Below are 60,948 nucleotides of genomic sequence, written 5' to 3'. Positions count from 1 at the left end.
TTATTTTATTTTATTTATTAAGAATTTGAATTAACGTAATTTATTTATAAATTTAATTACTAAAGTCTTAAAATTAAATTGATTTACTTATTCGAGCTTGGATTATTATCAGGTTGATAACACATGAAGTCAGCCTTACAGCAGACCTATAAATATGTCCAAGGAAATACAAGCCTATAGTTCTGAAAATAGACTCCATTTTTAATGACCTGCATAACTTCATTGTATCTGAATTTTCAATAGATCTTCTCTCTCTACTAGGTAGAGAGAGGTTTTTTCCCTCTACCTATTTCGGAAGTTTTACAATGGAAACTGCTTTACACCGACACTTCAAGTTAAGCAAATGAGTTTGAGCATTAGTTGCTGTGATTTTACACTTGCTTTTGTAAAATCCAAGCTGCTAAGGCTGCAGTATTGTAATATTTAAGCTGAAAAATTGCAGTTCTAAATGCAAATCTTGTTGGGTTACTCCTAAATAGTATAAAAAATGAATTCTGATTTCTTGGATCAATTATGAAATCACAAGATGGAGATGTGATCCCCATTTGAAATACAAATTTAGAATGAGTATACTCCACTCAATTCCAACAGGATATGAGAAGAATGAAGCAAAATCATCAGTAGATTCTTCAAGTATAACAAATAAATTATACATACCTTTCATCATTGCAAAACATAATTTTCTGTGACTAAATGGCTGCACACAGGGTAAAAATCTTGTAGATAAGCAGTAAAAAAACTCAGAGACTTAACATGATGAGTTTCTCTGGAGTATGCTTGACTTTGCTGTCTTTGTCTTCCTAGAAAAATATGAATATTTTCGCAAAATGGATGTAGTAGTCATAGTTATAAGAGACTGGTCTAGTTTTCTTCCCAAAATCAGGTACGTGATTTTCCATAGAGGTTTGCATAGACAATCTTAGTCCGATGCACAAGAATCATACTCAACACAACTGCAATAATGCAAAAACCTGACATAATCATGGAAGTAAGGAAGTAGCACACAGCACCTTCACATTTCAGTGGTTCATCCATACGAAACCCAGGAAAGGCTGATCCTGCATTCCACTTGTGGTGATAGTGTTCATGAGCTTGCCTTTCAGCTTCTCGGTCGTAAATGCTGCTTGCAATTAGACCAGAGAAGACAAGAGAACCTGCAGGATTTGCTAGAGTGAGGAAATTGTACAAGGCCCCAAACTTTTTCAACCCAAACAACTCCGATGCAGCGGCTGGCACGATTGCCCAATGAGCTCCATAGCCTAAGCCAATCAGTAAAGTACCAATGTACATTGCACCAGGCCACCCAAAAGCAAAGAATACATGTCCAACAGCCATAACAAGTTGTGCAATGGCCATCGCCACCGGCCTTGGATAAGCGTAGTCCCTGAAGAATGTCAAACAGATGAGTTAGAAGATTAACCATATCAGAATTGGCATGCAAATACATTCAGAATGCAAGAGAAAATGAATCAGTTCTTACCTCACAATAATCTCAGAAAAGTAACCCCCTCCAACACGGCCAAGAAAGTTCCAGATGCTAATCATGGATACAAATATATGTGTATTATCATACCCTAAAGACTGGCTCATTTGACCCAGGTTATCAATCACAGTCAATCCAGATCCAGAGCCCAATAAAAGTGAGAAAAAAATAAGCCAAAAATCTGCCTTGATTAATGCCTGCATCAAGGTGAAATCCTCGCCTCTATGTGGACCTCTTCTCCTTCTGACCCTCACTGCTCCTTCCGCAGCTGCTTGGAATAGTTTTGCCTGCAACTGTGCAATTCGCTTTTGCCTCTCTGATGCTGGAAGCATGTCTACTTCTTTAGGCTTCTCATCCTCCAACTCACTGAATATTACCTCAGGCACACAAGGTTCAGATTTCCCAGCGTCTTGTTTCTGTGGCTCAGGTAAAAGAGTCTCTTCTGCTGGATCTCTTGGTTCTTGGAGAAGACTCAATGAAATAGGAATCACAATGGGAAGCAAAATGAGGACAAACAGAACCACTGTAAAAATTATGATAACAGTGTGGCTCAAATCAAGTAGATCTTCAAGAAGCATGATCCCCATCAAATAAGCAGCCAATAGAAGGCACACACTATATATAAATGTAAAACTCGAGCCATCGGATGTTCTACTTTGTCTGTGACCTCCAACAGGTCTTACAATGAACATTAGAGCAATGACTACCATTGCTGGCCCTACTGCAACCATGAAAATGAGAGATGCATGGTTAGGAGAATGGATCATTGTATATATTTGGGTCAAAATTGCACCACTTAAACCAGCAAAGCCTTTGAGTATTCCCACCACAGGACCCCTGCTTTTGGGAAAGTTTTGTACACAAGAAACCAGAGAAACTGTATTGAAGTAGGTTTCACCATTGTTCCCAACAAATATAAGAATACACATCTGCATAATGAATTTAAAACAACTTGTCAAAGGTAAGATAAGAGACCATATTGAAAATTCTTCCCAAAGTCTCTAAAAGCAACTACGTATATGAGAAGAAGGAAAAAATTTAATAGAAATAAGACAGTTCCTGTAGTAGACGGATTATGACAGCCAAGACCATATCAACTCTATTTCACCATTGTTAAATATAATCTTTCAATCACCATACTATCTACAAAAATTGAAATGCTTAATGAAAACTGAACAGTTCATGATACAATCAAGTCCAATCATACTTAAAACCCCCTATATCACAACCAAGATGGCAAACTGGAGTAGCTCATATGATAAATAATTTTTCCTGTGCAAACAATGTGTCAGTCTCCACTTTGTTTCTTTCTTTCCCTCATAATATTCTTTTGTTGAGAATATAGATTAACTGCAAATTCAACTACTGTCACCATATCAGAAGTTCAGTAGGTACTTTATCTGAAAGAGATGAGATAGGATCCTCCAATAAATAGAAAAATAATTAGTTAGTGAGTAAAAGATCCATATGTACTCTGCACAAGCCATAGGAAAAGCTTCAATTTTTTTGTTACTGTATAATAGAGAAACTATTTTACAACATGTGGAACCTGGTTTATAATATGTATGATGTAATCCATGATTTCTATGAAAGCATTCCCCTTGGGCCCAAAAAAAAGCAATAATAAAGAAAGAAAAAAGGGTTTCCAGATCATATGTTTATGTAAGAAAAAGTTTAGAATATATTTGCTGGATGCATAGTGACAAAACATAAACAAAAAGGATAATTTGTTTTATAAGTTACAGTCTGTATGCAATGCTAAACTGGACCAGTGCTCACTCTGCCATGTGATGACAGCTAATGTTGAAGAATGCAAAGGCTTTTTTCGATCGACAGTTTAAAAAGTTTATGCAGAGAGAGATGCACCTAAGATGCCAACACTTGCCCCTTTCCTTTCTCCAGCCTGAGGGCATATGCAGAGCTTATATTTTCATGCTGCAAATCAATTTCCCCAAGAAAGTTGTATAAAAAACAAAAACAGAACAAAATATGTTCCAATACAACTATTCCTGCCAAACCAATCAGCCTCAAATAGTGCACTCCATTGATGGGAAAGTAAAGCAAATTGAAAATATCAGAAAGATTGCTGCATCAACCTCATCCTTTCCCCTTCAAGGAAGAAGAAGAGCAATAGTAAAATGCAATTTTCAAATTCCATAAAATCAAAATGGAGATTAATCTTGTGCATGACCAGAAACAAATACAGAAATGTAACAAAAGAACAGTAAGGAAATAGATGATTTGCATCACATTCTTGCTAATTATTCATAATGATAATTAAATCTTCAAACTAAAGCATAACTATACGGAACTCCAGCAACACTGTAGATTAACTGGAGAAGGAAGAAAACACCAGCAAAATTGTAGACTCAATGGACAAAGTTTCCAGTGAAGACAATTTTTCATAAATACAAAAATGATCAACAAAGAAATTCAGAAGGCAATTCACTGAATTAAATACAGACAAAATGATGATTGAAATAATGTCGGAAAGAAAAACCATAATAAAATGGAAGATTAGAAGGTACTTACAGCCCACAAAGGCAAAACAGGAGATCTACCAGTAACAACAAGCCAAACCCATCCATATCCAACAAGATTCTGCAAAGCACCAACCAACAAAGCACCCCACAAAGGCAAGATTTCAGACAAACTCCCAGCCAAGAATCCAACACTGTCCCCAAGATCCTTAGCCACACCCAAACTAGCCAGCTGCCTCTGATTATAGTTCAACGAGCTCTTTATAACTGGCGATATGCTCCCAAACAAATACCCAACACCAGCACACGATTGTATCCACATTGCAGCCACAAAAACCAGCCATCTGTTATTAAAAAAGCCAGAAAATCTTTCCTGAAACTCACCCATTCCCAAAAACAGCCAAAAAAAACTTCCTAACTTTTGAGATCAATTAAGTTCTCTGAAAAAAGAAGTAGAACGATATAGATACAGAGAAATGTGAATATCCAGAGGAGGGTGGATAAGCTTTTCATGAAAGAAATGTAGTTTCATTAGGCAAAAGAACAAAGGGGTCTCTGAGGAGAATGACGATGATATAAGATATGCTATTTTTAGTCGCCATCGACGAAATGTGCGTTGTCCAATTGTGAGGACGTATTTGCATAAATGCCACTCGTTTCTTTATCTTCGTGTCTGAACTCTGAGGGAGCAAAATACATCTTTCTCTTCGTATCATAATTTTTATTTAAAATTATTAAATATTTTTTTTTTAAATTATAATAATATATATTTTATTTTATTTTATTTATCTTTCAAAATAATTTTTAACATTTAATAAAATTTAATATTTTTAAAATAAATATAATTAAAAAAATTATTAATAATCTTATAAATATATGACTAAACATAAAATACTACTTATTACCCATAAAGTGCATTATATTTAAAAAAATATTCTCAATCAAAATATTACTTAAAACAAATATATTAATTTAACTATTTTATATTTAATATATATCCTTTTTTTCATATACAGGAGGGAGATCCCAATTAAATTAATTTAGACCAAACAACCCCAATACAATCTGCATTTAGCAGTAAGTCAGTCTCACAGTCGGAATTATCGAACCCACAAGCTCAGTCATCCGCAACACTATTAGCTTCTCTAAAATGTTTTTTAACTTTCACCTCCCAACTTTGCTATAAAAGGCTATTGATGTTGCTTAATAAATTAGAAATTCTGAAAAATCATTGACATTGTCTTTAAACTAAAGTCACAGCAGTTGCACAATCAGATTGTAATTCAATCTTCTTCCACCCTCTTTCCTAAGCCAATCTTAAAGCACTGTAAATCTCCCACAACTCCGCTTCCAAATGATCATATCTACCAAAGCAAGCGTAAAACCACCAAACCAGGAAATGGTCCCTAAAGACACCAACACAACCTCTACCATGAGAATTCACACTACCATCTGTGTTAATTACCCATCCTAAGTCACCTGGTTGCCAAGCAATGAAAGATAAATACTTCAACTCATCCTTATGCAACGAGTCTCTTTGCAATGCCACCACTTGAACCGTTTTAGTCTCCTTCAAAATAAAATCCGATGAGAGTTCAGAGTGGTGAGAATTACGATCAAAGACAAAGGAATTTCGCCACTTTCATAGCCACCATAGACCGACATCAAACACAATATCCCAAGAAACACTATTGATCTGAGCATTAATATTCTGTAAATTAGAGGTCAGTCACCTAAACACATCATTGGTATGAAAGAAATTATTTTCAATTTGTTCAGCACCAAGCTAATTCCATAATCGTATTGCCAAAGGACAATCTCTTAAAATATGGAAGATCGTTTCCGGTGCAGAAGAGTATAAGGCACGACCATCAAAATTAGTGAAACCTAAAATACTCTTTAATTTGACTGGCTTATTCTATATTTCACTTAATTATTTTAACTTCAAAATTTCTCTAATTATTGATTTAGTAATAATAAAATTTACGTATAATATTCTATGCACTAAAATACTCACAATTATTATTTATTTTATTATTTAATTAAATAAATAATTAATAATATTAATAATATTTCATAATTAATATATTTAATAAGATTATTTTTTTAATGAAATGCTAAATAGTAAGTATATTAAACATATAAAAATTCATTGATAATGATTTTAATTAAAATAAAATTAAAATAAATTATTGATAAAAATTTGAAAAAATATATAATAATATAAATATTTTTAAATTTATTTAATAGTAAAAAGAATTATTTGATAATTTTTAAAATTTTTAATTATATAGAGTGTATTTAGTTAAATATTAAAAAGATAAAATTTAATTAAAAAATATAAAAATATAAATTGAAATTGAAAAAAAATAAAATATAAAATTTTTTTACTGTTAATTCTAAATTTTACTGATCTATTATAATAATATGACGTTAACGTGGTAATTCATTCAGTTTTTTAACTATGAGTATTATGGAAATACTTTTAAAATGTTAGATTTTAATTAATAAAAAATATAAAGTGTAATAATAATAAAATTAAAAATATTTTTTATTAACTTTAATTAAAATTATATATAATTTATAAAAATTTATTTAATTTTTTTCATAAAATAAATAATTTTAAATACATGTAATAAATTCGAATTGGACTAGAACATTTTTAACAATTTTGGAGTTTAATTATTTTACGCATATTTAAAGCTTTATTTTTCATTAAATTAATATTTAAATAATTGATTGAGTATTAAAAATTACTGTTTAATTATTGAATATAAAAATTAATTAATTTATCTTTCAATTCTAAAAAATATATTAAAAAATCTTAATATTTTAAAAATTTATCAGTTAATTTTTTTATTAATTTTAATTATTAAATATTATAAAAAAATTTAAAACATTTCTAATATTAAAAAACTAATTAATACATTTTTTAAAAATTTAAGAGATTAATTAATAAATATTTTTTAAATTACAATGATTAAATAGTAAAATATTTAATAATAAAATTAATAGAAACACTAATTAATAATTTTAAAAATGTTACAAATATTTTAATATATTTTTTAAAATTAAAAAATTAATTAAATTTTTTTTAATATTATAAAAACTAAATAATAATTTTTTTAAAAAAAAATTAAAATCATAGCAGCTTTTTTTTTACTAAAAAAATCTCCCATCATCATCTGAAATTATTTTCTTTTCGTGCTTTGAAATTATTTCCCAGTTTTTCCCGGTAAAAATGACATGTGAAAGTTTGAATGAATTTCCAGCTTTTTAAAATTTTTTTTGCTGGCATGCATCATTCGAAGCAATGAAAAAAGAAGTTTGAAATTATTTCTCATAATTTGAATTCTGCGTTTACCCCACCTTTTCTTTTTCTGTTGTCCCACGCATCTCACGTGCATTCCTCTAAGCATATAAAAATATCATTTCAATTAATTACATAATTCGTATGAGTTGATTAATTTTTTTAAAATCTGACAATTTAAATTGAAATATGAAATTAAATAAAATTATTGTTATTATTATTATTATTATTATATTACTAATGTCAACTAATTAGGTTAAATTGAAAAATTAAATTTTAAAATTTATTTCCAATTCAATGTTAAAATTTTCTCTTACATTTTTATTTTATACTTTGTGTCTCCCTTCTTGGGAGAGTTCTCCCTTTTTTTTCTTTTTCGTTTTCTAAAGATCTCCCTAGATTTCTCTCTATTGCTGGTGGCCTAGTAGTCATTTTCTTTTCTGTCATAGTTTCTTGAGGACTGAGTTTGCATGTGGATTTTTTCCCCTCCTTTGAATTCTGGTGGACTGGTTGTATTGAATCTACTTTGGGTTGTCGATAACGTTTCTCCAGACATGTGGTTTTTGGGTTCTCTTGACAGCAATCTCCAGACGAGCGATGCCCTTGCAAGAATTGCTTGGATCCTCATCCGCCCTGGCTCCTTAGGGTTTCTGTTGGATTTTCTTAAATTTTGAGCTTATTTTATTTATTGGGTTGGGTTTGACTTGGACTTAATTATTTTTTTTTTTAGCTTACCCTTTTTGAACTGCTGGTCTTTTATGGCTCCAAAGCTATTGGGCTTTTTAGCCTCTTTCAAATGAAATATCAATATCTTTGTGAAAAAAGTAAATATTAAAGGGAAAAGAGAATCATTCTCATAGCAACCATCAAATATTTCACTAAATTACAAAAAGTCGTTCAAATTTCACCACTAAATTTTAAATTAATAAAAATTAAAATCATTTTAAATAATATATCTTTCTTTAATTTAATTTCAATTAAATGAATAAAAATTATTAAAAAACCTTTAAAGTTTGACTTTGACTTTAATAATTAAAAATATTTTATAAATTAATTTTTTATTTTTTATTTTTAAAATGAGAGACTAAACGATCTCTTAAATTTATTTAAATGTATTATATTAACGGATTAAGCCTATAAGTGCATAGATTAATTTCTTTTAAAAGTTTAGAATTATCAAATCTCAATAATTTTATTTGATACGAATTATATTTAATGAACGAAAAATTGATGATGTACGTTGTAGCCATAATTAGCAAGAAATAATCACATTTTATATGATTTTATTAGAAAAAAAAATGCGTTTTCTCCGTCACAAATTAATGCCCTTCATATGCCAAGGATCAGCTCTACCTATAATCCAGCATTTTAATACGAATCTTTGGTTTTGAATTAAATTGGTAAATAATTGAATTTAATATACAAATTGAATATGGATGGATCTGATCTAATAAACTAAGGCCTTTAATAAAATTTATTAATTTAAATTTAAATATGAAATAATAATAATAACAATAATATTTTTTTAAACAATTTAAATTTAAATTGAATATGGGCTGTGGACAGACTTGCGCTTGGCCCACGCAGGTTACTTGCTAGCTATAGAGGAACTATTCAATACTACAATTTTATATATAACGGATTGATACTAATTATTGATAATAATGAGATTTAACACGACCAATGACTATTATAAAATGTGTAAATTTATATAATTATTTTAATTGAATGAAGAAAAAAGGAGGGGAGTTGCTTTTGAGCAAACCAGATATGAGATGTTGTACTCATTTTAGCCTACCAATGGGTATTTACGCGGAAGTTTCCTTTGTGGCGTAGCGGCATATGAAAATGAATCCCAATTGGAATTGCTTCATTTTCTAATATTGGCTTTTCAACAAACACTTTCACCTCAACTTATAATCTCATCTCTCTCCCAGTCAAATCCATTTTCAATTATTGATCAGCTCAGAGTGATCACAAGCAGCTGAGATCCGACAAGAGCGGAACGATGTCGGATTGGGGAGCTGTGTTCGTTACTGTTGTGCTATTTATAATTTTAACTCCAGGTTTGCTGATTCAGGTACCAGTGGTCACAGATTCATCGAGTTCGGAAATTTTGAAACAAGTGGAATTTCCATACTGGTTCACTCTATCTTTTACTTTGCTCTCATTAGCATCTTCTTGTTAGCTGTTGAAGTCCACATGTACTTTGGTTCATAGCCATAGCCTGCCTCCTCTACAATTCTGAGGATTTCTCTCTCAACTGCTACTGTCAATTTGCTCTAATATTATATATATCAAGTCATAATTTTTAAAGTTTATATACTTTTTACAATTTTTCATCTTAAATTTAAGTAAGAAGTAATTATTTTGTAACTTGATCTGTATAAATTTAAATTAAATTGCAAATTCTTCTATTTCATTTAGCTAGGTAGTTTAATAGAATTATTATTATTTCTTTTAGAGATGAAAATAAGCCTCTGTTTGTTTTTCAAAAATATGTTGTATTTAGAAAATATTTTTTATGTAATAAAATAATTAATTTTTTATTATTTAATTTTAATTTTAAAAATAAAATATATTAATATCAACTAAGTATACTTTGTGGTTTTAGTATATTTAGAATGAGAAACAAAATAAAAGAATGATGTGATCATAATTTTTAAACGGTCTAAAATAAATTTTTTAAAAAATTAACACAATTATGTGCAAATAAATCTCTACTGAGCAGGAATTACCTGATAATTTTTTTTTTTTTTTTTAGAATCAGAGGAATGAAGACTTGAACTGAGTATATTAATCAAGTGATTTAGCCAACAGATTAAACCCAGTTAAAAAGCATAAAGAAGCAAATCAAGAAACATGTATCGAAGGAATTCTGTGTATTCAACAAAGGAGAAGAAGAAAAATTAACCCAACTACAATAGTAGATAGCTAGACATAGAGATGGATGTGAAGAACAACAAAAAACAAAATAAGAAGCAAACCATAGATAACCATGTGGACGAATATGGAGGCTAAGCTAGTCTTCATTTTCATGAACTCAAAAGGTCCTTCTTTCCCTGGAATCTGAAACACCAATCCCGGCGACAGAAACGCAAACAGCGCCGCCGCTATCAGAGGAGCAGCCCAGTCCTTCATAATTCTTCTTCCCTTCAAAGCACAAGAATCAAGCCAAGCATATATATATATTTACACAAAAGAAAAGAAAAGAAAAGCTTTCAAGCTATGGAGGAGGGAATAGGATTCATTCCTATAAAGCTAAAGATCAGCATCACAAATCTTATCTTATTATCAGCAATTTCAGAGCTTCTTGTAAGTAGCAGATGCCAAGGACCGAAGGGCAGGAATTATGTCAATTTTTCAAGTAATTATCCAATATTTTCCATTGAAAATTATAATAATTAAAATTAATTAAAAATAAAAAATACATTTTAATTAATAAAATAAAGAATATTGAATAATTATTTAAAAATAATTATCGCTAATATTTCTCTGCTATGTTGATGGATAATAGCAACTGGCATCTCATTGGTGGAAAGCACCATCACCGTTCATTATTATGATTATGATCATACGGATTTTATATTATGGCATAAACTTTTCAGAAGGAGGTCCACCATATATACTATTCAAAGAGAATGGATTGAAAGATGATGGGTAGGTCCCATCTGTTGCATGCTTAGCTATTGTGGAATTGGATTATTCCATTAGTTTAATTAATTATTTTATTTAATTTTATTCCTCCATTTGCTTTTTATTAATTTGTTGGTAGAAATATGATAGGACTCGGGTAGGAATCCGTGTCTTGTGGCTTTTACAAATTTGGGGTGATGCAGCCACTGGTTTTTGGCAGAGTTTTGGGAAAATATTTGTTAAGAAGCGGCTGTATATGGATTTATGGTGTGATATTATAATGCAGTTCTTATAAAATTTTATTTATTTATACTACGACGTTTATATAAATTGGATGAGAATGATTTAATTTTAATATCACGATGGAGAGCCAGATTAGCTTATGTATAATTTTTTGTAATAATTTTATTTATACTATATATATATATAGTGTTGTGTTTTACCTGATTCTTGATTTTTCTAAATATTTCTTGCTTTTACTCGATTCGTGTCTTTTCTAAAGGGATCTCAAAGAATGCAAAGATCAAATTAATCTCAAATGCAAGAGAAAGAGTACAGCTTCAAAATTTATTGTGACTAGAAGTATTTGTTTAGTTGTTTCCTTCATTTTCATATCTCTCCATTCTTCCCTTATAATCGTTAAACCTACTAAATATACTTTTTCTTATTACTTTTCTTCTATTCAATTCAAGAGATTTTTTTAGAGTTGAGATGAAAACAGAGAAAACAAATCGCTGAAATGAGGATACAGTAAACAAATCGCTAGGGCCACTTTCCCTTTATCAGCGAATTCTTTGAGATCAAGAGACGCCGAAGAGAAATTGGTGCTCTAATGCAATTGATCCGTTTCATTTCCAGAACTTTTTTTTTCTTTCAATTTGTTTTTTTTTAGTTTAACAGATATAATTAATAATTTTTACTAATTTGAGTCAAAATCTTAATTTCGAATAAAATTAAATATTATCATAAAGTTGAAGGATAAAAGTGGGATTTTCTCAAAAGAATCTACTTCAGTCAATGGTTATAAAAAATAATAAAAAAATTTGCTTGATAAAGGTGAAGATCCTGATTTCACGTGCACCGCCTCTAGGGAAGCGAAGCGCAAAATAAGAAGGGTAGAATATTTTTAAGTTCTCTTGTTTTTATGAAATTAATTAAATTATTTATATTTTAAAATACTCAACTAAAGATATTCCAATAGTCGTAAAATTTAATTTTTTAATAAAAAATTAAAACATTTTAAATTTTATTAAAAATTAAAAAATTTAAATATTTATTTTAAAAAATAATAATTGATAAAAAATTATTTTTATAATAAAATAAAATTAAAAATATGGTTTTTAAAAGTAAAACTATTTATTGTATTTATAAAATTTTATCAAATAATGAGAGATATTATCCCAAATAAAGAGATAATTATACCCGATAAATTTTTTAATTAAAATATGAGCAGGTAGATTAGTATTATGACAAATTCATCTAACAGAAATATCAATTTTAAAATTTAATAAAAATTTATAATTATTCAAAATTAAACTCCTGCATAAAATAATTTGATAAAAATATTTGTATGTGTTAAACTCCTATATAAGATAATTTGATAAATATATCTCTCATTCTTTTTCATCTCTCAAATATAAATCATTAAAATCTTCCGAATAAATCCACGGAAAATAGTTTCTACAAGATAAAATTCGAATAAGATTTCATAACTTATATCTTCGTTGCGATTTCGAAAACGAATAATAACTAGTAAATCTGTATTAAACATTACCTTTCGAAACAATCGAATTAATAAAATTTAAAGAAAAAACAACCACAGAAACAGACACATGACTCTTTTATATTAACGAAAGATCTCCTCCCAATCCTTATATGTTAACTGAGAAGTACCATTAAAATATAAAAAATTATGAAAAAATGTCATACGAGAACTAAGTTTTTATTTTCATAAAAATAAAATATCCGATTGTAACTAGTAACCAAATCGTTCAATACATTAACTGTTCGAGAACTGTTGCCATAAATCCGTTAAAAAGATTTGTATATTCTAAAAATTGATTGGATTGTATACGAAAAATATCTCTTTCATATAGAAATTATATGTGATGATCGAAATATTTTTAAAATTCTTAATAAAAATAATAATATCTAAAAAATGAAAAATAAAAAAAACTTATTTTAAATTAACTATAAAATTTAATAACTTTGTTAAAAAAATTAATAATAATTTTGAGATAATTAATGAAGGAAAGATGAAAGAATAATAGGAGGGTGGAATATTATTCTTTTGAGGTCACTTCGCACTGTGCTTTATTACCGGTAGTTACATTTCCCATGTCCCAACTCAACTGTCCCCTTCATTCACTCCCATCCCTATTCAGAGCCATACCCTCAAAAACAAATTTCCTTCTACCGTTACTACTTCACTTTACTAATCTCAAAAACAACTAATCAAAATTTTCAAGCAGCGACCTAATCGAATCTCAGATCTTTCCATCTCAAGGAGCTTATTTATAAATGGCAGACTGGGGACCTGTACTGATTGGTGTGGTGCTGTTCATTCTTCTGACTCCGGGACTTCTCTTTCAGATTCCGGGAAATAGCCGGCAGCTGTAGTTTGGAAGCATGAAAACTAACGGCAAAGCTATAGCTGTTCACACTCTCATCTTTTTTGCTCTCTACGCTATTCTCATCTTGGCTGTTCACGTCCACATCTATACTGGATGATCACGGACCCATACCCGACCCAACCGGTAAGTCCGCCGTCGCCTTTTTCTGGATGATGAAGATCTGTGCTCGCCATGCCTTCTTTTCTTTTCTTTTTTCAAATGTTCCTTTGGCTGAAACGTTGTAACTGATTGTGTTTTATGGAATATGTTTGGCTGCTAATTAATTTGATTACTCTAGACAGAATCAAAGACAAAAGCTTAGATCACAGATCTTTCATTTGGGAATTGGGAATACTCTTAAGAACATAAACCTACGCAGTGATTCTTCATTTGACATCTCCGTTTTCATTCTGATTTTCACTCTCTTCGGTGGTGAAACCATCGATTTGAATAAACATTAAATGCATATGTGACTTGCTGTTAAATTACTGGAGACTTTGAAGTTGGAAATTGATTAACAAGTGGATGTGAACCAGAGAAAATTAATTTAGCAGGGAAAATTGTATAGAAGTAGTACAAAAAGGAAAGAAATTAAGAGGGGGGGAGAGAGAGGAGCCAACCTTGTTGGCGCAGATGTTGAAATCAATTAACATGTATATGGATACCAATTGCAATGATCAAGATAGTGATTATGCAAAAGTATATTACAGCATGAATCAGAATGGCGATTCCACTAGTGTTCATGTTCCCAAATTCTACAACTCTTGTTCTTGCTGGTAGCTGGAATAATAGCCCCGGTGACAATAGGATGAACAAAACCACTGCTACCACAACTGGTCCCCAATCAGCACTCATCTCTCTCTATCTGTCTGTCACACGCATACAGTTATTTGGATGCAGAAGTGAAAGCTTTGCAGTCACTCTTCTCTTGAAGAACACATGAGAAAAGACGGGTGGGAATTAAATATGTAAGAGGGACTTGTAAGAGAAGGAGAGTAATTTTCTTGGTGATTAAGGAGATGGGGATGCGATACTTAGTGAGAAAGAAGAGGGTAGGTTGACAGGGGGGGAAAGGTATGTGTTTGTATGAAAAATTTTTACAGTATAAATTAATTTATATATGCAACCAATTAAAAAATATAATATTAATATGTGGATCCTATTATGTTTTAGATAATTTTTTTTTTCAATAATGTGAATTGATCGAATTATGCATTCGGATGTGTAAAAATTTCGAGCATTTGTGTTGAATTTTCCTGATGGGTATGAAAAGGAAGAAAAAAAAGTGCTAACTTCTTTGTTTTTTTTTGACTAAATACAAATAATTGTATGCTCGAAGGCTTCTTTTTGCTTACTTTAGAAATTGATGATGTGGATACTTTATTAAAGAAACAAATATGAGCCAAGCATGTTTAAAGTTCAATCCTATTACCTCTTAGGTGTAGTGGAAATGCTTCCTTTGTTGCATTATGATAAGGGAAAATTACTTTTTAGTCCCTTAGATTTAATGTAATTAACACTTCTGTCCCTCTATTTTGACGACCCAACACTTAAGTCCCTCACTTTCTCTTCCGTCCAAATTCGTAGTCCTTTCGTTCAAAATACCCGTTTGGTCAAAGAGTCTAAAGTGAGAGATAAAATTTTCTACCAAAAATACCCTTAATAATGTTAAAACCCCTCTCAAAATCTCTTCGTTCTTCTTCTCCCTCGCATCTCCTCAAATAGCTTGATTTGCAGTCAAATGGCTGAACTTTATAAATGGGATTATTTAGTTTAGCGAAAGATAGAATAACCCACATTAGCGTCACCGATAGCAGCACTACTACCACCGCCAGCGGCGCCAACAGAAAGAGTAGTATTTCCAATATTCATCAAGGCACAGCTAATGGCAGTGGCATGGGGATTAAGTTTGAGAGAGAGAGCTTTAACAAAATGGTGAACCAACCTCTCTCTAGAATCACTATAAGGTGAAGAACGAGAAGACAAAACAGAGATAAGGCGGTGAGCGGCAGAGAAGTCAGACTGAGAGATGAGCTCTGCACAAGTGGTGAGCAATTGGTGCATGTGGATTGCTGAAAAAGTGAACCCAGAAGTAGTTCCTCCAGGTGATGGCTATAGAATTAGATTCAGCTGATAGTGCAGATTCAAAGCTTCTTCTTCTTCTTGGTCATATGAGAAGAGAAGAATTTAGAGAACCAAGTATATTTTGCAGAAATAGAAACAACTCACAAAAAGACCCACAACCACAAGACTGATAATAATAATAATAAATAATGAGAAGTAGAGATATGAGGGAGAGTTGGGTTTGTGAGGTGAAGAATGGAAACCTAAAAACATCAGTTGCAAGAGTTAGAGAAGGACCAATAATAAGTTCATTAAGGGTATTTTTGGTAAAAAATTTCATCTCTCACCTTTGACTCTTTGACTAAACGACTATTTTGAACAGAAGGACTACGAATTTGGACGGAAGAGAAAGTGAGGGACTTAAGTGTTGGATCGCCAAAATAGAGAGACAGAAGTGTTAATTACGTTAAACCTGAGGGACTAAAGAGTAATTTTTCCTTATGATAATTATTATTTTGAGATTCAGATGCTTCCTATTTTTCATTGGTTCATGCTCTTTGCAAGCAAATGTGAGTTTTTTTTTTTATTTGTGATGAATTAGAGAAAAGAAAAAAAAATTAATAACAATATGGCACATGTCCATGGCATTGTTTCTTCTCAAAGATGAATAAAGATTAATAAAAAAAAGGTTCAAGGTCTTTCACAACACCACATCGGATAAAGGATCTTAAAGCCTACAAAAAGAAAAAGCCCAAAAACCTAGTAACTCTAAGACCTGGCTGAATACTTGACCTGTTTTTCTGAACCAGCATCAACCAAGAATTGCGTTGCTTGCCTACTGTGAAAGCTCCAGCTGCCTCCGCCAACGAAGAAACCGATCAGAAAAAAATGGTTTCTCCAATTACAATAGCCAAAGCTATACACAATAAACTGAAGACTAGGGAAGCTGGATCACCATTGAGCTACCTTCGATGGAGACTTCCAGGGTCAAAGGAGAACGGAGCTAGCAGCTGGGGAAACACATACAACATTGGAACAAGGAGGAGCAATGAGAACTATATGCCACACAAAGAGGAGAATTTTTTTTTCAATCAACTCCAGCTTCCACCACCGAGTCAAGAGAGGGAGACTCCAAGACGACTAAAGCCAACGAGAGAGAAGTCGCACTCATCAATCATCCACAGCCACCGCCGTATCCATTGTTGGAGAAGAAGCCACTTTGAGTACAAATCTGGAGGAGCTCCATTTGCAAACCAGCATCTCCATCACCATAACCACATCCTGCCAAAACCACACATATTAAAAAAATTATTTACACTTTTCCCTTGAAGGGCAAGGAGAAAAAAAAAAAAAATCTACTTTCGGACAAGTGGAGGGAGCCGGTGATGAAGCTGAAGTCAATATATGGTGGGCGATCGATCACTTGAATTTTGTATAGTAACTTCAATCATTTGGCAAGTGAATTTTTTTCTCCCATGTAAGCTCAAGAAGAAAGTGGTAGGACTCAAATAAAAAGACCAGTTGAAAGGTTTCACGTTAATATTTAAAAGTAATAAACTAATAATAGTAGAGTCCCTTTTAAAAAATAGAAATAAATAAATAAATAAAATTAAAATAATATAAAAGGACAATCAATTTTGATAGAAATTAGTTTTTCTTGCCCCTTAGGTAAAAGTTTTATTTTCGCCATTGGAGGGACATATACCCGTTAGATGCCGGAACGGCAACGAATCCAGCAAGAAAATAGAGGTTTTGCTTCACAAACAAGAAGCGAACCAGTGGCTCTAAAAGACTTAAGAGAGAGAAGGGAGTTGTAGTCCAAGTTATGTTCATAGATAAAGTAAAAACCTCACAAATCACAATGCTATGCATAACATGATTTCGAACAGCTGTAAGGCAAACGTTCTGGATTTAATGCATCGCCACCATGGAAGTTTTTTCCTGGTTCAAACTTGTAATACCCGACTAGACTCCGGTATCAGAAATTCCTACCGTCCGGTGGAATCTCGGATGTCGGAAACCTCTAGAAGGGTAAAAGCATGTTTTATGAAATGTTTTCATGTTTTTAATGGTTTTAAGTATGAGATTAAATGAGTTTTTGCATGAAAAGTCTTTGGAGGAAAACTCAGGTTCGGCCGCCGAAAGTCAAGTTCGGCCGCCGAACTTGCATGCGTTTTGGAGGCACGTTAGGCCCCCGAAAGCATGAGTGAGGGAAGTCCAGGTTCGGCCGCCGAACATGGCATGCATGCGGAGGCACTTTCGGCCCCCGAACGTGGCCTGGCCAGCCACCTATAAAAGGGGCACTTAGCCGAAATGGGCGAGCTTTCTCCCATTTTCGGCCACAGCTAGCTTCCGACCTCCCTCTCCCCAAATCTTGTGTTCTTTCTTCAAATCTCCTCCATTTTTCTTAAGTTTTAACCTCTCATTGCAAGTTTTGAGCTTTTAAAACAAGTTTTGGAACTTTGGAAACTCAGGAGCTCATTTGCTTGGATCTCCGAGTTTAGGTCGTCTCTCTCTCGATCTTCAAGAGGTAAGAGCCGATCTTAAGCTCATAGTATGTTTTAAATAAGTTTTATGAAGTTTTATGGGGTAGAAAGGCATGTTTAAGTTAGTTGAGCTATGTTAGGTTTTGTGTGATTTGTGAACAATGTGGCATGTTTGAGTATGTTTGAAGTGTTGTAGTTGGGGTATATGTTTGTTTAAGGCCCCTAGGAGCTTGTATGCATGTTTTGGTTGAGTGGTATGCATGATTTGAGCTTGGGAGGCGAAATGTGCATAGGAGAGCTGAGTTTCTGCCATTCGGGAGAAGCTCAGGTTCGGCCGCCGAAGGGACTTTCGGCCGCCGAACCCTCTTGTGGAGGCAGCTTTCGGCTGCCGAAACTTGCCCCCGAAAGAGGACTTTCGGATCTGTCTGGGACTTTCGGCCGCCGAAGGTGCCGCCGAAAGTGCCTGACTTTCGGCTCTGGAGGGACTTTCGGCCGCCGAACCTGCCGCCGAAAGTGCCCTGTTCAGCCATTTCATGCATGTATTTCTATGATTATTTCATGATGTTTTAGGGGGTTTTTGGGGAGTATATTAGAGTTATGTTTATGTATGTTTGGTCCCTCATTGGAGTCCACCTGTGTAGGTTCGGACCCGAGGAACCGAGGACCCCCGCAGTGAGCCAGCTGCTATAGAGTTTGTCTGAGCTAGCCAGAGGTGAGTGGAATAAACCTTAAGTTTAAATCAATGAAATATGAATTTTGAGCATGACCCATGCATCATGAATGCCATGTGATATTTTAGGTTGTTTGCATTAGATTCCACGAATATGTTGCATTGCATACTTGATGATGTTGTGGATGGGCATTGAATGATCCTTTAGTCCTTGATATGTTATGATGAGGCATGTTATGGTATGGTTGCCGGTTGTACCCATTCTACGTCCCGGCCAGAGTAAGAGAAAGATCAGGTTGTACCCATTTTACGTCCCTGGCATATTGGAATGTTATGTTATGTTATAGTAAGAGGAAGTCCGGTTGTACCCATTCTACGTCCCGGCATTTTGGAATGTAGAGGACTAGAGGTGACAATACCATCCTTATGTGATATGTTTGTGATGTGTTGCATTTCATGTAAGCATGAAATTTTAATATATGTTTTTCCTATTTTGCTCACTGGGCTTTGTAGCTCACCCCTCTCCCCTAACCCCAGATGTGCAGGTACAGGGTAGACCAGGAGGTTAGCCAGAGTTTTGAAGGATGTTTATGTAATAGTTAGGTTGTGGACATGACAATTGTACTATGATGTAATGTAAAAGATTATAGCATGATATGTAATGAGATATATTGAGGTTATAGTTGTGCTTGACCCTATGGGTATTGTTGTCCCTTTTGATACATGATCTATAGATATGTTTATGATGTTCATGACGGTCCAAGCTCAATGTATGATGAGATACCCCATTGGAGCATTGATGAGGACTCCAGTGGTGGTTTATGTTTATGATTATGTAATGAACAGGTTGAGCTTGGTTGATCTATGAGAATGTTTACAGATTCTTTTGAGTTTGTTTGATCATGTATGGGATTTACAGGTTTACAGGTTATATGTCAGGCTTGCTACGGGTCCCGGCGGCCTTACGCCGACCTGGATCCTAGCGCCGGTAGCGGTCCGGATTTTCGGGCTGTTACAGAGTGGTATCAGAGCAGCCTAGGTTCATATGGTCGGACCTAGAGTGTTGGGCTCATAGAGGTTATAGGAGGTCAAGCACAATAGGAAGGATCATGTCCACTAGGATAGGATGTAGAGTCCTGTCTTGTATGATGACGTGAAATGCCATGATTATATACATGTGCATTGATGCTATGATATGTATGCTATGTTTATGATGCAGGTTCATGTGTTTTCACATGAACCATACGATGCTAATGTTTGTGCTATGTGTGCTGTCTTTCAGAAAACAGGATGAGAGGAACTCGTCGATCTGCAAGATTGACTGGAGTGCCACCTCAGGACGAGGGCACTGATGCCCGTCCTCCAGCATTGCCTAGGGCAATGTCTAGTAGGTCTAGCAGAGAAAGAGCAGTAAGAGACCCTAGAAGGTCTTTGGATCTGGGTAGAAGCAGATCAGTAAGAGAAACAGTACAGGGCGGCATGTCAGAGGAGTTGGGGGATCAGATGGATGTGGATCAGAGGAGGGACAGCAGTCTTGGAGTGAGTATGTCGGAAGAGGGAGTGGGAGAGTCCCAAGGAGGCACTCAGGCCTCGGGATTTGTTCAGCCACCTTACTACCCACCCTTTTCTCATAGCCCCGGGTATTCGATGGGAGGTACATCGGATTACCCCAGTTTTAACCCTTATCACTCTCAGATGCCATACCCACCATACTACCCACCATACTCACAGTACCCTATGTACCCACCTCCACCATATTACCCAGGTACAGCACACCCTACCCCGGGGGATGCTGCACCTTCTCCACCACCAGCAGCACCTACTGTCCCAGAAACCCAAATACCTCAACCTAGCTCATCTGGAGGGGGCAAGGTTAAGATGACCGACTACATGAAGTTGGATGCCCCGCAGTTTGAAACTGGTGATGACCTGTTTGTTTATCTTGAGAGAGTCAAGGTGATAACAGACGAGATAGGGGCAGATGACAGTAGAGCCATTCAGATGGCTGGGTTCACATTAAAATGTAAGAAGGCCCGTGAATGGTTCAAGAACTATGTGAACCCTAGGGTGGACAGTATGTCTTGGGAGGAGTTTGCCAATGAGTTTGCGGGATGGGCTTTCCCTGAAAGCTCCAGAGAGCTGAAGATGATTGAATTTGAACAGTTGAGGCAAACAGATGAAATGAGTGTAGATGAATATACTGACAAGTTTATGGAGTTGCTGCCATTTGCTGGGCAGAACTTGGACACAGACCAGAAGAAGTCAAGGAGGTATATCATGAAGCTCCATTCCAGGTATTCCTCCTTGATACAGTCAGCAGATAGAGAGAGTTTCCACGCCATAGTGGATATGGCCAGGAGAATGGAGGCTAGTGCTATCATCGAGGGAAAAGTCAAGCAGTCAGTGGCACAGCCTTCTGGGTTCAAGACCCCAAGTGGGGGAAAGATAGACCCCTCTTCTCTGAGTTCAAGCAGTAAGAAGTGGAGTAACACCACTAGGAAATCAAAGAAGAATAAGTTTTGGAGCAAGATTAAATCAGGTCTGGGATTAGGAAGTGGTTCGAGCTCTGGTGCAGATAACGCTGTTTGTACAAAATGTGGTAGGCAACACTGGGGGGTGTGCCGGTTTGGGACAACAGCCTGCTACAGATGTGGGCGAGAGGGACATATGTCACGGGAGTGTCCTAAGGCAGTTCATACAGCACAGCCTCAGCAGACAACATCAGGTAGTGTGGCGCAGCCAGTAGCTCCAGCTGCTACACAGGCCAGTGGCAGAGGCAGAGGGAGAGGATCAACCTCTTCTTCAGCAGGGTTCAGAGGTGAGGGTCCGTCAGCTCCAGCAAGGATCTTCACCATGACACAGCAGGAGGCTAACACATCCAACACCGTGGTGTCAGGTAATCTCGTCATTGGGTGTTCTGATGTGTATGCATTAATGGACCCGGGTGCATCTCATTCTTTTATTGCTCCGAGAGCCGTTCAGAGGTTAGGGTTGATGGTCTCTGAGTTAGAGTGTCCCCTATGGGTCAGTGGACCCAAGTGTGACCCGTCAATTGCAGAGTCAGTCTGCCAGTGTAGTCCAGTTTTTGTAGAGGGAAGATGCTTGTCCGCCGACCTTGTGGTTCTAGATTTGACAGACTTTGACGTCATTCTAGGGATGGATTGGCTATCTACCCATGGTGCTACCTTGGACTGCAGGGACAAGGTAGCTAAGTTCAGATGTCAGGATGGGTCAGAGGTCGTCTTCAGAGGAGACAAAAGGGGTACACCTAGATGTCTGATATCAGCTCTTCAGGCTCATAGGTTGCTTAGGAGGGGATGTCAGGGTTTTCTAGCTCATGTCAGAGAGCTAGACAGTCAGGTTAGAGAGCCCGCCTCAGTGCCAGTGGTCAGAGAATTCTTAGATGTTTTCCCAGACGAACTGCCAGGTTTACCACCTGCCAGGGAGATAGAGTTCGAGATTGAATTGATGCCTGGAGCTAGACCGATCTCTATCCCTCCCTACAGGATGGCCCCAGCTGAGTTGAAAGAGTTGAAAGAACAGTTGCAAGAGCTGGTAGACAAGGGCTTCATCCGACCGAGTACCTCACCTTGGGGTGCTCCAGTGCTATTTGTGAAAAAGAAGGATGGGTCCCTTAGGCTTTGTATTGACTACAGGCAGTTGAACAAAGTCACTACCAAGAATAAGTACCCATTGCCAAGGATCGACGATCTATTCGACCAGCTAGCAGGAGCAGGTTGTTTCTCCAAGATAGATCTGAGATCAGGGTACCATCAGCTGAGGATCAGAGAAGAGGATGTACCAAAGACAGCTTTCAGGACCAGATATGGGCATTTTGAGTTCCTTGTGATGCCGTTCGGGTTAACCAACGCCCCTGCAGCATTCATGGATCTCATGAACAGAGTGTTTAGACAATACCTGGATCACTTTGTTATTGTCTTCATAGATGATATCTTAGTGTATTCCAGGAATGCAGAGGAGCATGCCCATCATCTGAGGATAGTTCTACAAACCTTGAGGGAACATGGCTTGTATGCCAAGTTCTCCAAGTGTGAGTTCTGGTTGAGGAGCATCTCATTCTTGGGGCATGTGGTGTCAGAGAACGGAATTGAAGTAGACCCCAAGAAGATAGAGGCTGTGATTAACTGGCCTAGACCCACTTCAGTGACGGAGATCAGGAGTTTCTTGGGTTTGGCAGGTTACTACAGGAGGTTCGTTCAGGACTTCTCGAAAATAGCAGCTCCTCTGACCAGACTAACCAGGAAGAATCAGAAGTTTCTGTGGACCGATCAGTGCGAAGAGAGTTTTGAAGAGCTTAAGAAGAGGTTGACTTCAGCACCAGTTTTAGCTCTGCCATCTAGTGATGAGGACTTTACAGTCTTTTGTGATGCGTCCCGTGTGGGACTGGGTTGTGTACTGATGCAGAATGAGAGGGTGATTGCTTATGCTTCTAGGCAACTGAAAAAGCATGAGTTGAATTACCCCACACATGACCTTGAGATGGCAGCAGTAATCTTTGCACTCAAGATGTGGAGGCACTACCTCTATGGGGTAAAATGTGAGATCTTTACAGATCATAAGAGCCTGCAGTACATCCTGAGTCAAAGAGATTTGAACTTGAGACAGAGGAGATGGGTAGAGCTGCTGAGTGACTATGATTGCAAGATTCAGTATCATCCGGGTAAGGCGAATGTCGTGGCAGACGCCCTAAGCCGGAAGTCACTAGGCAGTCTATCCCACATCACGGCAGAGAGGAGACCAGTGGTGAAGGAGTTTTACAAGCTCATTGATGAAGGTCTACAGTTGGAGTTGTCTGGTACAGGTGCGTTAGTGGCCCAGATGAAAGTGACACCCGTGTTTCTGGAGCAGGTGGCTCAGAAATAGCATGAGGACCCAGAGTTAGTGAAGATTGCCAGGACTGTTCAGTCAGGCAAAGACAGTGAGTTCAGATTTGACAGTAAGGGGATCCTCCGCTATGGGAGTCGATTGTGTGTACCAGATGACATAGGGCTAAAAGGAGACATTATGAGAGAGGCTCATAATGCAAGATACAGCATTCACCCCGGAGCCACCAAAATGTACCAAGATCTGAAGAAAGTTTATTGGTGGCCAGCAATGAAGAAAGAAGTGGCACAGTTCGTGTCAGCCTGCGAAGTGTGTCAGAGGGTGAAGCTGGAACATCAGAAGCCGGCTGGAATGCTTAACCCGCTACCTATTCCAGAGTGGAAATGGGAGAATATAGCTATGGACTTCGTAGTGGGGTTACCGGCGACGTCCAACAGATTGGACTCCATATGGGTGATTGTAGACAGACTCACCAAATCTGCTCACTTCATTCCTGTCAGGAGTGGCTACTCTGTGGACAAGTTGGCGCAGGTATATGTGGATGAGATCGTCAAGCTGCATGGGGTCCCTGTTTCGATAGTGTCAGATAGAGGGCCCCATTTCACCTCCAGGTTTTGGCGGAGTCTGCAGAATGCCATGGGTACTAGGTTGGATTTCAGCACTGCCTTCCACCCCCAGACTGACGGACAGTCAGAAAGGACCATCCAGACTATCGAGGATATGCTTAGAATGTGTGTGCTGGACTTTGGTGGTTCTTGGAGGCAACATCTACCTTTGGTGGAGTTTGCCTACAATAACAGCCATCACGCTAGCATCGAAATGGCTCCATATGAAGCTTTGTATGGGAGGAAGTGCAGATCACCTGTTTGCTGGGAGGAAGTTGGAGAATAGGCCTTGGCAGGGCCTGAACTAGTAGAGATCACCAGCAGGGTGGTACCCATAATCAGAGAGAGAATCAAGACTGCTGCAAGCAGACAGAAGAGTTATGCAGACATCCGCAGAAGACAGGTAGAGTTTCAAGAGGGGGATCTAGTATTGCTCAAGGTGTCTCCAATGAAAGGGGTGGTTCGGTTTGGTAAGAAAGGTAAGCTAGCTCCACGATACATCGGACCCTTTGAAGTCTTGCAGAAGATTGGGAATGTATCGTACAAGCTGGACTTGCCTGCATCCATGGAAAGAATCCATCCGGTTTTCCATGTTTCCATGTTAAGAAAGTTCGTGTCAGATCCGGGTAAGGTTCTCAGTGAGCCTGATGTGGAGATCCAAGAGGATCTCACCTATGTAGAGCAGCCAGTGCGGATTCTTGACACTCAGATCAAAAAGTTGAGGAACAAGGAAATCCCGATGGTGAAAGTCCTTTGGAACCACCACAATATAGAAGAATGCACCGGGAGACATGGGAGTCCATGCTCCAGCAGTACCCTCATCTCTTTTAAGGTTAGATCTCTATGTGTTTATATGTTATGTATGTATGTTATGCTTTATGTTATGCATGTCCTAGTTGAGGAACATTCGGGGACGAATGTTCTTAAGGGGGGGAGAATGTAATACCCGACTAGACTCCGGTATCGGAAATTCCTACCGTCCGGTGGAATCTCGGATGTCGGAAACCTCTAGAAGGGTAAAAGCATGTTTTATGAAATGTTTTCATGTTTTTAATGGTTTTAAGTATGAGATTAAATGAGTTTTTGCATGAAAAGTCTTTGGAGGAAAACCCAGGTTCGGCCGCCGAAAGTCAAGTTCGGCCGTCGAACTTGCATGCGTTTTGGAGGCACGTTAGGCCCCCGAAAGCATGAGTGAGGGAAGTCCAAGTTCGGCCGCCGAAACTCAAGTTCGGCCGCCGAACATGGCATGCATGCGGAGGCACTTTCGGCCCCCGAACGTGGCCTGGCCAGCCACCTATAAAAGGGGCACTTAGCCGAAATGGGCGAGCTTTCTCCCATTTTCGGCCACAGCTAGCTTCCGACCTCCCTCTCCCCAAATCTTGTGTTCTTTCTTCAAATCTCCTCCATTTTTCTTGAGTTTTAACCTCACATTGCAAGTTTTGAGCTTTTAAAACAAGTTTTGGAGTTTTGGAAACTCAGGAGCTCATTTGCTTGGATCTCCGAGTTTAGGTCGTCTCTCTCTCGATCTTCAAGAGGTAAGAGCCGATCTTAAGCTCATAGTATGTTTTAAATAAGTTTTATGAAGTTTTATGGGGTAGAAAGGCATGTTTAAGTTAGTTGAGCTATGTTAGGTTTTGTGTGATTTGTGAACAATGTGGCATGTTTGAGTATGTTTGAAGTGTTGTAGTTGGGGTATATGTTTGTTTAAGGCCCCTAGGAGCTTGTATGCATGTTTTGGTTGAGTGGTATGCATGATTTGAGCTTGGGAGGCGAAATGTGCATAGGAGAGCTGAGTTTCTGCCATTCGGGAGAAGCTCAGGTTCGGCCGCCGAAGGGACTTTCGGCCGCTGAACCCTCTTGTGGAGGCAGCTTTCGGCTGCCGAAGCTTGCCCCCGAAAGAGGACTTTCGGATCTGTCTGGGACTTTCGGCCGCCGAAGGTGCCGCCGAAAGTGCCTGACTTTCGGCTCTGGAGGGACTTTCGGCCGCCGAACCTGCCGCCGAAAGTGCCCTGTTCAGCCATTTCATGCATGTATTTCTATGATTATTTCATGATGTTTTAGGGGGTTTTTGGGGAGTATATTAGAGTTATGTTTATGTATGTTTGGTCCCTCATTGGAGTCCACCTGTGTAGGTTCGGACCCGAGGAACCGAGGACCCCCGCAGTGAGCCAGCTGCTATAGAGTTTGTCTGAGCTAGCCAGAGGTGAGTGGAATAAACCTTAAGTTTAAATCAATGAAATATGAATTTTGAGCATGACCCATGCATCATGAATGCCATGTGATATTTTAGGTTGTTTGCATTAGATTCCACGAATATGTTGCATTGCATACTTGATGATGTTGTGGATGGGCATTGAATGATCCTTTAGTCCTTGATATGTTATGATGAGGCATGTTATGGTACGGTTGCCGGTTGTACCCATTCTACGTCCCGGCCAGAGTAAGAGAAAGACCAGGTTGTACCCATTCTACGTCCCTGGCATATTGGAATGTTATGTTATGTTATAGTAAGAGGAAGTCCGGTTGTACCCATTCTACGTCCCGACATTTTGGAATGTAGAGGACTAGAGGTGACAATACCATCCTTATGTGATATGTTTGTGATGTGTTGCATTTCATGTAAGCATGAAATTTTAATATATGTTTTTCCTATTCTGCTCACTGGGCTTTGTAGCTCACCCCTCTCCCCTAACCCCAGATGTGTAGGTACAGGGTAGACCAGGAGGTTAGCCAGAGTTTTGAAGGATGTTTATGTAATAGTTAGGTTGTGGACATGACAATTGTACTATGATGTAATGTAAAAGATTATAGCATGATATGTAATAAGATATATTGAGGTTATAGTTGTGCTTGACCCTATGGGTATTGTTGTCCCTTTTGATACATGATCTATAGATATGTTTATGATGTTCATGACGGTCCAAGCTCAATGTATGATGAGATACCCCATTGGAGCATTGATGAGGACTCCAGTGGTGATTTATGTTTATGATTATGTAATGAACAGGTTGAGCTTGGTTGATCTATGAGAATGTTTACAGATTCTTTTGAGTTTGTTTGATCATGTATGGGATTTACAGGTTTACAGGTTATATGTCAGGCTTGCTATGGGTCCCGGCGGCCTTACGCCGACCTGGATCCTAGCGCCGGTAGCGGTCAGGATTTTCAGGCTGTTACACTGAATATGGATGGCTCATTTGGTTCATGGATATATGGTCTCAGCAGAATGGGTTAGTGGTTAATCAAGGGTATGGTGCTCATAAAGAAATGGTGTGGTTGTGGTGATGATGGCAACCATCCATGTCAATATTTGTCACTCGATCAATATTTAATTAAATGGAGAGTTTAACATAATTTTACTTTATTTTATTAGTCAGGTGTGTATGCACGTATAAGAATTTCTTATTAATATATGCCTTAAAATAATAATCTTGAAAAATACTGGAACCAATGAGGAAGGCATCAACTTGAGCAATCAAATCCTTGAAGCTTCTCTAGTTCCCTCTTCGCCAAGCTATTCTACTCGCCAAATTCCCATAGACTCACTCTTCATCGCTTCTCTCTAAGCATTTAATTTACCCCATCTCACCTCTCAAACTCTCACCTTCTTCGGGATGCACTTGGTGTTGGCTCTCCTGGAGCTGTTCCTAGCCTTTGCATAGGCTGCTTTTCTCTACCCAAAAACCAAAAATAACATCGATTTGAGAAACCTTTTGAAAGAGTCGCAATCAGTTTGAAAAAGAAATCGTCACAAGTCACAAGAACGAGAAGCAAGAGCCATAGCAATAAAGAAATGAGAAAAGATGAAGCCGTCCGAGTTATTAGATAAAGTAGACAGCGTTGTTTAATCCGATGATAATTTTTAACCTTTTCTTTTTGTCTCCTTATTAGCTTATTTCTTGCTTAACGTGCTTCACCACCCACCACCATCTCACCTCCATTATCCATTACTTTCCCCCAAAAAACCCTCATATCCAAGTACATACTCTGAGCTTCAGATTATTCAATCATGGCGGATTGGGGGCCAGTTGTAGTGGCAGTGGTGCTGTTTGTGGTGCTATCACCAGGGGTGCTCTTCCAGCTACCAGGAAAGGGGCGAGTGGTGGAGTTTGCTAACATGCAAACAAGTGGAGCTTCCGTCTTCGTCCATACCATCATCTTCTTTGGCCTCATCACCATTTTCCTCATCGCCATTGGTATTCACATCACCACTGGATAATTCTATCTCTCTATATTAAACCCTCAAATTCTTATATTCCTCTACTCCCTCTAGCTGCTTCTGTATTTTGCTGGTATTATCTGATAAGTTAATTCTTCCTGCATAATATATTTCTACTCTTATATTTCATTAGACTGTTATATCTAAACGTTTAAATATTGAATATCGATTATGATGGAAACATGGAACTCACATAATCCATGGGTGTTAAATTCTATAAACCTGTGTTTTAATTTCTGTATTTTCTTCTTATATGTTCTTCACTTTCTACATGGGCGTTGGTTTTAATTTTATACCTATAAGATCAAAGCTGATATTTATATGTATTAAATTCCTTTATTTTATTAGTGAGTTTAATGGTTTATAATTTAAATTATTGTTTATTTATTTATTTATTTATAAATTGAGTATAACAATTCAATTTTTCAATCTTACGCCTTTCCATATCAATTCAGTACATTTAATTTATCTTACTTGGACATCAATTACAAAATTGACAAAATCTTTACAAGAATTTGAGAATATTAATCTTAATCTCGCCGGACAGCAAAATGCTCTGGAGTGGAGCTGAAGAATACCAGCAGAACAGAAAAAGAAACCCACCACCCGTAGGACACCAATATGAACCCAACCGCAAAAGCTATCCCCCAAACAGTATTAGATAAGAAAGAAAAAAGAGAAGCAAAAGCCGCTGGATACACAGTGAAGGTGGTCAGCGGCTGTCTCAGAAATTTGAAAATTTTTAGGTGGATCTGGTTGAATATGGATCCCATATGCAATTTTTTTTTTATAGAGATTGATATTCATGTGTTTTAGTCCATCCAGGTAAGTTTTTCCCTAACAAGGAAGCCATGTGCTTTTAAATCTTCTTTGAGTGGGTTTCGCTCAGAAACTGGTGTTTGGGTTTTGGATGGGCTATGGAAATAATAGGAAGGCTTCCAAATTGGGCCATTTCGCTAAGCCAGTTCTTGGCCTTGGGGCTGAGAAAATGCATTTCAAAAGTTCAAATAGGTATTTTCCTTCAAGAGAAGCTGCCTTTTGTTTCTGGGTAACAAACCTAGATCATAAATAAAAATATAAATTATTAATAACAACAAATCATTTAATAAATCAACCAAAAATATTTCCCACACACAAAAATCACCCTTACCTTTATCCAAAATAATTCTAATCCAAATTAATAACGAATTTTTCAATAATTTCCCATTAATCACATCAATCAATGTAGAAAGAAACCCTTCAATTCGGATGTCATATTATCAAGCAGGAGTTGTAAATATGATTTGGTGCTTGGTACGTAAAGGAAATTATTTGTATTGCCTCATCAAATTTAACCCATAATTATTATAATTAAATTCATAAAAATCTAATTTGGATTATTTTAATGGTCGTAGGCATATATTATTAAGGATAAGGATAATGTACAGCTGTAACCACATTTGTAATTTATATTTCATATTTCCGATTCTAGTTCCTGATCTTATGTTAGTTAGTTAAAGGATTACTTGTATTTAAAGAGTTGTAAACTTCAGTTCAGATATACAAAAAACATAATCTTCATATGGTATCAGAGCCATAAAATACTCTAACGAGTTTTTGGTTGATCTCTATTTTGTCTTCTTATGGCTTCTACATCTATTACCACTGTTGTTCAACTAAATGCACCTACCCACTTTCCCATTAAGCTCACTCAAGAAAATTTCCCTGTTTGGCGGAAGCAAGTCCAGTCCACGCTAATCGGGCTTGATTTGCTTTCCTTTATTGATGGAACTCAACAATCTCCATCCAAATTTCTTCCTGACAAAGACCGATCTGTAAACCCAGCATATTTCCTCTGGTATCGACAAGACCATATTCTGGTCAGTGCTCTTCTTGGGAGTTGCTCCGACACAATTCAACCTCTGATTTCCTCAGCAGAGACGGCTAAAGAAGTCTGGGATCGACTGCATCAAAGCTTCGCCAATGTTTCGCGATCGCGGGTTCTTTCGCTCAAAACGAAACTTGCTCAGAATCCAAAAGGCACGAAACATGTTGCTACGTTTCTGAATGAGATGCGCGCCATTGCTGATGAATTAGCGCTTACACAAAATCCTGTGAGTGATGATGATTTAATTGTTCATATTATTACTCAACTTGGTAATGATTATGGTCCAATTGTTGCTGCTATCAAAGTTAGGGAAACTGCAATTTCTTTTTCTGATTTATTTGAGAAACTCACTGATTTTGAGAGATCATTGAAAGACAAGGAACCGGTTGATTCTTCGCCTCCTATTGCTACTGTTAATTACACGAATAGACCAGGCAATCGGCAAGCCCAGCAAACTGGTGGCTATGGGCGTTCAAATCAATCTTTTCGCAGGAATCGTGGAGGACAATCTCGTTCTTCTCAACCAAATCATAATCGTGGCAATTATCAATCTGCTGTTGTTTGTCAATTCTGTGATAATGTTGGGCATGTAGCTGCTGAGTGTCGAAAACTTGCACGTTTTCTTCGAGAAAATAACATGGTGGTTCGAACCGATTCTACATCTACGTCAGTTACTACGTCAGCTACACCTTCTGTGAATGCTACTACGGCTAATCCATCATCACAACAGTGGCTGTTTGACAGTGGTGCCTCTCACCATATCGTGTCTAATCCATCTTCTTTGCAGAGCTATACTGATTATGGAGGGCCAGAAGAGGTTCAACTTGGTGATGGTACAAATTTAGCTGTTACTCATACTGGAAATACTCGTTTACCAGCTAAATCTACATCTTTATCTCTTCCGAATGTTTTATGTGTGCCAAATTTACGCAAGAATTTAATTTCTATTGCTAAGCTATGCCGGACTAATCATGTTTCTGTGGAATTTTTTCCACTTTATTTTGTTGTGAAGGATCTGCGCACGGGGGCGTTGCTTCTACGGGGCGAGAATATTGATGACATTTACTGTGTCCACTTTTCCACAAGTCGTGTCCAACCACAGTTGAATGCTACTGCTAGTGTGTCTTCACTTTCGGCCTTTCATCATAAACTTGGCCATCCTTCCAATAAATTTTTTCGTTTAGCTCTTACTAGCATGGGTCATGAGTCGTTAGCTAAGTCTGTGTCCAAATTTCATTGTGTTTCTTGTTCAGTTAGCAAAAGTCATAAACTGCCATTTTTTGATAATTCTCTCACCAGTTCTAAACCTTTACAGCTTGTGTATTCTGATGTTTGGGGACCAACAAAACAGTCTATTGATGGTTATGTTTATTATATTACGTTTATTGATCACTTCACTAAATATACTTGGCTATACCCAATGAAAAAGAAATCTGATACACATGACATTTTTGTTTCTTTTCAAAAGCTAGTAGAGAATTATTTCCACACAAAAATAATCTCAGTGTTCACTGATAATGGGGGAGAATATCAGAAACTAAAACCTCACTTCTTATCTTGTGGTATTTCGCATTATACTTCTCCACCTCACACTCCCGAACACAATGGAACTGCTGAAAGGCGACATAGATTTATTGTTGAAACAGGTCTTTCGCTCTTACATTTTGCTTCCTTACCAATTGAGTTTTGGACTTATGCTTTTCTCACTGCAGTTTATTTAATTAATCGGCTGCCATCCTCTGTTATTGCGTTTCAAACGCCATTTTATAAGCTTTTTGGTCGTTCTCATAATTCTGATCGTTTAAAACCATTTGGTTGCCTCTGTTTCCCTTGGTTACGTCCGTACATTACTTCCAAATTGCAATCTCGATCACACCCGTGCATCTTTTTAGGTTATTCATCTACACAATCAGCTTATAAATGTTATGACCCAGCTACTAAAAAATTATACCTTTCCCGTCATGTGAAGTTTGTTGACAATGTGTATCCTTCCATAGTTTGCACAAGTGTCACTCAATTTTCTACATTATTTTCAGATGCTCCATGCGCAGGTCCTCCACAGTCTCAAGATTCAATGATTTTGTTACCTTTGAATGATCAGCCATGTTCGGTTTCTGGGTCTGAGCAGCACCAGCATACTGAAAATGCTTTACAAATAACTGAAGTTCCAGAAAATTCAGTTCTTGAGCAGCCACCTTCTCTGGCAGCTGCCTCATCTTCTGCATTACACAATGCTGCGACGCAGTTGGCAGTGGCCCCTACTACAACTTCCCATGAGTCACATGTGTCTTCTACTCTTGCTGGACAGCGGCCTCAACGCCAAAGAAAACCTAATCCCAGGTATTATAATGATGCTTTTATTCATGTCACAACTAAGTATCCTATTTCCGACACCATTGAACCAAGAACAGTCCAACAAGCAATGCAAAATGAGCACTGGCGTCGGGCTATGGATTCTGAATACAATGCTCTACTGTCTAATAAAACTTGGGAATTAGTTCCGAAAGCTCATCATCATCCTATTGGCTGTAAATGGGTGTTTCGTATCAAACGAAAACCTGATGGCTCGATTGATCGGTTCAAAGCACGATTGGTTGCCAAGGGTTTTCTTCAAGAAGCTGGGAGTGATTATTTTGAGACCTTCAGTCCAGTTACGAAGCCAGTTACAATTCGTGTTGTCCTTAGTCTTGCTATCTCTAGAGGTTGGCCTTTGCGACAGCTTGATGTTAATAACGCCTTCCTTCAAGGTACTCTTCATGAAACTGTTTATATGCAGCAACCCCCAGGATATGTGAATTCTGAATTTCCTGATCACATTTGCCGTTTGCGCAAGTCTCTTTATGGCCTTAAGCAGGCACCTAGAGCATGGTATCTTGAACTTACTTCGTTTTTGCTCTCACTTGGGTTTCGCAAATCTACTGCAGATGCCTCTCTGTTTATTTTCACATCCAGTACTGTTCTTGCTTACTTTCTCATATATGTGGATGATATTGTGCTCACTGGTAGTAACACTGGATTTTTAGATGATTGTGTTTCAAAATTAGCCAACCGTTTTTCTATTAAGGACTTGGGGCATTTACACCATTTTCTAGGTGTTGAGGTGATTTCTACGCCTACAGGGCTTTTTCTTTTCCAGCATCGGCATATTCATGATCTTTTGGTTAAGTTTGATATGGCTGGAGCAAAAGAGGTTCACACACCTCTATCTTCAAGTGAAAACTTAGTTTTATGTGATGGCTCGCCTTCGGCTGATGCTACGATTTATCGTCAAATTGTTGGTGCTTTGCAATATTTGGCAATTCCTCGTCCTGATGTCTCTTTTGCAGTGAACCACTTGTCTCAATTTATGCATGCTCCAACATCTACACACTTTCAAGCCTTGAAGCGAGTGTTGCGTTATCTAAAGGGTACTATTTACTTTGGTCTGTTTCTTCGTCGCAATTCCGTTCATACCTTGGCTGCCTTTTCCGATTCTGATTGGGGTGGTGCACTTGAACATGGACGATCAACGACTGCCTATGTATTGTATCTTGGGTCTAATGTCATTTCTTGGAAATCTGCAAAGCAGAAAACTGTCTCTCGTTCTTCCACTGAGGCTGAGTACAAAACTTTGGCTAATGCTGCAGCTGAACTTATTTGGGTCCAAAATTTGTTACACGATTTGCAATTGCCTATTTCAGACTCTCCAACTATTCATTGTGATAATATTGGTGCAACGTATTTTTGTGCGAATCCAATTTATCATACTAAAATGAAACATTTGGCACTAGATTATCATTTTGTGCGTGAGCGGATACAAGCTGGGCAGCTTCGAGTTCGCCATATTAGTACCAAAGACCAACCTGCTGATGTGCTTACAAAAGCGCTTGGACGAACTCAGTTTCAATATTTTCGATCCAAGATTGGAGTTTCTGATGGAACTTCCATCTTGCGGGGGCGTATTAAGGATAAGGATAATGTACAGCTGTAACCACATTTGTAATTTGTATTTCATATTTCCGATTCTAGTTCCTGATCTTATGTTAGTTAGTTAAAGGATTACTTGTATTTAAAGAGTTGTAAACTTCAGTTCAGATATACAAAAAACATAATCTTCATATATATCACTTTCCTAATAGATTCAAAATCGAATCCCATTAAATAAAAAAAAATGGTAAATGCAAAGAAGTATGCTCCTGTTGAATAAAGCAGAGAAAATTTCTCAACCAATTAAGGATCAAATAAATTAATTAAGGCAAAACATTAATTAATTAATTTCTCATCAAAAGACCACGATAATTAACTTCATCAAGCAGTACAATAACAAACACATCAGCCTACCTATTCAGGAAATTTATTATCGATCCTGATTAGTATACGTAGCATGATATATAGATTACTATATTGATTTTACTGAAAATCTTCATGCTTGATTCTTTCAGAGTTGCTTCGTTCAAGCTTGAAACGTTCTTGAACAGAAGAGATATAAGAAGCAGCCTTGATATCTACGCTTTCATCTCCAGGGAGTCCATATACCTTATCAAACTGAGCTAGCCTCTCGCGGTTGCCGTCAGGCGGTGGAGCTATAATAAAAGAGACCTTGTTCTGCTTCGGAGGAGCAATGATATAGTCCTGGTGGACGTAAAATCCAACCGACGGTGCTGAAGGAGAAGCCTGGCTGGGCTTGATGACCTTGCTGGTGTACTGCAAGTTTGATGAAGAAGACTTCGGTGATCGGTAGAACGGCATCAACTTGCCCTTCATGAATCCTCTGCGCTTGCGGTTGGACTCCATGCTTTGATATTTGCTATAACTTGAAAGAGCTCAGTATCAGTAGAGTAGAAAATGGTGATTTTTTCAGTGGAATAGAGGGGGCGTATATATAATATTTTTTTCTAGGGTTATCGCTTATAAAAATATATCCATGATTTTTAATTGGTGGAGTGTGTCCGAATGAGAATTTTCGTTACAGATAGACATGGGAATTCTTGATTCTAGAGTAAAGGGTGTTGTGTTGTGGTCCCTGTAAATTAAATATCTTGGAAACATAATAGTTATTATGTTTTAAATTTACTAATTTTATGCAATTTAATCTCACATCGATGGTAAATGAATGCATGAGTAAATTTATATACTATCAAAAAAATTTATTAAAATTATCATAATTTTAATTTTATATTTAATTACCATCCGTATCAAAAAAAATTTATTAAAATTGTCATAATTTTAATTTTTTATTCGATTACGATCCGTATATATTTTGTTCGAGTTAAATTTTTTTAAATGATTAATTAGTAATATAAAATTCATTACTACTCTGTAAATACAGCACTTAACCTTTGTTCAGGACTCAAATTATTTACCTTCATTTGGTTGCATAGGGACAAGAATCTAACAATCTATAACGGTATATATTTCCTTTTTTTTTTTTTTTTTTTTTTCACTTTTATAACTATTATTGCTTTAGTTAGTAGCATAGGAATTAGGGTTTCTAGAGTAGTTTATGCTCAAGGCATATTCCATCAACAGCATATGTAACGGTTTATTTAGTTTTACCTTTCGTTTTCTAATGGATAATTTTGCTATATGTAAATTGCAAACTTCAAAAGGCTGTCCTAGTAGAGAATAAAATTCAACCTTCTCTACTTGCATATGAGACTGATAAGAACAATGTCTTTTTCAGCACTTTCCCAACTCCCACTCAAAGCATTTGGGGAAAACTTTTTAAATAAAAATAACTAACTCTTATTCTTAAATTAAGTTGATTAATTACACGAATAAATTTTCTTTATTAGATTGAAATAACCTCTTTCAAAATAAAACGAAAATAAAAATTTGTGGGTTAGGCCATTATGCATGTACAAACTTCGCATGCTTTACAAGTGGATACAATATATATATATATTTTTTGATAATTCAAAGATTCAGGAATAATCAAATTAAGACACGGTACTTGATTAAGAGTTAAGAGTAGTAAATATTATAAGACGAGCTTAATAAATGAGAGTAATAATGATTCTGGATATGAAGTATTTCAAAAGTTCAAGATTGATGAATTGCAGAAGAATTAAGAGGTTAGAAGAAAACATAATGAAAATTCTATTTTTCATAAAAGTAAGGGTATTTATATATCTGTCCGTACAAAACATGTCTGGCATATGTCTCTTCATAGCATACTATTGTATTTTTGATAGAAATGGCAGGTAGTTGGTTCATTTAATATTTAGTGGTTAAGACTATACTTTCCTGATACACCTTCAATTAAGATGGTTGAAGCACATTTAAAGTCTTGTACGTGCATTTGAGAAGCTCGACTTCTAGATGCTGCCTTTGGAGTGTCTAATTTCATTATGAGTTCTTGAACCCTTTTAATTGTCTAATTTCATTATGAGTTCTTGAACCCTTTTAATTCTAAGGCGTTAAGAGCTCAAACTCACTCTAAACTCTATCTAGTCGCAATTTGATAAGCGGCAATATCATATTTTATATATTATTATATTATGTATTAGGTTTATAATGAAACGGATTTAGATATAAATTTTATTGAATGATGCGTACGTTATGTTTTTATTGTACTTTTTATATGACCGATAGGGATACAGTTAAGGATAGTACGATATGTAGCAGTCAAGCAAGTTGGGTTGGTTTGCTTTACTCAAACATGCACTACATAGTGATAAAGTGATAGCGTGTTTGTGGAATAGTCATGGAGAAGATATTCCACCTTATTGCTATGTCTCTACACCACCACGGCTGCTCATTTTATTATTTGGAATCTCCCATTTCTTTCCTTTCCTAGGGCTTTTTTTTTCCTTTTTTCAATTTGTGAAAGCATCTTCAAACATCTTTAGAGAACTTTCCTATTTTTTCGTAAACCCTTTCTCAAGCCGTTTTTGAATATTTTTAATATTTAATGTATCGTTTATTTAATAAATTCTTAACTAGGTATTATTAGTTTTTCAGAATTTTATATCGATCATGAATAATGTGCATGTGTGGCACGTGTGTTATATAATATTAAAGAACATGTTTAAAATTGTCATAATTTTAATTTGTGATATTTAATTCTGTAATTGATGCGTTTGGCTGGTAAAAAAAAAGTCTATTAATATTATTAGATGCTTAATACATAATTAAGTTTTTTTTTAAGGCAAAAAAAAGAGGTTGTGATTTATATATATGGTCTGAGTTGGAGAATATATCTTTTGGGTCCAAAAAGTTCATTTGCTTTTTATCCAAATCGTTGCTGGATTCAGGATTAGAGATACAGAACTGTATTCCACATTATGAAGAAAGTGGGAGCAAATCATTTATACATAACGTGGCTTGAATTATGAATGCTAATCCGATATAATTTAATTGAAAAAGCTTTTGAGATTTATGAGCAATTGTAATTTATTAATGAGATTTATGAGATTTGTTTCCTTGTCTTATGGTGAGCACAACTCACAAGTGGAAACTAACACAACCTAATATGGCTAACATCAAACAAGTTCATAACTTAACCAGTAACTTATCTTAGCTCACTACTATATTTTTTTTAATATAAGGGTAAACTATAGTTTAGTCCCTCTAGTTTAATGAAATGTTTACTTTAGTTTCTGTATTTTTAAAAACCTACAATTTAATCTTTCACATTTAAAAAAACAGCAAAATAGTCTCTACCGTCAAATTTTCAGTTAACCTTCCGTTTATTTTAATAAAAATGACTAAACTACCCTTTAAATAAAAAAAATCCAATCAAACACTATTTTTCACTTCCAAATCAGTCCATCTCACTACCTCTTCTTCCCGATCCTCTTTTTCCTTTTTCTCCCGATCCTTCTTCTTTTTCTTCTTCTTCAGCAAAAAAATTACCATAACTTAGAATCAGTAACAACTTAAAATCACAAAGATAGATATAATAGAGCATACCCTGCTTCAGTGGTATGGGATTCAAGCCAGAAAAGGTGACTATAGCCACTAATGACAGTCCCGCCTAGTCGCTTGGATGCGCTGAAGATGACATCGGCGGTGATTCGAGACTTTCAAGAGTCGTAAGGAGCAGTGACCTTATCTTGCATAGCAGCTGATTCTACTGGCTGCACTGAAGAAGCCATGGTTCTGGAGTTATGATGACGCTGACTCTTTGGCGAAATGGTAGCGGTGATTATACGAATATGGGTAAATCTGAAGAGAGAAGAAGAACAATGATGAGAATAAGATAGAGCAGATAAGCGAGTAAGAGTAGCCGCAACTAAGAAGAAGAAGGATGAGGAGGAGAAGAAGGAGAGGATTGGGAAGGGGAGGTAGTGGGATGGAGTGAATAGTGTTTGGTTGAGTTTTTTTACTTAAAGGGTAGTTTGGTCATTTTTATAAAAATTAACTGCAAGTTAACTCTAATCTTGATGGTAGGGACTATTTTGCAGTTTTTTTAAATATGAAAGATTAAATTATAGGTTTTTAAAAATACAAGGACTAAAGTAAACATTTTATTAAACTAGAGAGACTAAACTATAGTTTACCCTTAATATAATTATAGATATTCTCGTTTCTGGTCAACTAGTAAGTGGTAAAATGGATCAAATGATTATTTGCTTTATTTATAACAATAGAACTCTCAATCTCACGAGAAGAGTGTCAAACCACTTATTTCAATACTTATTGTTAGCTTACTACTATATTTTAGTATTTAGACAATAGAATTTGAATAGCGATCGTAAAATTATTGATATGATACTAGTAAGACAATAATTTAGCAGTTTATAATTATTGTAAAATTTTTTTTTATTTATTTTATTATATATAATAACATATTTTAATAAATGACTTATTTTATGTTTGATAAAATTATAATTTAGCTGCATTTTTTTATCTATTATATAAAAATAAGCAAATGGTTGCTTTATACTATGGCAGTGGAGCTTACTATTGAATTAAAACTACAATTTAAATATATAAGATAGTAATTTTCAGCCGCTATGATAACTCTAATTTTTGTAATAATGGATGGGGTAGAAACTAATAAGGGTACAACTGAATTTAGAAGAGGTATAACTAAGCAAGGTTCAAGTAAAAAGAAAATAATGCAAGCCATGCTCTGAAAACAACAGTTCTACTTTATGAGCCTCAGCGTTGCGAAAAAAAAAAAGAGGAGATAGAGTAAATTGCACTTCCCCCTTTGTCCTTATAGTACTGTAACTTTTTATGTCCCTTACAAGCAGGAAAAGCTTTCCCTTCCACCCAGAAGTAGGTTAACCCTCCCCTCTTCTAGAATGAGTTATAAAAAGTAATTTTTAGGAGTTCTTGTGAAAAGTATGAACTGAAAAAGAAAGCTCAAAAGTATATCTCATATTGATTGATCTATGGTGCTTATATACTAACAGAAAAGGAATCGCGAAATGGAGGAAAGAAAATTGATTACTTTCTCTTGCTAGAAGAGGCTTTATATACAAAGAGTTAACAGCTCACTTACTGAGCAGGAAAAAGGAAAAGAAGGAAAAGAAAAGAAAAAAACTAAGCTAAGAAAATAACTGAGCTATTCTAACCAATAAGATAAATACATTTGGAATTAACTATCCTTTCTCTTTTCTCTGTAACACCCCTCCGCAAGCTGGAGAGTGAATGTCTATCACTCCTAGCTTGGATAACAAGCCCTGGAAGGGAACTATACCAAGCGCTTTGGTATGCAGATCAGCGAGCTGGTCAGAAGATTGGACAGGCAAAAGCTTGATAATACCTTGTTGAATTTTGTCCCTAACAACGTGACAATCCATTTCTATATGTTTTGTACGCTCATGGAATATTGGATTAGCTGCTATGTGAAGAGCGGATTGATTGTCACAATAGATTACTGCTGGTTGGCAAAGAGTAGTGACATGAAGATCTTGTAACAGATAAAGAATCCATTGAAGTTCACAGGTGGTAGCAGCAAGTGCCCTATACTCTGCCTCAGAAGAAGAACGAGAAACAACACTTTGTTTCTTAGATTTCCAGCTAATTAGGGACTTTCCAAGAAAGACATTATAACCAGTAATAGATCTTCTAGTATCCTCACATCCTCCCCAATCTGAATCACTAAAAGCTGTAAGTTTGAGAGCAGAAGAAGAAGGAAAGAATAATCCTTGTCCAGGAGAAGCTTTAATATATCTCAATACCCTTCGAAGAGCCTGTTGATGATCAGTGGTTGGGGATGAAATGAACTGACTTAACTGATGGGTAGCATAGCATAAATCTGGTCTAGTGGTAGTTAGATAGATCAGTTTGCCAACAAGTTTTCGATAAGAGGAAGCATCTGGCAATAGATCACCTTTGTCTTTGGATAATTTCAAAGCTGGATCCATGGGACTCTTAGCAGGTTTGCTTGCAAGAAATCCAGTTTCTGAAAGAAGTTCTAGTGCATATTTTCTTTGACAGAGGGATATGCCAGCCTTAGTCCTAGCAACTTCTAATCCCAAGAAGAATTTAAGAGTGCCCAAGTCTTTAATCTTGAAAGTAGAATCCAAAAAAGCTTTCATCGAGTCAATTTCAACTAAATCATTTCCTGCAAGAATTAAGTCATCAACATAGACCAGAATGGCTATAAATGATTCTGAATTCCTTTTAACAAATAAAGAGTAATCAGCTTTGGATTGGCAATAACCACAGGTAGTAAGGGCTTGAGACAATTTGAAGAACCACTGCCTGCTAGCCTGTTTAAGTCCATATAAAGATTTTTGTAACTTGCAGACTTTATTTGGACTATCAGCTTTAAAACCAGGTAGAAGAACCATGTAAACCTCTTCATTTAAATCTCCATGTAAGAAGGCATTGTTGACATCTAACTGCTGTAAATGCCATTGATGAATAGAAGCCAAAGCCAATAAGATCCTTACTGTGGTCATTTTAGCTACTGGACTGAAAGTGTCAAAATAGTCTATGCCCTCAGTTTGTGTGTAGCCTTTAGCTACTAATCTAGCCTTGTACCTCTCAATGCTGCCATCGGCCTTTTGTTTAATTTTGTACACCCATTTACAGCCAATGAGACTCTTATTTATAGGCAAATCTACCAACAACCATATTTGATTTTGCTGCAAGGCAGAAATCTCAGTAGCCATAGCTTTTCTCCACTCCTCAAATTTAACAGCTTCTGTATAATTTTTGGGTTCAGTACTAGTAGAAATGCTTAGAGTAAAGTGCAAGTGTGATGGTGACAAAGAATCATATGAAATGACAGAAGATAAAGGATAAAGGACACTAGGAGATTGGGACCTATTGAAGTTTGAAGATGTTAAATTGTAATGATAATCTTGTAAATAAGTAGGTGATTTCTTTATTCTTTGAGAGACTCTTGTGAGAGGAATTGAAGACTCACTATGAGGCTCAGGAACTAACCGAGACTCAATAGTAGAAGAAGACTCAGTGGCAGAAGGAGACTCATGAATATCAACAAAACTAGGAAATTGAAGAGAATCAGAATAGTCAAGATCAGAATGCTCATGGTGGATAATAACCTCATTGCTGCATAAGTCTGAGTATGGAAATACATATTCTTGAAAAGTAACATTTCTGGATAAGAATATCTGTCTGGTCTTCAAATCCATCACAACAAAACCTTTAGTGCCATCCTTATAACCAAGAAACACACATTTCTTGGCTCTTGGATCAAATTTGGTCCTCCCTGATACAAGATTAGATGCATAGCACAGAGAGCCAAAGACTTTCAGTTGCAAATAATCTGGAGGTTTCAAAAATAAAGTCTCAAAAGGTGAATTATCTTGTAAAATGGGAGTTGGAATTATGTTGATAAGGAAAGCTGAATGAAGAACAGAATAGGACCAAAAAGTTTTAGGGAGATGGGATTGAAACAAAAGAGCTCTTGCCACATTAAGGATGTGTTGGTGCTTTCTTTCCACAATTGCATTCTGTTGAGGGGTTTCTACACATGTAGTTTGATGTATAATTCCCTTACTGTGATAGAATTCAGGCATGTTAAATTTAGAACCATTATCACTTCTTATCTTTTTCAAACTTGTTTCAAACTGAACCTCCACCATTTGAATGAAATTCTGCAATAATTTTCTTGCTTCGAACTTATTTTGCATCAAATATATCCATGTATATCTACTGTAATCATCCACCAAAGTAAGGAAATACTTATCTCCATTTATTGAAACTATAGAAACTGGGCCCTAAATGTCCACATGTACAATGTCAAAAGGTCTAGTGGTTTGGGATTGGCTAATAGGAAAAGGTATTCTCTTTTGTTTAGCTAAATGACATATATCACAGGAATCTGATATATGATCCACAAGTATAGATGGACATTTGGAATGCAAAACTTTGAGTCTAGAAGTAGATGGATGACCAAATCTGTAATGCCAAACACTAAAGGAGTGAGGACCAATGCTGCTGGCAGCTTGAGAAACCTGGTTAATACTCTTTTGATGCAGCACATATAGGCCTCCCTCAACCTTAGCTGTACCAATCATCCTCCAGGGTTTCATTACCTGAATGAAACAACAATTGTTGCCAAACACCAAGCAGCAATTTAGAGCAGCAGTAAGTTTAGTGACTGAGATTAGATTGAAAGTAAAAGAAGGAATATAAAGGACATTTGTGAGGCAGAGATCATCATTGAGGCTAATTGTGCCTGAAAAATGTGACATTAGCTGCTCACCATTTGGTAACTTAACATGAATAGGGTGAATTCTTTTGTAAGAAGAGAAAAGAGATAGAGAAAAACAAATATGATCTGTTGCCCCTGTGTCTAAGAGCCAAAAATGAGACTTGGAAAAACATGACAGTGACACTGAATTACCTGTGGAAATTGAGACTGAAGCATTACTAGTACTGACTTGGTTAGTGGTGTGTGAAACTGCTAAATCTGAAGGTTGAATTAAAGCTAATAACTGCTGAATTTGTTCTTGAGTAAAAGGAGCAGATGATCCACCAGAACTTACAATTGCCGGCATCTGATACGATTGTACACTTTCATTTGTTTTAGCAGCATCATGCATTGCAATATGATTGATAGATGAGTTTCTAAACTTAAAACCAGGAGGGAATCCGTGTTTCTTGTAGCATGTATCTACAGTATGCCTCTGCTTTCCACAGTAGGTGCACACCTTTGCATTGCTAGAAGGATTTCTGTAGAAAGTATTTCTGTAGAAAGTATTTCTGTTCTGTGACTGATTAAAACTAATTGCTCTTTGAGAGTTTCCTTCAAGATTTGATGCCTTTGCACTAACAAATACCTTCACATTTTCACCAAGATCCAATTGTCTCTCTTGCTGTACAACTAGTGAGAAAACTTTATTTATGGAAGGCAAAGGATCTATAAGCATGATTTGAGATCTAACATGAGTGAATCTGTCATTCAGTCCTTTAAGGAAGCGAATTGCATAGTCATTTTTCTGATATGTAGTAAATTTTGCCACAGCACCACAAGCACAAGGATCAGTGCATGTGCAAACAAGTATAGGTCTGAAATTCATTAACTCATCATATAGTATCTTGAGTTCTGTAAAATATTCAGTGACAGTACGATCACCTTGTTTGAATGCATATATTTCTTTCTGCAGATCTGAAATTCTGAAAATGTCTCCCTGTGAAAACCTTTCTTGAAGATCTTTCCAGATCTCAGCTGCTGAATCAATCCATATGATACTCTGTGCGATGGAGGGAGATAAGGATCTTGTAATCCAGGATGAAACTGTTGTGTTGCATCTTTGCCAAGCAACGCGCATCGAATCCGCAATCGGCGGTGCTGGTAGAGTTCCATCAACAAATCTGTATTTATTTTTGGATAATAATGCCATTTTCATGGCACGAGCCCAAGGATGATAGTTCTTCTCATTGAGAAGAGTGGACACGAGTACAAGAGACAGATTCTCATTCGGATGAAGGTAGTATGGATTGGATGGATTCTGCAAGTAATCATTGACTTGATTCACGGCAACAACAGGTTGATTTGCCATTGAAAAAAAAAAAAGGAAGGAGAAGAAAAATTACTGAGAAGACAGAGAACGGTTATGGAAGCAGAAGAGCTCTGATACCATAACAGAAAAGGAATCGCGAAATGGAGGAAAGAAAATTGATTACTTTCTCTTGCTAGAAGAGGCTTTATATACAAAGAGTTAACAGCTCACTTACTGAGCAGGAAAAAGGAAAAGAAGGAAAAGAAAAGAAAAAAACTGAGCTAAGAAAATAACTGAGCTATTCTAACCAATAAGATAAATACATTTGGAATTAACTATCCTTTCTCTTTTCTCTGTAACATATACAAGAAAAGTTAAGGGCAAAAGAGTGAGAGAACTATTTTCCACCTAACAAAAAGTGTTGTAACAGAAAAATAAATTCTAACTAACTCTTAGAATAAAGCAGTGCATTTGACACATCTGTTCTCAAATAGCCACAATGCAGGGTTTTATTAACAACCAAAACGCTCCATATAACTTAACATCCCCCCTCAAGATGGAGTTGCAAAAGGTGGAGAGAGCAAACCCATCTTGGACACTAGTGAATGAAACGTTGACCTCAGAGGTGTTTTGGTGAAGAGATCGGCCAACTGGGAAGAGGAGGATACATGAAGCAATTTGATGAACCCTTACAATAGTTGAGGTATGAAACATGGCAGTCGATATAGTGCATCGTGCATTCATGGAAAATAGGATTTACAGATATGTGCATGACTACTTGGTTGTCACAGTGTAAGGGAATCGAAAGACTAGTGGGGATCTAGAAGTCTCAAAGGAGATAACTGATTCATTTTAGTTCACATATTGTTAAGGTCATCTCATGCTCCTATATTTTGCTTCAACTAAGGATCTGCTCACCGTGACTTGTTTCTTAGCTTTCCAAGAAAGTAAGGTTGAATCGAGGAATACACAGAATCTTGTAACAAACTTTTTGGATATAGGATAAGCAGCCCAGTCTGCATCATAGTAAGTAGTTAGTTGAAAATTGTTGAGCAGGAAAATAGATGCCTTTGGATAGATAGCCTTTAAGATATTTTAACACATGAAAAGCAGCTTCCAAATGAGGTTGACGAGGATGTTGCATAAATTTACTAAACTGTTAGACTGAAAAAGAAATATCATGTCTAGTTAAGCCAAGATATAAAAGTCTACCAACAAGTCTTCTGTAGGGCTCTGGATTAGGCAAAAGTTCTCCTTCTTCAAGTGAAAGCTTTATACTGTGAGAAAGAGAAGTATCAACTGCCTTATCATTATTAAGACCAGCATTAGCAACAAGATCTAAAACATATTTTCTTTGATTTAAGAACATTCCAGACGGAGACTTGGCTAACTCAATGTCAAGAAAGCATTTAGTTAGACCAAGATTTTTAATGGTTAAAGTGAGATGTAAAAAGGTTTTGATATTAACAAGTTAAGCTAGGGATGGGCTACTAAGCAATACACCATCTACATAAACTAGTAATGCCACAAAGGAATAACTAGTGCCTCTATTGAACAAGTAGTTATTTGTAGTAGATTGCTTAAAACCAATGGATAGGAGTTTGGAAGTGAACTCCTTGTTCCACTGTCTGCTGGCTTGTTTAAGTCTATAGAGAGACTTAACAAATTTACAAACATGCCCCTTTTCTACTTTGGCATAGCCCTTAGGAGGAATCATATAGAGATCTTCTTCAATAAAACCATGCAGAAAAGCATCATTAACATCTGGTTAATGAATTGGCCAGGCATGGGCTATAGTAAGAATTAGTAGTAATATGACTGTAACAAGTTTGGCAACAAGTGAAAAAGAATCATTATAATCAATACCTTGAACCTGATTATAGCCTTTAGCTACAAGTCTGGCCTTGAACCTATCAATGTTGTTATCAGGCTTGTGTTTAACTTTGTAGATCCATTTAGAGGCAATGGCATTTTTACCATGAGGTAGGCTGGTTAATTCCCATGTCTGGTTGGTTTCCAGAGCTTCTATTTCAGCTTGCATTGCCTCCACCCATTTAGGATCATTTTTGGCCACTGCGTAGGACTTGAGTTCTTGAATGGCAGATACACTGGCAAGGAACTGAATATGTGCATGACTGTAATGAAGTGACTAAAGAATCTTGAAGATTAGATACAAAGTCTAGAAGCCAAGTTGATTTTGAGTTGGAATGATATGGAAATAGGAGGAATAGGATAGTGATTGGTAGTGGCAGGGGGATTACAAATAATAGAGGGAGTATGGTCAATTTCTTCTGTAGGTTCAGAAAAAGGTAAAGGAATGGGAGGTTCAGTAAAGTGATCAAGTGATGATTTAAACTGCTTGGACTTGAAAGGGAAGACATTCTCTTGAAAAAGGACATCTCTAGAGATATGTATGTGATGAGTGGTGAGGTTATATACTTTGTATGCTTTGTGACTCGAGGCCTAGCCAAGAAATATGCACTTTCTAGCTCGAGGCTCAAACTTGTCTTTGTGATGCCTAGTATTGCTCATATAGCAAAGACATCCAAACACCCTTAGATTGCTGTAAACTGAGAGCTTATCAAGGAACATGTCATATAGAGTTTCCAGTTTAGAATCTGTGTAGGAAGTCTATTGATCAAATAAGTTGCAATCAATATACATTCTCCCCAAAAGAACGTAGGAAGATTAGCTTGGAACAATAAAACTCTAGCAACTTGTAATAGGTGCTGATTTTTTCTTTTCACAATACCATTCTGTTGTGGAATGTAAACACAAGTTCTTTGATGCATAATTTCCTTTGAAGGAAAGTACTCATTGAACTATTCAAGAACTCAGGACGATTATCAATCCTGATTTTCCTAATAGTCACTTGCATTTGATTTTCAATTATAGTTATAGAACTAGACAAGACAGAAGGCACTAGAGTTTTATTAGCAATGAGATATGTCCAAGTAGTTCTATTGTAATCATCTACAATTGTCAAGAAATATTGGGCACCATTTAGAGAAACAACTTTGTAGGAACCCCGAAGATCTACATATAGTAATTTAAGAGATCTTATAGAGGAAATAGAGCTCTTATTAAAAGGTAGTCTTTGTTGTTTAGAAATAGAGCATATATCACAATACAATAAGTGGAGAGATTTGTTATTTATACATGAGATATGGGAGAGTTTATTCTTTGGGACATGACCCAATCTGAGGTGCCACAATTCTACTAGAGTACCACAATCAGCAGAGGCATTACATGCCTTACCTCTAATGTCTTTAGGAATGCAAGAGAATGAATTTGCATCAAGAATGTATAAGCCATTCTATACTTTGCCAATGTCAACCACCTTCTTATTCAAAAGGCCTATAAAATACATTTGTTCGCATAAAAAACCAGAGATATGTGGGATTGAGAAGCCAATTTGCTGACTGAGTGCAAATTATGATTAAAGGTAGGAATATGGAGAACATGGTATAGTGATAATGTAGGAGATAAAGCAACACTACCAATATGTGATACTTATTGTTGTGATTCATCAGGGAGAAGAACTGGATGTATACGAGAGCCACTTGTATGTTCAGTGAATAAGGACATATTGCAGCATATATAACTAATGGCTCCTATATCAACTATCCATTTTGTAAAGTTATGAGAAAAGAAATTGACAAATATACCTGCAAAACCATAAAATTTTGTCTGTGTAGCTTCTATATTCTTGTCTTTTATGAATATGAAAAGCACGCATTGAAAGATTGAGGCAAGATTTGCATATAACTCAGCAGAATTCATAGTATTGGGACTAACATCTGTAAAGATTTCATTCACAGATTCTACAACATATACTTGATTTTGACTTGTATTTCCAAATTTCTTTTGTTTGTATTCTTTAAACCAATTAGAATTGTTAGTGTATTTGTCTTAGACCATTATCTTGGACTTTTTGTATGTCATTTTGTTTATTAATAAAAGAGATTTTATTATCATTATTATTTCTTTGCATGTTACATAATAATGATTAACATCACTAATTACTTATTATTATAATGATAATAATAAAATATGACTAGTATGATTATTGATTTATAATTATGAAATGATTATGTGTATATTGATATAAATCAATAATCATAGATACTTATTAGAGAACAAAGTATTGGATGGACCCAAATTGAGATCACTACATGGTTATTGTCATAAGTGAATATCAAGATGGTTATATTTTAATCATTTGACTTAAGATTGTCATAGTTTCCAATATAAGAATTGTTATGTTTTGACATAACCAAACATTGTCTTTAATCAGATAATCATAAAGGTTATGATTGAGCATAATAAAAATTATGTGGAGGATATTGAACAATTAAGATAGAAATTATCCCTCTCTTCGAGACAGATATCTTTTGGACCTCCTGATAAGTAAGACTAAGAAATGTATAGCGGTGCTCAAATGAATTAATAATGTGATCAATATCATTTGGTTTTATCAGTCTATTTAGAGATCGAGAAATCATAAGTTTGAATATTATAAGTTTGACATTGACCATTACTTATGTTCGAACTAGATATTGTGTGACAAAAGGATTAATACATATTTTGTTTATTAGATTTTATCGGACTATCGATTCACATATTAATTGGGTAGTCATAACGTCTTGCTAGAGGCCGCTTATGATTTATGGGTCTTGTTAGACTGTGTCTATTACTAATTAATGTGAGCCTATTGGGTCACACACCAAAGAACGTTATTGATGTAATATGTCATATTAATGGACTAAAAACCCGTTAGTATAATTAATAATAATATTAATAAAGATGTTATTATTATTAATATTAATTATTTGTAATTATTATAAGATAATAATATTTTAAAAGATCTGCAACTTATCTGTAACGGTTACAGAAAAAAAGATCTTTTCATTTTCTTTTAAAAAGTAATTATCGTACAAATATATTGGTATTTGTGATTTAGTACTTGTTACGATGATCATAACTCTTTTATGAAAAGAAGAGTGTGAAAACAAAAAGATTGAGAGAAAACGAGTGAACAGAAAACACATTCTTTGAGAGCTTTACAAAAGCGTGAGGAGGGTTTTTGCAATCGTTTTCTGTGTTATAGATTTGAAACACATAGCTAATCCATCCGTTTAGAGAGTTAGCACTCCAGACGGAAACGTTTGTGTAGATATCATTGAAGGTGTTCGTTTCAGAAGTAACACCATCAGTCCGAAACAGTTTTTTTTTCATAAAAAAAACGTAAAGTTATAATTCTGCTAGGATTTTTGAAATTTAAAAGGTTAGTTTTTTTATCCTTCTTTTCGAATTAAACAAAGCACTCGGATCTTGAAACGGAAAACAAAGGTCTTTTATTTTTCCGCTACGTGATTTTGAGCTGTAGTGATCTTTAGGCTTCTTTGTAAGGATATCCACGGATCTTGAAACAAGTGCCTTTAAAATGTCCAAGGGCCTTGCAATACTCACAAATTCTATCTTCTTTTCTATTAAAATTTCTTCTAAAACTTTCTTTTCCATTGTCATTTTCTCTTTTAAAATTTGGTGTTTTGACTATCATTGCAGAATTGTTAAAATCTGAATTATCTTAATTCTCCAATCCAAAAGGATTTGGATCTCCTTATATAGCATTTTCTAGATCAGTAATATTGACTCCTCGAGATTGAGATCCACTGTCATATTCCACATGGATCGCACTACTTTCTACCTTTGATGAACCAAAGAGGAAAAGAAAAAAAAAATAAGAAAGAAAAAACTAACTCAGCTCTGATACCATGTGAAAAGTATGAACCGAAAAAAAAGAGTTCAAAAGTATATCTCACATTGATTGATTTATACTGCTTATATACAAGAAAATTCAGAGACAAAAAAGTGAGAAAACTCTTTCCCGCCTAATAAAAAGTTGTTGTAACAGGAAAATAAATTCTAACTAACACTTACGATAAAACAGTGCATTTTACACATCTTTTCTCGGCTATTTGAGAAAGCTATAATGCTGTATTTTATTAACCACCATAACTCTCGATATAACTTAACAGTTCTTTTAGATTGCATGTTTGTATTTTGCTCTTATAATTTTACTTACTTTCATCATTTGTCTTGAGAAAGTGCTGAGATTCACTCTTTTCAATCAATAAACCACTTTATCATTAAAAAAAAAGAGTAAAAAGCACAAAAATAATAACAATAAATCATGCAAAATGAAAATTTAGTCAAAGATAAGTTCTCTATTCCACGATAAACTAGTCAAGGAATTTGGCAATAGTGTACCCAAAAAAAGAATAAACCTGATTGAGGGAGGAAACTATAAGGGAATCCTACCAATTGAAAAAAAAAAAAGCATAAAGAGAAAAAAAACTATCTTAGAAAACACACTAGATAATTAGGCATAAAGTCAAAAGGAAATTCACTCAAAATTTATTTATAATGATTTATTGTATAAGAAAATAATTTAAATAATTTTTTATAAAATTATGTATGATTTTAATTTTTTTAAGATGAAAATTTTTTAAATTAAAATAAAATTCTATCATTTGAAATAAAATATAAAAAAAGAAATTAATTAAATTTAATTTTTATGAAATTTTTTATTCAAAATAACTCTATTCCTTTTTCATTCCGAAATTTAAGCCATCCCATTACACCTTGCAGCAATTGTAAATGAAATCTATTTGAAGGTTGAAGATGATTTGATCTTGATTTCCTTTTGTTTCTAGTACTTTATTTTATTGATGAGATAATGAATTATTTCAATTGAGATTTTGATTTCAATATTTGAGAATTATGATTGAAATCGGAAAAACTGATATTGAGATTTGAGATTATTTGAGGGGAAAAAAAGAGAGGTAGAGTTGAATTTATAAAACATTTTCCGATCTAAACTCGTTTAACTTAAGTTGATGCTTTATTAATAATAATAAAAAAAAGGTTTTCGTTATGGCCAAAAATATTCCTTCTACCTCACTGATTTTTCCGCAGATCCTGCCCACTTTTTCAAGACCTGCCGTAGATAGATTAGAGAGAGAGAGAGAGAAAGAGATGGACTCAACCAAAGGTATGGATTCTCTCTGCCGCAATGAAACATGTCATGATATTGTGGAATCCAACATGAGCCACTGATCTAATTTATGTAAAAAAAATTATTTAAGATCAGATTTACATAGATTTAAATATCATGGAGGGTCGGAATCAATGGTCCGACATAATTTATAGATCAAATCTAAATCGATTCGATTTATAATGGTTTAGAAATAATTTTGATATTTTAATGGTTTTTGTCTGATTTTAATTCGGTTAATTACGACTTTTTATAATTTTAATTAAATTTAAATTCTAAATTATGATTTTGATTTTAATTTGAAAAAAATTTAAATAAAACATATAAATGTAAATCTTAAATATTATTAAATTAATATTTTATTAAATAAATAAATTGTATAAAATGTGCCCATAAGCATAATGTATAAAATAAAATAATATTACATACAATGTAAAAAGTAAAATAAAATTATATTTAAATAAAAATAATATTTTTTAAAAATAAAAAAATTTAAATTTAATTATTTAATAATTTAATTTGCTTATATATATAGTATGATTTTATAAAATAATTTATTTTAAAATTTTAAAATTAAACTAAATTGAATAAATAAATCATTTCGATTTGATTTAGAGAAAGAATCTGTAACCGATCTCTTAATTTAAGATTTTAGTGCAATTTCAAAATCAAAATTGATTGACTGATTTAATTTTGGTTTAATTTAAGATCTAAATCGAAATAGTACCAAATCTATATAAACAGATCTATGTAAGTCCCACTCTAATTTATATTATAGATTCATATCGAGTTGAGTATAAAAAATTTTATATACGTTTAGAGAAAAAACAAAGTGATTTTAGAGGATTGAATAATTTTCTGAATTACATATTTTATGATAATTATTTTCTTCTGCATGTTTTATTACTTAATGCTAAAGTGTGATGTATCGTTTTCAAATCTCTTTTTTCATTGATTTGCTAGTGAGAGTTGCGCTTTATTTGTTTCCTTCAACAAAATGCCCTTTCCACTTCTTTTCTTTTTCCTTTCTTCTTCACTGTATATATAATTTTAATTATGCACTGATAATTTTTTTTTTTAATTTAAACGAATTATTCTTATTTAAAGAGATTTATGAAAACTTAAAATGAGATTTTATTGATTTTTATTAGAATATATCAAGCGAATAATATTCGATTCAAATCGAAAAAATTGATTGAATTGAATTAATTCAAAATTTTAATTTTAATTTTTATATTTTTTCAATTCAGTTCGATTTTTATTTATAAAAATTTTAATTATTTCAGTTTAATTCAATTTTAATTAAAAAAATCAATAAAATTGAATCGAACCAATCAATTCAATTATATATTATTTTTGAAAATATAGTGAAATTAAACTATAATGAAAATTGAAATATTTTAGTTAAATTTTAGAATATTAAAAATAAAGTGTAAAACAAAAATATCTATTAAAAATTTTAATTGATTAAATTAAATTGAATTAGATCGGTTCAATTTAAATCGAATTCTAATTAATTAAAATTAATTTAATTTTTATAAATATTAAAATTTAATTTTTAAATTATTTGATTGGGTTGGATGGAATGCTAAATTCAGTTATATATATTATAATTATTGTTTTTAAAATTTAATATAGTGAGTATCCACTAATATTTTCCTTCATCACATGCCTTAACCTCACAATGACATCGTTCGCTTCACGTATCTCTCTTTTTATTTGGATAAGGGAGATATCGTGCAAAGGAATAAAGGAAAAAAAAAAAAAAAATCATGTGACATGGAGCATCTTTGGGTCAGAAATGAATAGCCCCTTCTGCATTTTCAAATTCTTTATCACATTTGATTTCATTCCCATTGATTATGTTTGATTCTCAAATTTTATTTTCTCTTCTTTCATAGCTTTACTTATTTTTCACATAATTCAGAAAACAGTAATATAATCAAAATAATATTTTTTTTTTACTTCTTTAATATCTTTTCTTTAAAAATTAAAATAGCTCATATTATTAAATTATTATTAAACTAATAAAATTTATTTTTCAATACATATTAAATAATGACATTAGTAAACTAGTAAATAAAATTTTAAAAGAAAAAATTTTAAAAATATTAAAGTTTAACTCATTTAATTTGATATTGTATCATTTTAAATATTGCAAAGTAAATAGTGTAATAAATATGTATTAATTAACGGTGAAATATTAAATTTTAATTTAAAATTAATTATAATTAAATGAAATTAATTATTATTCGTAATATATAATTTCTTTAACAAAGTAATTTATAATTTTAAATTTAAGCTCAGATATGTCCTAATATATTAAGGCATTAATTTTGACAGAATTTTTGAGCTACGATTCATAATTTATTTAATGTTTAGTTTTTTCTTTTTTGAAAGCAATTTAATGTTTAGTTAAAAATTATATAAATTTAAAAATTACAGAATTAATATTTTAATATATTAGAGTTTGTTTATGACGAAAAGTAAACGGTCGGATTTGCATTTAACTCCCATTAATAATCGATGATCATGATAATAAACCTGTAGACACATGGCCAATTCCAGTTGGCAAAACTTTCCAACAGCGCATCCTACGTGGGACGCGATGGCAGGATAATTTCTCCTCCAAGAAGGTGAAACCCTGCAAAAACCCTCACAACTTGATTCATTCAATCTCCATATCTTATATCCAATTTCAGATAAAGAATTTAGGGTTTGGAGACAGAGATGGGCTTGACCAATTTCATTATCACGGTGGCCGCATCAGCGCTGTCATTCTTCTATTAAGGAGCGATGTGAAGCAGTCGGCTACCAATTTTAGGCGCAACGTCAAGTATATCTGTGCGAAGACAAGAGAGAGAGCAAAAGCTCATAGTGATCTTACTTCAAACTGAAAAATGATGTTATAGGCTTTTTTGAAGTATCTTATTTCCTTTTATACCAGACAACAACATGTGCCTTATACAAGTAAAAGTCTCACAGCAAAACAACATAGTTTAGATCCTAAGTTATAAACAAACAATAATAAAACGACGTAGTTTTAACACCCTAAAAGATTCAACTTGCAGGTGAGGTTGGTAAGACCTTGGTGAATATGTCTGCTAACTCTTCTTTAGTAGGAAGATGATTAGGCAGTATGAATTCCTGTTGGAGCTGATCTTGGACCAGGTGGCAATCTATCTCGATGTACTTCGTGCACTCATAAAACACCGGGTTGGCAGCAATGTGCATGGCTGTCTTGCTGTCACAGTGCAGTGGGATGGGCAGTTGGATGGCAACCAGCAAGTCCTGCAAAATATAACTAATCCAGAGGAGTTCACACATATAGTGTTGGCCATTGCACGATATTCAGTCTTCGTTGAGGACTTAGATATAGTAGGCTGTTTTTGCGTTTTTCAGAAGACAAGACAAGGTCCCAAGTATATACAATATCCAGAGAGTGACTTTCTGAAATAATTACAAGCTGTCCAATTAGAATCACAGTATGAATTCAGTGATAGGTCAGTATTTATAGGGAAATAAAGTCCTTGATGTAATGACCATTTAAGACCCTTTAAGATAGCGAAGCACATGTAAAGCAGCCTTCCAATGGGGTTTTCGGGGCATGCTGATAAATTGGCTCAAGTGTTGTACAACATAACATATATCAGGTCTTGTGAGATTAATGTAAAGAAGTCTGCCAAGGAGTCTTCTATATAAATCAAGCTTATCAAAGGGCTCCCCTGAATCAGGGGATAAATGCAAGTCTTGAGGCAAAGGACAGGAGGAAGGTTTACAATGATACATGCTTGCATCCTTCAATACATCCAAAATGTACTTAGTTTGACTAAGAAATATTGCTTGAGAGGATCTAGCAACCTCTAGACCCAAAAAATATTTCATAGGTCTCAAATCTTTGATAGTGAACTTTGAATGTAAAGCAAGCTTGCATTCAGTAATGGCATCAATAGAATTTTCAGTTAAAATAACATCATCAACATACACAAGCAGTATCAAAATCAAGGTATCAATGTGCTGTGTAAAGAGGTAATGGTCATGAGGGGATTGCACAAAACTTAAACCCTTGAGAAAATTGGTGAACTCAATATTCCACTGTCTAGAGACTTATTTAAGTCCATATAAGGACCTTTTAAGCAAGCAAACCTCTCCTGACTGGGCTTTATGATAAACCTGGGTAGGTGTCATGTACACCTCCCCATCTAGATGACCATGTAAAAATGCATTATTAATGTCCAATTGAAAAATTGGCCACTATTTAGAAGTAGCAAGCGCAATGAAAATTTTTACAGTTGTAAGCTTGGCCACAGGTGAAAACCTGTCTTTGTAATCCAAGCCCTCAATTTGGTTATAGCCTTTAGCTACCAACCGGGTCTTATATCTTTCTACGTCCCCATTTAGTTTAAATTTCACTTTATAAACCCATTTACAGCTTATTGCTTTCTTGCCCTTAGATAGACTGGTAAGCACCCAGGTATTGTTATTTTTCAAGGTCTGAAGCTCTTGCTTCATGGCATCAACCCAAAGTGCCCCCTTGGATACTTGAGAGTAAGTACAAGATTCAGTGACCTTATTAACATTGCAAATGTAAGACTGGTGTAAGGGATGAAAGGACATAAAGAATGTTTGCAAAAAATTTACATAATCCTACATCCAAATAGAGGCTCATCTTTGCCTTTGAGTCCTTCTAACTGAAGGACATTTCTATAGGTCATCACTAGTATGATCAGATGGACAAAATTTAGGATCTGGACAATCATTCTCAACCATAGGAATGAGAACCACTGAGTTCTCTATTAGATTAGTCCCTTAGAAGGGAAAGATTTTTTTATGAAAGATAACATCTCTACTCACAGAAAAGGTTTTATCACTGATATTATACAACTTATAAGCTTTGTGTGTGCTGGCATAACCCATCATCACAGCTTTAATGGCTCTTTCTTGAAATTTATCCTTTTGTGTTTCCACAGAAGTAGCAAAGCACAAGCAACCAAATTTTCTCAGGTGAGAATAGTTAGGTGAGGTCCCATAGAGCCTTTCATAAGGAGTGGACCAATCAAAATGTTCAATGGGCATTCTATTAATTAGGTAAGTAGCAGTTAGGATACATTCTGACCAGAATTGAATAGGGACTTGTGATTGCATTTTCAAGGCTCTAGCAGTGTTAAGTATGTGCCTGTGTTTTTTTTTCCATAACTCCATTCTATTGTGGAGTGTATGGACAAGATCTTTGGTGCATGATTCCCTTACTCATAAGCAGAGAACTGTAATTATGACTTAAAAACTCTTTCCCATTGTTAGTTCTAATAACTTTAATGGCAGTATTAAATTGATTCTCTACTATATGTATGAAGTGTTTGGTCAAACTGAAAGTCTGAACTTTTAAATACATCATAAAAGTCCATACAACCCTACTATAGTCATCAACAATGGTAAGAAAAAACTTAGCTCTGGTCTTATATGGGCCCCATATGTCAATGTGAATTAATTCAAAAGGTTTTGAAACTAAGGTGTGGCTTTTGGGAAAGGGTAACCTAGCCTGTTTTGGTAGAGGACATACAGAACAATATCTCATAGGCTCATTGCTAACATTCATGCCTTTAATATGCTTGAGTTTACTTACTGATGTATGCCCTAGTTATCATGCATGTCATTCATGGTCACTACACAATTATGTGTTTGTTCATGTTGCATGGAATGCTCTTTATTCAAATCCATTAGAGAAAGAATGCTATTTACAAAGCTGTGAAGACCATCATTAGAGTTCATGATCTCAAGCAAGCAGTTTCTTATATTAGAATGAGAAAAACTCTTCTGGTTTAACCTGAAAAGGCTTCTTTGTTTCTGGCCACTACCTTCTTATTCAGTGGGTCCCATATAAAGCAATAATAATTGCACATCACTACACAGTAGCCATAGCTACTCATTAATTGACAAATAGAAATCAAATTATATTGAAAATAAGGAACATATAGGACATCATCTAAAATCAACTTGCCAAAAAGATTTAGCTTTCCAGACTGAGTAACCTGAGTTGTTTTCTCATCTGGAAAGCACACAGATATGTGCTTGTGCAATGGATGTAAAATGGTGAAGAGGGTACTATCTGAACACATATGATTTGTGGCTCCAGTGTCTAGGATCCAACTAGGGTCAGTGTGCATTTGTGCATGGCAAGTGTCCTAAAGAGTAGGCTTACCTGCAGAGTCCATGAAATGTGCCTCAGGTCCATGAGATGTGCTTGGGGTAAGAGTTCCTTTCCCATTTACAAGTTGAGAGACTTCTTGTTTTAAAGATCTCAACATGGATGTCAATTCATGTATTCTACTTGATGTGTCTAGATATTCCAGAGGATTGTCCTCTTCTGACTTGTTTCCTTCAATAGCAGCCATAATTTTGGTGCTTCTATGGCCCTTGACAAATTAAGTTCCAGCCTTGTTCTTGGCCTTGAACCAGTCAAGATAGCCAATCAATTTAAAACGCCCTTCTGAGTGTGGCCATACATGTTACAGAAGGTGCAGTGTCCCTTCTTAATCTCAGACCTTCTTGGTCTAGACAGATTCTGAGTTTGAGTCCTGTTCAATAGGGCAACGGATTCTAAGTTGTCATTCATTGCCCTCAGAATTTTCCTTTGAGACTCAAATTTCACAACCATCGAGTAAGCCTTGTTCACTGTTAGTAAAGAGTCCATCCCTAATACCTAGTCTCTCACAGACCCGAAGGCCTTATTTAGACCCATTGGGAATTGCATAAGCCTATTCTTGTTGGTTATTTCAGCTATGGCCCTATAGGCTCCACATGTACATGTTGGAAGTGTTTCTACAGATCCAAGCTTATCCCACAATTTCTTCAACTTAGTGAAGTAGACTAACACAAATTGATTTTCTTGAGAGATGAGAGATATCTTCCTATGCAACTCATAAATCATAGGTCCGTTGCACTCTCTGAATCTCTCACAGATCTCTTGCCAGATATCTCTGGCAGAGGCAGTATATATGAAGCCATCAACCAACTCCTTGGAGATAGAGTTGAGAATCCAAGATGTGACCATGAAGTCACACCTTTTCCACTGTTCATATCCCTCGGAGTCTTTGCTAGGTGCCGAAGATGTGCCTTCGACAAATCCTAATTTCATCTTGACACCTAGGACTATTCTAATAACCCTACTCCAAGATCTGAAATTAGATCCTAGAAGAGGTGCTGAGACTAAACTCATACCTGGATGGTCAGACGCTTGAAGGTTCAAGGGATCTCTCATTCCCGTATTCGCGATTTGCGACTTCTCTGGTGCTCTGGTCGCCTTTTGTTCCTTGCTACTGCTCCCTTGCTTCGCCATGACAAGATCTTTCGAAAGGACCAAGGATCTCACGCATGGAATTGGCGACGCGCCGCCTTGAGTTAGGGTTCAGGCTCCAATACCATGTGCGAAGACAAGAGAGAGAGAAAAAACTCTAGTGATTTTATTTCAAACTGAAAAAATAACGTTACAAGCTTTCTGGAAGCATCTTACTTCCTTTGATACCAGACAATAACACGTACACAACATGTGCCTTATACAAGTAAAAGCATCAAAGCAAAACGACGTAGTTTAAATACTAAGTTATAAACAAACAATAATAAAACATGTAGTTTTAACAATATCTGCGAATGGCTCGAAGAAGAATCTGCAGCCGCCTCCAAGTATGATCTATATCCAATCGATTGATAAATTTGTGTCTTTGTGTGTTCTATTTCCTTTTCAGTTTGTTATGAATCCATGAACAGTTATGCTTAAGCTTGAATTGAATGATTTTACTTCTGAGAGTCAATTCAAACTTCGTGACCACAATGACAATATAAAATCAGATTAGGGATAATTAGGATTGAATTCTATTACTCTCAAAAACTCATCTTTTTAGCAGTTACTCGTGTAAGATTCTTAACAACAATAACTACCGTAATCATTAATAATGATCTAGCATTTCCCGCCACTTTATTCTTGCTTCAATATATTCCCTCTCTGTAACCATTCTTCTATCTGAAGGGGAAGTACTCCAGTGACTCTTATGGTGGACCCAGAACAAGCTTATGATATGGTCCGACAACAAGATTATAAGCAGCATTTTTCAATGTAGTTGAGAAGTTCTTAGGGCACATAGTATATAGTTGAGGTTGATTTAGGATTTAAAGACTAGGGACTATTATCTATATGGTTGTAGTTAAACATGCACTTAGTTACCTATCTGCAACTGTTTTTCAGTTGTGTGTTTATCAGCCGATCAAGTCACTCCCTTTTGTGCCTTCTAAAGGTGATATTTGAGCAGTTCCAACTCTTGTTCCCTGCCATTAAGTTTACTGAAATAGCGCTAACATGTTTATCCCAAGAAACATATGAAATGTAGACTGGTGGTGCAGTTAATGATAGAGCTGTGTCAATGTTACTATACCACTACTCTGCCAAAGAAAGCCAAATATTTGAAGATTTTTTTTAGCTGTACTGTGTACTCCTAAGTGGCCTCCAATTGAACTGTGGCATGATTGAGCTCAACGATTTGCAGCAACATTGAGAAAAAATAGGGTTGAGAAGTGGATGATATATAGAGCACAGACTGCAACATAAAATAGAGCACATAATCGTGAATGTTTAAAATTTATCTAGTCTCTTATTGCTAGTATTAAAGGGTATGCATTGCATTTCTTGGGTGTGAAAGGTATTTCCTTTTTGTTGGATTTGAAAATCTTACGTTTTCCTGCTTAGGACATTGTCATCAGATTCAGAACTAGTATAATTGGAAATACTGAAATAAACAGTTGCATATCTTATGACTTTCTAGCTTTCATATTGAATAATTGCTATGTTATCATCCAGAAATCCTTCGGGTATTGGCCTCAGTTGTATTCATTCAAAGTCCTTTTTCGTACTCATCTAAAGACTAAAGGTTTCATGTTATGGCAAACTTGCTGACAGAAGAATCAAGTGTGGAATCACAGTGAATTAATATAAGTTATGGCATATCTTTAACATTTTTGGTTACATATTATTATTAGTAGTTTTTTTGCTGCTTACATGGTTGTATATATCATCCTTGATTAAGAGCAAGATATTTTCACAGCAGGTAGTTTAGATGACTTATCCAGATACCAAGATGCAAGTGCTTGACAAATACTGAAGTAACAACACGAATATTACATTATTAGCACAGAGTACAAGTCTATTTTTTTTGGGTTATCAACTTTTTTTTTGGGTATTCTATCTAAACTTAGTCCTCAAAGTTCCAATCTTGGTTGAAGTCTACCAGCGAAGGTAGGCCAGGCAGTGGACCATACCTCTCCACGTAAAGACAAGAAGCCAATGCCTACTGGCTTATCCTGAGATTGATGAAACTCTTTTGGTAACTTGCTTTTTATGGAAGCTAATATGAGACTATTGTACTTTCAGGGCTTCAGAGAAGACAACGCCCAAGGAACTGGAGTCAAAGGTTCATAAAAAAGACATCCCCTAGGAGGACAAGCACTAGTGTCTATATGTGAGAGAGTTTAGTCTTTTCTTTACTTTTAATGTACTTGAGTTAAAATAAGTCTTGATTTAGCGTCCAGTAATATCCGCTTCTAAAATTCCTTAAATTTTTGTTTATTTATCCTTTTTGCTGTCGGCTAATGATCTGTATCCAAATAGAATTAAATTATACTGATATTTTATATGTAGCTGTGTTGCATTTTTGGCTAGCTTCTGTTTAAGACCTCTGAAATTCCAATATAGCCTCAAGTTTTATGAT

General features: G+C 35.3%; 6 protein-coding genes, 1 non-coding gene and 1 pseudogene across 7 annotated transcripts; 3 read left to right on the top strand and 5 right to left on the bottom strand.

Annotated features, from left to right (window-relative positions):
• Positions 1-598: 598 nt before the first annotated feature.
• Positions 599-4,588, bottom strand: LOC110604602 (protein NUCLEAR FUSION DEFECTIVE 4). Its single transcript, XM_021742842.2, has 3 exons — positions 4,016-4,588; positions 1,481-2,412; positions 599-1,384 (listed from the first exon to the last, which is right to left on the bottom strand). Exons 1-3 carry the CDS (start codon positions 4,349-4,351, stop codon positions 880-882), a joined length of 1,773 nt encoding a protein of 590 aa, XP_021598534.1. The 5' UTR covers positions 4,352-4,588; the 3' UTR covers positions 599-879.
• Positions 4,589-10,138: 5,550 nt separating this feature from the next.
• On the bottom strand, positions 10,139-10,634 carry LOC122722308. The gene has a single exon (XM_043952793.1). It carries the CDS (start codon positions 10,412-10,414, stop codon positions 10,208-10,210), a length of 207 nt encoding a protein of 68 aa, XP_043808728.1. The 5' UTR covers positions 10,415-10,634; the 3' UTR covers positions 10,139-10,207.
• Positions 10,635-13,205: 2,571 nt separating this feature from the next.
• On the top strand, positions 13,206-13,801 carry LOC122722307 (annotated as a pseudogene).
• A 248-nt stretch (positions 13,802-14,049) lies between these two features.
• LOC122722306 lies at positions 14,050-14,789 on the bottom strand. Its single transcript, XM_043952792.1, has one exon. The coding sequence runs from the start codon at positions 14,374-14,376 to the stop codon at positions 14,164-14,166; it is 213 nt and encodes a 70-aa protein (XP_043808727.1). The 5' UTR covers positions 14,377-14,789; the 3' UTR covers positions 14,050-14,163.
• A 13,086-nt stretch (positions 14,790-27,875) lies between these two features.
• On the top strand, positions 27,876-28,651 carry LOC122722304. Its single transcript, XM_043952789.1, has one exon. The coding sequence runs from the start codon at positions 28,201-28,203 to the stop codon at positions 28,408-28,410; it is 210 nt and encodes a 69-aa protein (XP_043808724.1). The 5' UTR covers positions 27,876-28,200; the 3' UTR covers positions 28,411-28,651.
• Positions 28,652-30,500: 1,849 nt separating this feature from the next.
• On the top strand, positions 30,501-30,629 carry LOC122722336. Its single transcript, XR_006349304.1, has one exon. It is a non-coding gene; the product is annotated as a small nucleolar RNA Z247 (small nucleolar RNA).
• Positions 30,630-34,506: 3,877 nt separating this feature from the next.
• Positions 34,507-35,258, bottom strand: LOC110605528. Its single transcript, XM_021744148.2, has one exon. The coding sequence runs from the start codon at positions 35,048-35,050 to the stop codon at positions 34,667-34,669; it is 384 nt and encodes a 127-aa protein (XP_021599840.1). The 5' UTR covers positions 35,051-35,258; the 3' UTR covers positions 34,507-34,666.
• A 22,635-nt stretch (positions 35,259-57,893) lies between these two features.
• Positions 57,894-58,529, bottom strand: LOC110604943. Its single transcript, XM_021743224.1, has one exon. The coding sequence runs from the start codon at positions 58,527-58,529 to the stop codon at positions 57,894-57,896; it is 636 nt and encodes a 211-aa protein (XP_021598916.1).
• Between the last annotated feature and the right edge of the window lie 2,419 nt (positions 58,530-60,948).

Source organism: Manihot esculenta, chromosome 17 (assembly GCF_001659605.2).
Source record: "Manihot esculenta cultivar AM560-2 chromosome 17, M.esculenta_v8, whole genome shotgun sequence".
Lineage (NCBI taxonomy): Eukaryota > Viridiplantae > Streptophyta > Magnoliopsida > Malpighiales > Euphorbiaceae > Manihot > Manihot esculenta.
This window is presented reverse-complemented; position numbering and strand designations above follow the sequence as displayed.

Coding starts and splice junctions, on each gene's coding strand:
- LOC110604602 (XM_021742842.2), bottom strand. CDS start 4,351: ATGGGTGAGTTTCAGGAAAGATTTTCTGGCTTTTTTAATAACAGATGG. Junction 2,413..4,015: donor CTGTTTTGCCTTTGTGGGCT/GTAAGTACCTTC, acceptor TTCATTATGCAG/ATGTGTATTCTTATATTTGT. Junction 1,385..1,480: donor TTTTCTGAGATTATTGTGAG/GTAAGAACTGAT, acceptor GACATTCTTCAG/GGACTACGCTTATCCAAGGC.
- LOC122722308 (XM_043952793.1), bottom strand. CDS start 10,414: ATGAAGGACTGGGCTGCTCCTCTGATAGCGGCGGCGCTGTTTGCGTTT.
- LOC122722306 (XM_043952792.1), bottom strand. CDS start 14,376: ATGAGTGCTGATTGGGGACCAGTTGTGGTAGCAGTGGTTTTGTTCATC.
- LOC122722304 (XM_043952789.1), top strand. CDS start 28,201: ATGGCGGATTGGGGGCCAGTTGTAGTGGCAGTGGTGCTGTTTGTGGTG.
- LOC110605528 (XM_021744148.2), bottom strand. CDS start 35,050: ATGGAGTCCAACCGCAAGCGCAGAGGATTCATGAAGGGCAAGTTGATG.
- LOC110604943 (XM_021743224.1), bottom strand. CDS start 58,529: ATGGCGAAGCAAGGGAGCAGTAGCAAGGAACAAAAGGCGACCAGAGCA.